At 44.6% G+C, this 72,089-nt stretch overlaps 1 protein-coding gene and 1 pseudogene across 1 annotated transcript; one reads left to right on the top strand and one right to left on the bottom strand.

Moving 5' to 3' along the window:
* The first annotated feature begins 16,441 nt into the window (after nt 1–16,441).
* Nucleotides 16,442–18,367, top strand: LOC149284185 (leucine-rich repeat-containing protein 4B pseudogene; annotated as a pseudogene).
* A 5,093-nt stretch (nt 18,368–23,460) lies between these two features.
* Nucleotides 23,461–32,712, bottom strand: LOC149284186 (aspartate dehydrogenase domain-containing protein-like). The gene is given in 7 exon segments (XM_089497132.1): nt 23,461–23,498; nt 23,691–23,848; nt 25,969–26,195; nt 27,199–27,348; nt 29,003–29,087; nt 31,602–31,752; nt 32,661–32,712. Coding segments are annotated over 7 exon segments (861 nt in total).
* Nucleotides 32,713–72,089: the final 39,377 nt, after the last annotated feature.

Genomic DNA, 72,089 nt, shown 5'->3' on the forward strand with positions numbered 1-72,089 from the left:
AAGCCGGCCAATATTACTTTTTGGTATTAATTTATTTTGTGTTTTCTTTTTTTTATACAAATTGTACTTGTACAGGTATGAATTTACAGCCTAGTATATGTCTGGCTGTTTGGGGGTAAAATGCCACATTTGGTGTGGATTTTTCAATTAAGAATTTTACCATCTGGCCATACTGCCTCCATGTCCTATTGGGGACACCTTTGAACTGGCCAATTTCAATTTATCCCTTTAAACCATGTATTTTTGAAAACTAGATACCCCATGGGTATTTCGTAAAGCAATTTCTCAAGGCTATGGCTGACCTAGACAAACACGGCTCCCCAAACACATCTATATACCAGTTCCTACGGCACAAAAATAACGCTAATTCTACATCCGAAACTATGGCAACCAAGCAAATTTTTTCTTAACGTTTCAAATTTTATCAAATGTGAATTAAACAAAAAAAAATATGAATTGAAGAAAGGCTGAGGGATTCTTCCCGCATGGATTTAGCCGCCTGACCATCCAAGCAGAGAGTGTTACCAAAGTACTTGTCCCTGTCCTGAAGGCGGGTGATTATTGTCTCATTACGTATGATGAGCTGAAAACAAGTAGTGGCTTTTGAACAGCCCATATCATTAGCCCACACGCCTGTTATATTTAGCCTCTGAAAGCAGCTACAGATCCACGCAGAGTCTCAAACATTGTGAGCTTCATACACTTTAGAAAGACAACAGTACAAGCTTATATCCCGAGCAGTGGAGGGAAGCTATGAAGTGCAAATTATTCAGGGCTCCATTACTCATGTACCCAGCGCTGTATACAGTAATATAACCCCCCAGCGCTGTATACCGTTATAACCCCCCAGCGCTGTATACAGTAATATAACCCCCCAGCGCTGTATACCGTTATAACCCTCAGCGCTGTATACAGTAATATAACCCCCAGTGCTGTATACATTAATAACCCCCAGTGCTGTATACAGTAATAACCCCCCAGCACTGTATACAGTAATAATAACCCCCAGCGCTGTATACAGTAATAACCCCTCAGCACTGTATACAGTAATATAACCGCCAGTGCTGTATACAGTAATAATAACCCCCAGCGCTGTATGCAGTAATATAACCCCAGCGCTGTATACAGTAATATAACCCCCAGCGCTGTATACAGTAATATCCCCTCAGCGCTGTATACAGTAATATTACCCCCAAGCGCTGTATACAGTAATATACCCCCAGCGCTGTATACAGTAATATAACCTCCAGTGCTGTATACAGCAATATAACCCCCCAGCCCTGTATACAGTAATATAACCCCCCAGCACTGTATACAGTAATATAACCCCCAGCGCTGTATACAGTAATATAACCCCCCAGCGCTGTATACAGTAATATAACCCCCAGTGCTGTATACAGTAATATAACCTCCAGTGCTGTATACAGCAATATACCACAGCGCTGTATACAATAAAAATCCCCTAGCGCTGTATAAAGTAATAACCCACAGCACTGTGTATAATAATAATAAACCTCCAGATTTGTATACAGTAATAACCCCCAGCACTGTATACAGTAATATACCCTAGCGCTGTATAAAGTAATATACCCTCCAAAGCTGTATACAGTAATATAACCCCCAGCACTGTATATAATAAACCTCCAGAGCTGTATACAGTAATATAACCCCCCAGCGCTGTATACAGTAATAAAAACCCCAGCGCTGTATACAGTAATATAACCTCCAGTGCTGTATACAGTAATATAACTCCCAGTGCTGTTTACAGCAATATACCACAGCGCTGTATACAATAAAAATCCCCTAGCGCTGTATACAGTAATAACCCACAGCACTGTATGCAGTAATATACCCTAGCGCTGTATAAAGTAATATACCCTCCAGAGCTGTATACAGTAATATAACCCCCCAGCGCTGTATATAATAATAAACCTCCAGAGCTGTATACAGTAATATAACCCCCAGTACTGTATATAATAAACCTCCAGCGCTGTGTACAGTAATAACCCCCCAGCGCTGTATACAGTAATATCCCCCCCAGCGCTGTATACAGTGATATAACCCCCCAGCGCTGTATACAGTAATATAACCCCCAGTGCTGTATACAGTAATATAACCCCCCCAGCGCTGTATACAGTAATATAACCCCCAGCGCTGTATACAGTAATATAACCCCCCAGCGCTTTATACAGTAATAAAATAATAAGTGTGATATTATTACAACAATAAAAGCTTAAGTTCATTAGTTGGTGATAAACTGTTTAACCCTCCAGCTGCTGGTATTAAGGAGCGTGCGGGAGGCCCCGCGGGACACGTATCTGAGTGGACGCTTCTTAAGAAGATTTGAAAATGTAAAGTGATTTACATGCTTTAATGTCCCAGACGTGTACTTAATATGTTACATATCTATCCCATAGAGTCTGCACATGTTAGTACCTGTCTCTGAATGTATGTTTCTATAGGGATTTTGCTATAATGGACTGGATTGTCTTTCAGCTCCGGGATTTTGGAATTGTGCTCTCCCTGCTCTCTGAATTACTCTGAACCCCGCACAACCTAAGGGTTAATAAGTGCTTGCATGGTGGTAATTGCGGAGATATTCATCGCATGAGCCTCAGGTAAAGAACCTTTTATCTGCTTCAGCTGTCTGCATTCATCGCTGTCTGATGATCGGTGCTGTTTGCTGTCGGTGTAAGGCGTGTGGCTTTATTTGGGGGGCTATTTCAGCAGCCCTGCATCACACATCTATAAGAGTTCCCTGTGTGCTGGCATACGATCGGGAGCGTTCTAGAGTTAAATGATCTGAATGCGGGGTAAAGAATTGGGTATCCCCCCACCCATCAAGGCAAAGAAAATTCATAATAATATCCTCACTGTATTACCCTCTACCACTTCTGCTGGGAGTCTGTTCCACTTTTCTACTTTAAATGCACATGGTTACTGAGTTCGCACATGATTTTTAAAGTTATTTATTATATTTGGTAAGTATTTGAGTCCCTGGGTTCCATGAACCTGAAGCGCGATCCAGTGTTACCCTGCAGAATGTATCACTTAGAAGGTTTTCTAGAAAGGTATAGAGTTCTACCGTATTAACCATAAAAAGAGAGCAAGCACATTTGGTAACAATGTTACTTTTATTGGCTGACTTATAATGGATTGCAAGCTTTCAAGACTATCTCGGTCTCTTCTTCAGGCATATTCTCTAAGACCCAGAGCGTCTCGAAAGCTTGCAATCCATTATGCCTCAGTCAACCAATAACGGTATCCTCTATCACCGAATGAGGATGTCCGTAGATAATCGGCACTGCGGACCGATGACTGTTGTGGAATGATGTGCGCTTCCCACATCCATGTTCTGCCGCAGCTTTCACATACATGTCCCGACTCCTAGTCATGTAAGCGTTGCCTTTGTGTTTGCGTCATCGGCGTAGCGCTTGCTCCATACACGTTTGGCGTGCTTCGCTCTCCTCGTCCATCGCTGCTTGTCATCCTGGAACCTGCCTTCTTCTCCTCTCGGGTAGGAGGAGCACAGAAGCGGCTGAGGGCTTCCGCTCCGTCTCGTCTCTGCATCTTCACGTAAAACACGAACCAATCGCCGCGGCGACACCAGCCGAGGATAATCAGATAATTGGGCTTTATTTCTTCAATCAAGTGGACAGAAGACGAAGGGGACAAACGCAGCGGTGGGTGACGAGGAAATCGCATATCTATGGAGAGAACGGGGAGCTCTGACCCCTCCAGGCCTTTTCTGGGAGACGGCGGGGCATCATGCAGCTAACATTATTGCCCCCGATTCGCAGAGTGGGACATCTTGGGATGAAACCCCTGGACTAATCCGAGAGGCTTTTGTAGGGGTGCGGTGAGAGCTGCCGGGCAGGTCACATAAAGAATCTTCTATTTATTTAATTTTTGATGTGCGTCCCCAACAAGATGGAATCCGAGAGCTGCTGCACAGACAGACGCCTCTGACAGAAGAACAGCAAGAGGACGCCGACCGAGGAGAAGCAGAGGGAAGGATGGACGGGAAGCTCCCTGCACTGCTGTGTGACTAGAAAACATAATTACATCACAAAGGAGAAATTATTTCACTCGGAAAACAGAGCGGAGAGGAGGGGGAGCCCGGGGCGGGGAGGGGAGCGATCGCCTGCAGCCTGCGAGAAGGAACAAGACGCTCCTTACAGCAAAATGTCAGGGATCCTTTAGGCGACATACACCGGATGCTTTGTGGGATGGACCTGCAGCCGCCTCTGTCCGCGTATCCACTACCTGTGCGCAGGCAGAGAGTCCTGTGAGAGGGAGCAGATCTGCCGCACTCAGCCGTGGGCCCTGCGGGTGTTGATGGAAAATTGCAGATTGTGATATTACTGATTTCCGTCCCTTTGCTTGCGGGCTGAGGAATCGGCAGGTCGGCCGCTCGCAGCTCCTCTATTAATCTGCGGTATAAATATATCTATTTTGGGTTTTTTGTGGACACGGAGGGGGTTTTGGTGGTGATTAAATCCCCTCGGAGATGCGGGAGAGAGGAGGAGGAGGAGGATAAGGAGGAGGATGCGAGGCAGACCTGGAGATGGGTGAGTGGTAACCATAGAAATGGTTCCAGCGGAGCGAGCAGGCGCGGAGGCGATGGGGCAACTTTCTCCAGCCTTTGTCCATCTTTTTGCTGCATTAGAAAAGCCTTTGCCCTTTTTGTGTGAATTTGCCACAGACGTGGCCTGCGAGAGAGGAGTGTATCCTTCTGGCAGAGTGCCCCCCGCCCTGTGTGCTGCCCCGGGGCTGGGCAACTAGCAAGACAGACTAGACAGACCCCACAGTAAATGGCTGTCAGCCCCCAATAAATGCATAAAGACGTAAACTAAACAGCAAATCAGATGAGGCTTGGTGGCAGTGAACTGCGGGCTTCAGAGAGACCCTCACCCCCCTGTCCCACTGCATTTAACCCTTCACTGCCAGAGAGACCCTCACCCCCCTGTCCCACTGCATTTAACCCTTCACTGCCAGAGAGACCCTCACCCCCCTGTCCCACTGCATTTAACCCTTCACTGCCAGAGAGACCCTCACCCCCCTGTCCCACTGCATTTAACCCTTCACTGCCAGAGAGACCCTCACCCCCCTGTCCCACTGCATTTAACCCTTCCCTGCCAGAAAGACCTGCACCCCCTGTTCCACTGCATTTAACCCTTCACTGCCAGAGAGACCCTCACCCCCCTGTCCCACTGCATTTAACCCTTCACTGCCAGAAAGACCTGCATCCCCTGTTCCACTGCATTTAACCCTTCACTGCCAGAGAGACCCTCACCCCCCTGTCCCACTGCATTTAACCCTTCACTGCCAGAAAGACCTGCACCCCCTGTTCCACTGCATTTAACCCTTCACTGCCAGAGAGACCCTCACCCCCCTGTTACACTGCATTTACCTATTCACTGCCAGATAAACCTGCATCCCACTACTCCACTGCATGTACCCATTTACTGCCAGAGAGACCCTCACCCCCCCGTCCCACTGCATTTAACTCTTCACTGCCAGAAAGGCCCTCACCCCCCTGTTCTACTGCATTTAACCCTTCACTGCCAGAAAGACCTGCACCCCCCTGTTACACTGCATTTAACCCTTCACTACCAGAGAGACCTGCTGTCCCCAGCTCCGCTGCATTTGCCTATTCACTGCCAGATAAACCTGCATCCCACTAAACCTGTGCTCCACTGCATTTAACCCTTGACTGCTAGAGACCTAAACCTCCCTGTTAAACTGCATTAACTTCTTCACTGCCAGGGAGACTAAAATCACCATGCTTTGTTGTATATAACCCATTCATCCGCTGTTAGTATGTCCAGAATTCTGAGATCTGAGTCCGTTCACTACTCAGATATTAACAGCTTTTATGCCAGAAGCATTTTACTATCCTGCATTCTGTGCCATGACATCGTATGCCCCCACCTGCTCTTTGTGTGTATATATATATATATATATATATTTATCTCTAACATAATGTAATGTATAATACATATTTTGTATAGTGTCATTTAATGTATCATATATATATATATATATATATATATATATATATATATATAATGTATATTGTAACTTAATATACATTTGAGAGAAAATGTTACCGCGGCACTGCAGATTGTCAGCATGCTAATTAGCATGGCTGATACTGTGGCTTCTTTGCTGGAACCAGTATTAAGGCCTAATTCGGATGGTGGTACACTGCAGCATGGGGGCTTCTTCTGCCTTTAAGGGGGGGTTGTAAGACCCCCAATGTCAGGGAGTAGTGAGTCCTACATTATCCCAAATGACTGGACCAGTAAACTATGTGTTCTGGGAAAGATTATGTTTCAGTTCCGTTTAATAATGGATTAGTAAATGAAGGGTTGAATACTCGTGGCAGTAGAGCTACTTGTAGTCAGTTCCACGGCAGGTGGCTCAATAATATGAGAAACAGGCATTTCTGTCTCTTTTAACAAGGCCCACAAGGATCAGCGGCAGGCTAGGTGTCTGCATTCACACCAAAATCCACAATGAGCCTATGGGGTATTTAGTGGAATGTCTGCCACAAAGCATTTGTCCTCTCCAATGGGACACGGCTCCTCGTGGCATTAATGTGCTCGTCAGAGCAGAATACATAATTCTCAGCCCCAGGCTCTTTCTGCAGGGGGGATTTGAAGAACGTTGTACATTTTTTTACTCTAATTCTTCCTTAAAGCTCTTATTTTGGAAGCTGGGAATTGCAGGGAGAATAATAACACACATAGAGCGCAGTATCCATCACCACATGTGCCACACGCTTTGGACAATATTCCCTGTATACATCTCTTCAGTAATCTGACAAAATAAACAGTTAACCCCTCATTTAGTCAAGAAAGTTGTAATAATGCTGTCACGGGCCACATTTCAGCTCAGTTTGACCAACTTCTGTGAGAAGTTCATTTGGAAGTATGTCAGAGGTAGGAGGAGAGGTCTTGTTAGGTCACATAGACGTGGGGTATAATAAGATTGGTGTCAGGGTGCTATTAACGTATAATTGGTGTCCCCTCTATGGAAAAATCCTCTTGGTAATGTGCATTGTGTAATTACTTTGTCTTTAAATGAAACAGGTTCCAGGGCACTCTCCCCATGTGGGCCCCAACCCAGTTGTGTTGTATGTACAATAAAGACAGACAGATCAGGCAACAACTTCTTTATTCCATGCTCTCTCTTCCTCTCTCTCTGCTGCCCCCTCCTAGTTGCATCACAGGACTTAAGGTAGACCATATATTAGTATTTAAGGTAGAACTTTAGAGTTTGGAAATTAACAACATTAACAGTGTCACAAATCAACATAACATTACATCACACCAGTGGCCCCTGCATGGTGGTCTGTGCAGCTACTGGCAGAGGCCTTTCCACTAATGCTTCCCCTATTTCTGCAGCTGTTGATGAGGTGTGATGGTCAGGGGCCAAGGGCACCTAAAGTAAGTCTGGGCCTAATGCAGCCGCCCCTTTTGCCCCATGTTAGGGCCAGACTTGCAGCCGAAACGTCTGTCACTGGCGTTATCTGTACCATGTCCGGCTCCAGGGCCCACAGCTGCCTCCTGCCCACAGCTGCCTCCTGCCCGCACCTTCGTATAAACATAGCAACAACAACAGCAAGTATTTATATATTACAGGTAGCATGTGGTGGTACCGCGGCCTGGTGGCCCCAATGGCAGGACCGGCTCTGTCTGTACTGTATGCAAAGGGTGCATTTTTCCAAAAAATGAATACTCCGGGTTCTGCCTCGTCTCCTCTGTATAAAATCCATTCAAACAGCTTGATGCATAATATTCATGTCTAATGGCAAACAGCCCCAGTACAACTCCCAGTGTGTCCAGTTTAGGACATATTGCTTCATTATACAGAGCGGCCACTAAAGCTGCAAAACGCTGTCATGTGAATAGCATGCAAGAGTAATGTAGGCCTCTCATTAGGGCTGTATGGGGCCACACAGAGCCATAGCTAGCTCCTTTTGCGCCCGAGGTCAAGAACGGAAAATTGTGCTGTTTTTGTTTTACAGAGGTTATTTTATTTACACTGCCTTTACACATACATATACACATACACACTGCCATTACACACCCCTACCTTTACACACACATATACACATACAAATACACACATACACAGACCAGCTTACAAACACACATATATCTACACTGCTCTTACACACACCTTGCCTTTAGACACACCTGCCCATTAACACGCATATACACATACATTGCCATTACACACACATATGCACATACATACACACATACACTTATTCTAAAGAATGTCTGATATGTGGAATGGAACTCTGTGGAGTCTGGCTACATGTGTATCATTGCCCTGCAAAGAAAATTACACGGGGAACCATGCTGCAGCTCCGAAGCGTTAACATAATAGAAATGTGCTCAAAGTTCTGCTCTTACACACATCTGCCCATACAAACACACACACACAGGCTCACAAACACACATATACTGTAGAGGTTAGGGAGGACGGAAGCCGAGGTCTGATTTGACAGCCCTGCAGGCTGCTGATCGAGCAGCTGTGCGCCCCCTTGCAGCTGCGCCTAAGGCGAGTGCCTCTCTCGCCTCACCCTTCCTATGGCCCTGGGGCCACAGGTGGAGCCCCGAACCTGGGCATAGGAGAGTAGAGCCTGGGCCAAATGGATTATCCGGTGTGTTTCACAAGATTTCCAATCACATTTGCCTAATGCGGATGGTTCTGCATGTTATTGTCTATCAGTTATATGCACTGTTATTAGTATTAGGATTATTACTACTATCAGTATTATCACTATTAGTATTAGTATTTGTTAGACTCCTCGTTAAGCTATAGCCTTGCAATGGGTTCTTTTAGACTCGTTCAGATAATTTCTTGGAGGCTGAAAATGGTCACAGGGTTCTCATTAACCACTTTTGATATGGAAGACAGGGGCGATTTAGATACTTGGATACTTAAATGATGTCCTGAATACTTAGCATTAAGAAAATAAAGTCAGATGTTAGCGGTGCACAGGGTGTCAGAGCTATAGAGTGTTAGCGGTGCTAAGGAGAGCATCAGAGCGATAGAGTGTTAGCGGTGCTAAGGAGAGCATCAGAGCGATAGAGTGTTAGCGGTGCTAAGGAGAGCATCAGAGCGATAGAGTGTTAGCGGTGCACAGGGTGTCAGAGCTATAGAGTGTTAGCGGTGCTAAGGAGAGCATCAGAGCGATAGAGTGTTAGCGGTGCTAAGGAGAGCATCAGAGCGATAGAGTGTTAGCGGGGCTAAGGAGAGTATCAGAGCGATAGAGTGTTAGCGGTGCTAAGGAGAATATCAGAGCGATAGAGTGTTAGTGGTGCTAAGGAGAGTATCAGAGCGATAGAGTGTTAGCGGTGCTAAGGAGAGTATCAGAGCGATAGAGTGTTAGCGGTACTAAGGAGAGTATCAGAGCGATAGAGTGTTAGCGGTGCTAAGGAGAATATCAGAGCGATAGAGTGTTAGTGGTGCTAAGGAGAGTATCAGAGCGATAGAGTGTTAGCGGTGCTAAGGAGAGTATCAGAGCGATAGAGTGTTAGCGGTGCTAAGGAGAGCATCAGAGCGATAGAGTGTTAGCGGTGCTAAGGAGAGCATCAGATCGATAGAGTGTTAGCGGGGCTAAGGAGAGTATCAGAGCGATAGAGTGTTAGCGGTGCTAAGGAGAGCATCAGAGCGATAGAGTGTTAGCGGTGCTAAGGAGAGCATCAGAGCGATAGAGTGTTAGCGGTGCACAGGGTGTCAGAGCTATAGAGTGTTAGCGGTGCTAAGGAGAGCATCAGAGCGATAGAGTGTTAGCGGTGCTAAGGAGAGCATCAGAGCGATAGAGTGTTAGCGGGGCTAAGGAGAGTATCAGAGCGATAGAGTGTTAGCGGTGCTAAGGAGAATATCAGAGCGATAGAGTGTTAGTGGTGCTAAGGAGAGTATCAGAGCGATAGAGTGTTAGCGGTGCTAAGGAGAGTATCAGAGCGATAGAGTGTTAGCGGTACTAAGGAGAGTATCAGAGCGATAGAGTGTTAGCGGTGCTAAGGAGAATATCAGAGCGATAGAGTGTTAGTGGTGCTAAGGAGAGTATCAGAGCGATAGAGTGTTAGCGGTGCTAAGGAGAGTATCAGAGCGATAGAGTGTTAGCGGTGCTAAGGAGAGCATCAGAGCGATAGAGTGTTAGCGGTGCTAAGGAGAGCATCAGATCGATAGAGTGTTAGCGGGGCTAAGGAGAGTATCAGAGCGATAGAGTGTTAGCGGTGCTAAGGAGAATATCAGAGCGATAGAGTGTTAGTGGTGCTAAGGAGAGTATCAGAGCGATAGAGTGTTAGCGGTGCTAAGGAGAGTATCAGAGCGATAGAGTGTTAGCGGTGCTAAGGAGAATATCAGAGCGATAGAGTGTTAGTGGTGCTAAGGAGAGTATCAGAGCGATAGAGTGTTAGCGGTGCTAAGGAGAGTATCAGAGCGATAGACTGTTAGCGGTGCTAAGGAGAGTATCAGAGCGATAGAGTGTTAGCGGTGCTAAGGAGAGTATCAGAGCGATAGAGTGTTAGCGGTGCTAAGGAGAGTATCAGAGCGATAGAGCCGAGTACTGAGAAGAGAGTCTTCTGGAGCTGAGGATGAGTGCTCTCTCCTTCCACGCACCGTATGTAGCAGACCCCATGCTTTTAATGATATTACCCATAAAACCATTCTACCCAATGACCGCTTATTAATCCTTATTATATTCAGAAAACCAAAACTCTCCAGGGGCTTCACTTTATTCCTACCTGCCCTGTCCACCTCAGTCCACGTGTTCACCACGAACACTAGAAATGAATGAAACATACAGACCACGGGAACACATCAAGGTTAATTGAAGGACAATTTAACAGACAAAAGAATACTTTCCTGTATAATGTATAGATAAATCAGTCAGGTGGCCAGGTATAATGTATAGATAAATCAGCAACCCAGCCCCTTATGATGTATCAGTGAGATACCCTGTATAATGTATTGTTAAAACAGTGATGTGGCCTCTGTATAATCTATAGTTATAGTCCTCTATAGTGTGCCGCACATTAAAGATCTGAAACCATCTGCAGGGATATTTCATATATTGGCGGGGGGGTAAGTTTTGTAACCCCCCCCATGTACATTTGAGTCTTGGCCTAAAGGGTTCATCTGCATCATCCCAGTTGGGGTTTTCATGAAGAGGTTGGACTCCATTGAGTGGCCATTTGTGTCACTGAATTAGCCATTTATTAGAAGAATGAGTTTATTTATAAAGGCGTTTCCTGCTGTTTCTATACACATTATCGGGGCTTTTCGGGCTGTAGAACCCTGCGATCCCCTCATACCCAGCAAACATTCTGACCTCCTAGAAAAGAGGGGCATCAGGGGAGGAGAGAGGGGCATCAGGGGAGGAGAGAGGGGCATCAGGGGAGGAGAGAGGGACTGGACAAACTACAGTTGGACACTTCGCATGTATGCATTCTTGAACTTTTGATCAAATACTGTTGAATTTGATGTTTTCTGCAAGGGATTGTGTTTCTACACAAGCAGATCATTATTAAAGGAAAACAAGCTGAAAATATCTTTAATTCCTTTTTTCTACTCCCATTTCGGGGTATTCCTTCCCTTAAAGGGGTCGGTGTGAGAGCAAGAGGGGGCAGTGAGAGCAGGAGGGGGCTATAATGTGTAAGCGACAAACCCCCAAAATGTTCCAGCCTCTGGAGCTGTGAACTGCGCGGGGAGATTTGCCACCTACACGCCTTCTCTCTGCTTCTAGATATATTTAAATGGAATAAAGGAGCCCCTGCTGCCATCTCCAACATGCCTGTATCTAAGGAGATCACCATGGCAACCCACAAGTCATGCAAAGGGAAAGCGTTGCTACATATTGTCGATACCATTGCTTGATTCTGTTGCGTTACCCGCAGAATGTATGCAGCCTACGTGTTTCCATGTCAGAAGTGTCTCCACAGACTTTGTTTTACCTTAATATTTAATTTTTACTTTAAATGTTTCTAACGTCCACAGAAGCAAATGTCTGTCCCGGACAGTGCCCCCTACAGTCCTCACTAATGCATTACACACAGTTACTAGTGTACAGGACACACACGGTGCTTGGGAGATTAGGATGACATCGTTACACTTTAACATCACAAAAGTCCATTAAAAGTCCGTCCTTTCCAGGATATCTATTTGTAGCTAGGAGGGTTTATGACATAACCTAGAATGTCAATTGATTGAGCGTGAAATGAAATAATGTTACTCGACTCACATGTCTCCTGAGTGCAGACCTGGGATTTGTCATTGAAGACATTTCGAGGGCCAAATGGCATTACGGTTTATTCAAGCGCCCGGATCTCGGACAAAACATGCCTTTCCATTCGTCTGCGTTTGGAATACATAGGGTTTGGTATAGACACACGCAGCGGCCGTACGATCCAATAGCCCGGGAATGAGAGGCATTTCGCTCTGACATCATTTCGCTCTGACATCACTGCGTCAGTTCTAGCTCACAATCTCTGTACTTTGCTGTGGGCATAAACTCAGCATCTAATATATAATGTGCCTGAAGAGGAGACCTAAATAGTACTTATTACGCGTGTTAGCCAATAAAGGAATCGTCTTTACCAAACTTCCTTATTATCTTATATTACCCAACAATATATGTGCCTGCGTGTGTGTGTGTGTATGTGTGTGTATGCCTGTGTGTGTGTGCCTGTGTGTATGTGTGTGCCTGTGTGTATATGTGTGTGTATGTGCCGTGTATGTGCCAGGTGTGGGTTTGTGTGCGTGTATATGTGTGTGTGTGTGTGCGTGTATGTGTGTGTGTGTGTGTATGTATGTGTGTGTGTATATGTGTGTGTGTATATGTGTTTATGTGTGTCTGTGTGTGTATATGTGTGTCTGTGTGTGTATATATGTGTGTCTGTGAGTGTGTATGTGCGTGTATATGTGTGTGTGTGTGTAATATATGTGTGTATGTGCGTGTATATGTATGTGTGAGTGTGTATGTGTGTATATGTATTTATGTGTGTCTGTGTGTGTATATGTGTGTCTGTGAGTGTGTATGTGCGTGTATATGTCTGTGTGTGAGTGTGTATATGTGTTTGTGTGTCTGTGAGTGTGTATGTGCGTGTATATATATATGTGTGTAATATATGTGTGTATGTGCGTGTGTGTAATATGTGTGTATGTGCGTGTGTGTAATATATGTGTGTATGTGCGTGTGTGTGTAATATATGTGTGTATGTGCGTGTGTGTGTCTGTGTGTGTATATGTGTGTCTGTGAGTGTGTATGTGCATGTATATGTCTGTGTGTATATGTGTTTGTGTGTCTGTGAGTGTGTATGTGCGTGTGTGTGTATATATGTGTGTATGTGCGTGTATATGTGTGTGTGTAATATATGTGAGTGTGTATGTGCGTGTATATGTGTGTGTGTAATATATGTGTGTATGTGCGTGTGTGTGTGTAATATGTGTGTATGTGCGTGAGTGTGTGTAATATATGTGTGTATGTGCGTGAGTGTGTGTAATATATGTGTGTATGTGCGTGAGTGTGTGTAATATATGTGTGTATGTGCGTGAGTGTGTAATATATGTGTGTATGTGCGTGAGTGTGTGTAATATATGTGTGTATGTGCGTGAGTGTGTGTAATATGTGTGTATGTGCGTGAGTGTGTGTAATATATGTGTGTATGTGCGTGAGTGTGTGTAATATATGTGTGTATGTGCGTGAGTGTGTGTAATATGTGTGTATGTGCGTGAGTGTGTGTAATATATGTGTGTATGTGCGTGAGTGTGTGTAATATATGTGTGTATGTGCGTGAGTGTGTAATATATGTGTGTATGTGCGTGAGTGTGTGTAATATATGTGTGTATGTGCGTGAGTGTGTGTAATATGTGTGTATGTGCGTGAGTGTGTGTAATATGTGTGTATGTGCGTGAGTGTGTGTAATATATGTGTGTATGTGCGTGAGTGTGTGTAATATATGTGTGTGTGTAAAATGGCATATAGTAGCTCACCTTTTTCTATACTACTCTTACTTGCGTGGCGAGGCATCATTTTGAGCTGCAGACCTGGGCTAGAAATGTGGCGCCAGTGGATTTCTGTGATGCGTTTCATTTAATACAGGGATTTATGTCTCAGTACGTCTTTTATAGCAGCCGAGGACAGCAGACTTGGTACGGATACGTTGTTAATTCCCTAATTAATCCCTTTGGATTATCGGTGCAATTACACTGTTTAGGTGATAGGTTTTATATTCGGCTTTGACCTTTTTTCCGGGCGACACAGATGAGATGCTCTGCTTGTGATGCCAGTAGGTTGGGGGTCAGGGGTATGGCGGGGATTACGTGATCTAGAAATGAGACGCAAGATTAACAATTGGCATTCTTATTACCCACTCACCACTCCGACTCTGATGTACTAAACATGCCCCAATAATGCCCCATTCATCCACATTCTGCTAAAAGAAGCAGCAAGGCTTTTATTACCTGACATATATCTCAAGGCTCAATGTTTCATGTGGGTTGAGTCAGGGATCTCCTTTTTTGCCGCAGGCAAAAGATGCCTTAAACCACTTTTTATAGGACAGAGAATTGTGAACTCTAAATACCCAGTAAAAACGTAATTTGGGGCAAAAGCCTATTTTTTGAGCAAATGAAAGTGACTTGCGCTTCACCATCTGGTGTGGATTTAACGCGGGTCCTTGTTCTTTTTAGAGACACCATGTTCAGTCTAAGGCAGTGGTAATTACTAATTAGTGCTTCAACCCCAAAGGAAACCCCAAAATATAACGTCTTCAACCCAAAAAACTTTACTTAACAAACCTACTTTCATCTATATTCCTGCATAAAATGTGCTGCAATGCAGCTGCCAACGCGTTATTATTATATTATAACACCGGATCGTAATGTGGGCCCGTAATACCAGCGTTCCATTCCAGGTCAGGGGGTGCTGCCGGTACATGTTCTGCAGAATAATATTTTGGGAGATTTTAGTCAAACTGGGCATACGACTGTAACATATTGATGGCTTCTCGTGTGCACCTTGTGCTGTCCGTCACGGACTCCCGCAGGTCAGCCACGGACTCCCGCAGGTCAGCCACGGACTCCCGCAGGTCAGCCACGGACTCCCGCAGGTCAGCCACGTACACCACGAGGAATGACCTAATGATACGGAAGAGAGGAACCCTGGGATCGGCGAACTGCACTCTATTTATTCATTTTGGCCAGTGACATATGTTTCTGTAGATATGTGGACAGACCGTAACCATGACAACCCGTAGTTTCAGGTTCCACAGTGCCTGTTATGCAGTTTTTTTAAGGATCAAATGAGAACGTAAAGAAGTATCAGCCGAAGTCACTGACTGGTCGCTGGTATCCATTCTAAGTCAGCAGAGAGGAGATCTCTTTACAGCGAAGGGACAAGTAGTATTTATTAGAGAGGACGCCCCAGGCTTAATAATCTTCCGCAGGATTTATTGTTGCAGGTAAAGTGGCTGTGCCCTAGTTACATGTTTGGGGGTATGTTAAGGAATCAAGCAAGCCTTTCAAGCTGATCCTTTATGTGATCCATCTGTAACGGAGCGGTCCCAGCCGAATATATCTTTTCTGCAGTCTTTTATTGTATGGAGTTCCCAACTCCTCTTCTCAGCATACAAAGCATGCAATACTGATGCATTCACAGTGATATAAAATATACAGGTTACACATATAACAAAACCCCACCGCCACTTACTGACCCCTCCACGTAAGGACAAAATAAAAGGCTTCCAAACAACATACATCCCGGCTGCTTAGTGCCGTCGCTGCCTCCGTCAGATCCACAAATGAACCTCCTGTTGGAGTGAAGGTGAGATTCAGTAACTGCTACAGCAGCAGCCGATACCTCAACTAGACTGCAGTACCGGGCTTAGACCCTTTCTTCATCACGCCATCCCCTCGACGTTTACATACATGATTATATCCCTTTCCTTTTCAGCCAAAAAGTTTCAGATTAGCCCTTGGGCCAACTTTTTCCATCTACTTAAAATAGAAAATGTTTGTGTTGCCAAATAAATCCAGTCCTTCCATAAAAGTGCCTACCGCCCAGCGGATTATTTCTGAAAAGTGGAGTAAAACAAATATAACTGTGTTCGTTATCCCAGAGGAAGTTAAGAGGCTTTCTTTGTAGGAGACTTCAATCCATTATTATTAGTATTAGTTATTGGCTTGTATAGCAGCATACGGTTATCTATTGCCATTCATGAAACGTTGATATTATTTAGCGGCAGTGACATTGGTTAAATATGTAAATGAAAACTGTAAAAACTGTAGAACACAGAAATGCATGAAGATGTATTCTTGTTAAACTAAGTTTTTTTTTTACTCTCGTTTAGATATTTGCCACTGAAAGGAAAAGGAATTTTCTGCAAGCATCCCCACTGAAGTATGAACATTGAAAATGGTTACCCCCCATTGCACCCGCCTGATGCTTGGTTTGAAGATCTTTAGAATGATTTGGAAGCAAGCTTTACTCCTCTCATGGGTCACGTCCCTGACCCTTGGTGGAACTTCTCCGACTTCGTGTCCTGCCGCCTGTATCTGTAGCAATCAGGCCAGCCGTGTTGCATGCACCCGCAGAGATCTAGTAGAGGTGCCGGATAGCATCTCAGTCAATACGCGATATCTGAATCTTCAGGAGAACATAATTCAGGTCATTAAGACAGACACCTTCAAGCACCTTCGCCACTTGGAGATTCTCCAGCTCAGCAAAAACCTGATCCGTAAGATTGAGGTGGGAGCATTTAATGGACTCCCTAACCTGAGCACTCTGGAGCTGTTTGACAACCGCTTGACCACGGTTCCTACTCAAGCATTTGAGTACCTTTCCAAGTTGAGGGAACTCTGGTTAAGGAACAATCCGATTGAAAGCATACCATCTTATGCGTTTAACAGAGTTCCTTCTTTGCGTAGACTGGACTTAGGGGAACTCAAAAAGCTGGAATACATCTCAGAAGCAGCATTTGAAGGACTTGTAAACTTAAGATATCTTAATCTCGGTATGTGCAACTTAAAGGATATTCCTAACCTTACAGCACTGGTCAGGCTGGAAGAACTGGAATTGTCTGGAAATCGTCTAGAAATGATTCGTCCTGGTTCCTTTCAAGGACTGACCAGTCTAAGAAAGCTCTGGCTGATGCATGCTCATGTTGCCACCATAGAACGTAATGCATTTGATGACTTAAAATCTTTAGAGGAACTCAATCTTTCCCACAACAACTTGATGTCCTTACCCCATGACCTTTTCACGCCACTACACCGTTTAGAGAGGGTGCACCTTAATCACAATCCTTGGCACTGTAATTGTGATGTCTTGTGGTTAAGCTGGTGGTTAAAAGAGACAGTACCCAACAATACAACTTGTTGTGCACGTTGCCATTCACCTCCAAATCTGAAAACAAGGTATATAGGGGAGCTGGATCAGAGCCATTTCACTTGCTATGCCCCAGTTATAGTGGAGCCGCCGACTGATCTCAATGTTACTGAGGGTATGGCAGCTGAGCTCAAGTGCCGAACTGGTACCTCCATGACTTCAGTAAACTGGTTGACACCAAATGGCACTCTAATGACCCATGGTTCTTATAGAGTTCGTATTTCGGTTCTTCATGATGGTACGCTAAATTTTACAAACGTAACAATGCAAGATACTGGGCAGTACACTTGTATGGTCACAAATTCAGCCGGGAATACTACAGCTTCTGCGACGCTCAACGTTTCCGCAGTTGTTGACCCAGCCACTACCGATTATACTTATTTTACTACAGTAACTGTGGAAACAATGGATTCATCTCCAGAAGAGACAAAACCTACTGAGAAGGAGCCAGGCCCAACACCAACTGTCCGCTGGGGAATAACATACTCCACTACATCCCTTACACCACGCAGTACACGATCTACAGAAAAGACCTTCACAATTCCCATCACAGATGTGACAGGGAATATCATGAAGGACCTGGATGATGTCATGAAGACTACAAAGATCATTATAGGTTGCTTTGTGGCGATTACATTCATGGCAGCAGTAATGTTGATTGCATTTTACAAACTGCGAAAGCAACATCAGCTTCATAAGCACCATGGGCCAACACGAACTATTGAAATAATTAACGTGGAAGACGAGATACCTGCCAGCGCCCCAGGAGACAACCACATGGCCCTACCAGCTATTGAGCATGACCATCTCAACCACTACACTGCATTTAAGGCCCACTATAATAACAATACAGGAACCCTTAACTGTGCCAAAAACCCCATGCTCAATTCCATCCATGAACCCCTTTTGTTCAAGAGCAGCTCAAAGGAAAATGTGCAAGAGACACAGATCTAGGTAGATAATATAGAGAAAAGCTTGAGGAACTCAACAGACAGAATGGTTTTCACTGAAAAAACTGCATACGGTGTACAGCTGCTCTACGCGAAAGGACTCTCTCTGGGTTAGTGCTCGACACCTTATTCAGCTTACAGTTTTGCAACAAAATACAATTAGCACTGACGCGAACTGAAGAATCTTTTGATAATTTCAATGGGATGTTTCACTCTCCGACTACCTGATGTATTACTAAAAAAAAAAAAAAATATTAAAAAAGGTTAAAAAAACAAAAACAAAAGCTATGAAAGAGGGAAAATGTAAAGAAAAGCGAAACAATATGTAAGGGGGGAAAGCTTATTTTGTGGTACAGCTCTTTATGTGTAAATTCTATTTCAGATCTATTTTCATCAAGGAAAGGTGTTACGGAACAGGAAAATCAATCAAGGGGTTAGCCAGGCAGAAAATTGCATTTTTTATTATTATTATCACTGAGGAGTTTCTGTTGAATAATTCTGGTCTGTGACAGAGACGCATCGATGAGTTCTCTGCACTTAGATCACTTTTAAAGAGGTCTTTTTTAATCTGTTCGTTGCCACGGGTGCCTGCAATGGTCAAAATAGCAAAGTGGTTCAGGCCCCACGGACTCTTAAGGAAGCCAGTCTGGGACGATGTTATTGAAACGATGACTGCGTGGAGAGAAAATAATCGCTGAGGAGATGGGGTGGAAAGGCACCCTTTTAAGCATCACCTTCTTCTGATGATTTTCTTTGGACTTTTTTTTAACAACAGAAATACCATAAGGTGTTTTCAAGCAACCTCTGAGAAAAGACTTTATTTTCAAAGATACTGTGCCATATAACCCTTTACAAATGTGCCAATTATCTCCGGACCTTTACAGAAAAAAAGACAACTGTAAGAAAAAGGAAAAAAAGGTTTTTACAAAATATTTTCGTTTTTGGGAAAGGGGTGCAGAGGAATCTTCTGCCACCGCAGTTATTTTTCTCTGGATTTCTATCTAAAAGTGTAAGGTGTGTGAAACATGAGTTGATATGAACTTTTTCAGTTTTATTTTTGTTGTTTTTCTTTTTGAGGTACAATTTAGTTGATCTGAAAATTGATTTGGCGATTTTAAATGGGTGGAAGACAGGTAGAAAGAAGGTTATATGACACGCATGGCCTTCTAGACAGTGAAAGAGGTGTTGGGGTGACGTCGCCAAGTGTCTAAAAGAGAGAATAATAAAAAAATGAAAACACCGACTGTTTGACGATTAATGTTCATAACACATTGTCTGCATGTTTGGGAAATCTCCCCAGTCTCTCTGCTCCTGCTGGCAGCAGTCAAAGCCAAGCGATGGAGGGAGAATGATGTCAGACGTGCATCATCATTACGTGAAATCTTACAGTGTATTAATGTGAGCAATGCATAGAACACGGATAGAGAGAGATTGGCCAAGGAGTCATCGATGGGCAAGTAAGTGCGCTCTCACCACTCGCTTTATGTACAGCGACACATCTGTTTCTCCAGAGCTTTGGACTGAGTGGGTTAAAAACTAGAAAACCTGTGTCCGACTCGACATTACAATTTTGGTCTTTTTCCTCTTTCGTTTTTCTCATAGTCACACACAGCCAGCTAGTCACAAGCAGAGCCATAGTCACACATAGCCAGCTAGTCACAAGCCAAGCCATAGTCGCACATAGCCAGCTAGTCACAAGCCAAGCCATAGTCGCACATAGCCAGCTAGTCACAAGCCAAGCCATAGTCGCACATAGCCAGCTAGTGCCAAGCCATAGTCGCACATAGCCAGCTAGTCACAAGCCAAGCCATAGTCGCACATAGCCAGCTAGTCACAAGCCAAGCCATAGTCGCACATAGCCAGCTAGTGCCAAGCCATAGTCACACATAGCCAGCTAGTCACAAGCCAAGCCATAGTCACACATAGCCAGCTAGTCACAAGCCGAGCCATAGTCACACATAGCCAGCTAGTCACAAGCCGAGCCGTAGTCACACATAGCCATCTAGTCACAAGCCGAGCCGTAGTCACACATAGCCAGCTAGTCACATGCAGAGCCGTAGTCACACATAGCCAGCTAGTCACAAGCCGAGCCATAGTCACACATAGCCAGCTAGTCACAAGCCGAGCCGTAGTCACACATAGCCAGCTAGTCACAAGCCGAGCCGTAGTCACACATAGCCATCTAGTCACAAGCCGAGCCGTAGTCACACATAGCCAGCTAGTCACAAACTGAGCCATAGTCACATATAGCCAGCTAGTCACATGCAGAGCCGTAGTCACACATAGCCAGCTAGTCACAAGCCGAGCCATAGTCACACATAGCCAGCTAGTCACAAGCCGAGCCATAGTCACCTATAGCCATCTAGTCACAAGCCGAGCCATAGTCACACATAGCCAGCTAGTCACAAGCTGAGCCATAGTCACATATAGCCATCTAGTCACAAGCCGAGCCATAGTCACACATAGCCAGCTAGTCACATGCTAGGATGTAGTCACACACAGCTCACTAGTCGCATGCTGGCCGTAGCCACACAGACAACCTCATAGAATGTCGGAAGGAGCTCACTGAAAAGGGGGAGAATGTGCCTTATTTAAACTTTCTAACCGATTCAATTTAAAGACAATGTGAATGAAAAGGTTTGTGGTGAATACGGGTCAAACTTTATAGAATGTTGGCCACCCAGCATGCACCACGTCGGGCTCACCTAATTTAGATAATCATTCCATGATTACAGTTATGTCTCTATTTGCAATTCTAGAGGTTTGAGATTTTCCCATAGAGGTTATCAGGAGCGTTTATGAATGATCTCGCGATTCATACGTCTTACCCCATCTGTCTGGGAGTCCTTTCCCCTCCCCCGCTTCATGTCTCCTGCCTGCAGCTGCACACTCTAAATATGTGTGGCTACCTCACTATGCTCCGTTTCCATGGAAACAGCCAACCCTGCAATTTTAATTATTCAATGCAGAACAAAAAGAAAAGAAGAAGAAAAGGATCTAGAAGAATAAACTGTTTTACGGCGACGAGGCCGGTGCAGGAGGGCTCAGGACACGGGAATGATCGCTGGTCCAGGTGGCAATTCATTAGAAGGTGATAATTAATGTGAAATAGAGCGAGGACACAAAGTGTCTGTAAAGCAGATTTAGCAAGATTTGTCAGATAACCTGTGTAGTAAGTATTTATTTATTAAAGGCCAGTGATAATCTCGTAACACATAAAATGGTACTTTTTGGGATGTTAAAGTTTTTTTCTTATGCCAACTATTTTACATAGATGTGTATGTGTAAGAATCTGTGAGCATGTATGTGTAAGAGGTGTGAGAGGAGTGTGTTAGCATGAGTGGTGTAAAGGAGGGAGTGTGTCTGCGTTAGTGAGTATGAGTAGGTATGTGTATTAATATATGTGTGTCATAGTGTATGTTGGAGGGGCACGTGGCAATGATGGCACAAACAAGCTGTTTGGGGTGCAAAGATAGCACAGATATGCAGTTTGGGGGAAGTGACATGCTGGAGCAAAGATGGCAGGCTGTTTGGGGACACTGATAAGCTGCTTGGGGCAAATGTGGCATTCACAAGCTGTCTAGGGGCAAAGTAGGTACTCATAAGCTGTTTGGGTGCAAAGATAGCACTATGTGACATGTTGTTTGGTAAAGTTGGGGGCCTCAGGGGTAACTTTTGCACAGGTGCCCTGCAGTTCCTAGTTATGCCCCTGTTCACATCATATCTAGCTAAACATTCTAAATCCAGGATCGTGCCTCCAACATCTATGATATGAGGCACGAGGCTGACAGCCGGCACCAGCAGCTTGTTAGAGTTTTTGTTTTGCTTCACTATGAAAGTCTCATCTAAGCACCTTCGTCTTCTTCAATAACCTACGAGTGTCACAGGAACCACATACAATGTGCGGTAGTTTGGTAGAACACCGAGGCACTACAAATATTCTTGCACCAAAGTGGCTAATACTCACGGCTAAGCCCCGAAGCACGCTATACGTCTCAGAAACTTTTGGGCCACATTGCGGAGGCCAAGTCGGCTACCTTGAGTCTAGTAGTCCTAAAAAAAAAGTGTGTGATACCATTAAGTGGTCTAAGATGCAGTCACATACGTTTTAGAGGACTGAACGGTCCTGTCGTCAAATTATTTCATAGGAGTGTTTTATTTAACTGTTTAGTAAATTTACCAATTTCTTCTTTCCAACCCAAGTGTCTCTCGAGTGCTGCTTTGCACCAAAAACTAGAATGTTCAGATATTTGCTGCCTTATACGCGATATCAGAGCTAATAATGACTTCAATGTCTGGACTTGTTGGGTTTGTGGGTCAGACAAATATTGTATGTGAATGAGATACTAGACTTGCCTCGAGATAAAGGCCGAGGCTATCAATATTACTGTTAACCCTCTTTGGTTTATTTCCATCTATGGGAATCGTGCACATCGTCTTTTAATGTTATAAAGTTCTTTTCACTAAACTTTTGTGTTTTGAATGAAAATGCATCAAATCTGCAAAATGTAGTTTTGTCATTTCTTGGGAACAGAACATTTTTGTCCGTAATCTGCCCGGGGAGACGGGATCTCTAACAGCGTTTCTGCTCCGAGCTGGATTTGGAAAGATATGCATCTTTTATGGAGGGCGATAAAGGTGACGGTAAAGATTTGAGAAGTGCTTTAAGTCATATGACAGGGTAAGAGTTTTCATACATCGCTGCCTTCAACGGGACTGAAAAAAAAAATACATGCAATGGTAATACCAACAAATACAAAGTATTTTGTTCAAATGTCAAACTGTGGTGGACAGCCATGAGTGGCTTCTCATGAATATATATATACAGGGGCAGGGGTGCATCCTGTCCAACTTCTTCAACCAGGGCCGGTCTCCATCGGGAAGCATTAGCCTAGCGGGGCCGTGTAAAAAATGTGACCCCACAGTGATAGGGAGCGTGGCTGAAGACTGAGCATTTGACTTCTTAGTGAATAGATCCCAATGTCATTCATTACCTGTTGCATTTATTAGCCCACACTTCTGCACCATGTAAACATACACTTAAAATTGTTCTTTTCATTTGTTTAAATTGATATTTAATTTTTGGAAAATATTATGTTAACATAGATAAACTCGCCCTCCGTGACCTTTGCAAACTGTGGAGAAAGAGCAGAAAATTTTACGTTAATTAGGTAAATTGTAAATAACATTTCCAGGTAAAGAAAGGTTTGCTTGTTTCACAATTAATATGAAATTCTTTGTATAAAAACTTAGTTAACATTAATGCTAAATTTTGAATGATGAGCAGTCAATGAAATTGAAATGTCTGCAAGGTTAATATACGCTACCGAGTAAGCTGCTCCAGAAGGAAAGGAAAGTGGCGCTTCCGGTGACGCTGCTGGGTTCTGCTGGGTTCCATCTACTTGTTTTAACAGCAAACGTTTGTCCACTTTTCTCATTTGTAGGTCCCGTCACTTCGATCTCCACGTGGTGCCAGTCTGGGATGCTGGGAAAAACATTAGTCACAATGCTCATTTGAGACCTTTGAAGAGCCACGCTAAGGGCCAGTAATTCAGGGATAAATGTTTATGGCAGTGAAGACCACGAAAGGCAAAGCTAGAACCCACTGCATACCCTCTTAACGTGCAGAGTTTAATGCTTCTTAAGGGTTTACCGCCGTCATCGAAAAACCCATTCGGTGCCTGCTGGGGCTAACAGTCTATTCTATATTCTATATGGATGAAATTAGGTCATGCAAGAAACCACAAGGCCCAGGAGTTGTCTGAGCGCCAACCAAACATTATGAATATGGGTGATGTCTTACCATAGAGTAGATTATATATTGTATGTAAAGTGGAGGGTGGTAACTATAATACTTGCTGGGAGTGCAACAGTTCAATATGGTAAATGTAAAATAATATAATAAAAAATGGCATATGAAGGACAGAGAAAAGTTATCTGTTTTAACTACCAACAAAAATGATTGTATTGGTTTTGTTTATATTGAATACATCGTTCAAGCATTCACAGTGTGGGTTAGAAAAAGTATGTGAACTCAGAAGCTAATCACTTCAACAAAAGCCAGTTGCAGTCAGGAGTTATCAGACCTGGATCAATCAATGACATGGGATTGGAGATCAATTTTAGAGCTACTTTGACATCCAAAAACTGCCCAAACATTTTGAGTTTGCCGTTCTCAAGAAGCATCTGCCGCTCTGAACCATGCCACACATGGCTACTCTCCCTAGAAGTGATCGCTAAGCCAAGATGACTCCAAGGGCATGACGCAGATTGCTTAAGGAGGTAAAAAAAAGAATCCAAGACTAACGGCTAAAGGCTTGAAGGAATCATTGGAACTGGTTAACATCTCTGTTCATAAGTCTACCATATGCAAAATATTGAACAGGCATGGAGTTGGCAGCAGGACACCGCGGAGGAAGCCACTGCTCACCAACTTAACATCACTGTTCGCCCTGAAGTTTGCCAAATAGCACCTTGACACTCTACAACGCTACTGGGAAAATGTTTTGTGGACAGATGAAACTAAGGTTGAATTATTTGGGAAGAACATGCAACATGACTGTGACGGAAGCCTCCATCACTGGGGCCACTGGAGAAGCCTGACTGCCAGCCTCCTCCCTATTGACTATGGGCCCTGGGTTTGTAAAGACTTCTGTGGCTACCCCCAGCAGTATCATCTCATCACTGGCTGAGGGGATTATCTCCGGCAGACAGCCAGGATCTGCCACCAGGGAGTGACCACCATTCTTTGATGTTTAATGTTGTATAAATCAGTCTCCCCCCTATTGTATTGTTAATCCCGTTACTGCCCCTGTTGTCTCTGAGAGGCAGATTAAGGGGGCGGTTTGTGTCCCAATATCTTGTTTTATGTTAATGTATGTTTTGCTGGATATATCCAGCTCTGTGTGTCTAAAATAAATTAGTCTTCGTTTGGTTTTACCCTACACTGAGTCTCGGCTAGTGACTGGGGAACCGGGGAAAGTGTGGTGTCCCAGGCTAAGGGAGCACAAGACAGCGGAGGTAGTCGGTCGGACTAGCCAGCTCCGTGACAATGACGTATGGCGTATAAAGGGCACCGCATACCATCATGAAAACATCATCCCAATGGTGAAGCACATTGGAGAGAGAGCATCAGGACATGGGGCTGCTTTGGGTGCCTAGGAATATGGCTGAGCTCAAACAGTTCTAAAACCGCAGAATCTAAAACTCCTCCTGGAAGGTGTGCGGGTCTGATCCGCAGCTACCAGAAGCACTTGCTTGAGGTTCAACCAGTTACTAAACTCAAGGGATCACTTACTGTGAGTGTTTAATGATTATCACTGTTTGTGTTTGTTTATACGCGTGACTTAGATGTGGATCCGATCACATTTTGTGAACAATTAATTTAGAAAACCAGGTAATTCCAAAGGGTTAATTTACTATTTCTTGTCACTTGAATACCAGAAAAACTGAACGGAGATTGCGCCTCTAGGACCAGAAAAATTAGAGTTCCCACCTGTGGATAAGCAGACACCCTGCTCACTAAACAGGTTGCACCCATTACAACTTAGTCAGGCATTAGGTTTAGGGGGTTTTCATTTTAATACATATTTTTCATGTCCTCACCTTGGATCTGCCACCAAGACTCCAACCACGTTGTCAAAGCCAAGTGTATGAGCGGCCACGCAAGCTGCGGCCATCGTGTTGACATTGTTGGGTGCGAGAGCACACAGGCTACGCACCGGGCCCTCAAAGAGAATGGTTCGCTCATTTACCACTTGATTATTCTTCTCTACCAACTCGCCTACAAGCCTAAAGCTTTTGGGGTGCTTTGCCATGGTGATTTTAAGACCCTGTGAAAATATGTTAATATATGGCGGATGTCAATCACTTAGCTCCTGACTGATGCAAACACGGTCAACTGAAAATACTTGTTTACTGCTATTACATGCATACATAAAGGAAGTAAATTACATTGTAATATTTGCAATATGGACATTGGTCCCACAGATTTTTTTATGGTACAGCTGTGTAGTTGGTAGGACTAATATTGTGTGCTTATCGCACTAGTGTTAGGTGACGTAGAACAACGTATGTGAAGCTTTCCGTGGGTGTCCAGTCTGCTCTATCTTCACAGCTCTCCAGCCTCACCTCTTCCAGCCTGACAAAAGACTAAATGGGGTGACAATATCCCACATGGACTTCAGATACCTCATACATGAAACGGCTGCCTTTTCGTGGATTCTGCTTGGGACAATGGACACCTTTTGTTCCATGCCAAGATTTGCTACATTGGGTGCAACTTGACCTCCATGAGGCTTTGAGGGCAGAGGTCTGAGAATGCAGGAGGACCATCATCATCAGCCGGGCACATGCGTGGAACATTTGTAAGAAATATCCAATAACTATGGCTATGGCCCTTTTAAAAAGCATTGGACAAGGTGATGAGAGTTCCCCTCTAAGCTGACTGCATGTCTACAAGTGAAAGTAAAACAAAGTTTGACTTCAAAACATCTAGAAGTACTGTGAGAGTGATGAACATTCTGCCGATTTAATCCTGAACTACTATTCATCCACACCGCCGCTCTTTCGCGGTAACTACCCCCTGGAAGCTTCACTGTGACCTTAAGGTTTATTCGCAATAGGAATATTTTATAGGGGAGATCAGCGAGATGCCCTGTATAACATATTATTAAATGCGTGAGATTTCTTGAAATTACACATCTTGCCATTCACAATGAAGAAACTTTCCATAATATAGTGAATAAAGTAAGGGACCTAAGCAAAGTCTCTTTTTGATCAGTGCGAACGTTTCTACTTGTGCACTTAGCGATAGAAATAACTTTCATTCATTACCTGTAGGGTGCCCCTTTCCGCCATTCTCTGGATATCTTCTCCTCCCCAGAAGGCCCCGCTGGGAACGTATAGTGTGTGCCCCGAACGCCTGGCCATCTCTCTCAGTTTGCTTTCTGTAGTTTGGTCAGCGAGAGCAGTGGGAGAACCAACCTGTGCGAAATACGTTAGAGACCCTTCAGACGTGTAATGCAATCGACCAACACAAGCAGCTTCCTAAAATTGAGAGTCTATGTCAGGATTCTGTCCTGACTGCAGGATCTTTGATGTCAAACCCTACTTTTGTTCTGTTTTACTTATTTTTACTCTACATGGGAATTGTACGGTCTGACTTCCACCTGGCCTTACCTGATTACCAGGCCTATATCTGGACACTGAATCCCGTGTCCGTCCCATCTTACTGTGAGTCTCGTGTCTGTCGCATCTTATAGTGAGTCTCGTGTCCGTCGCGTCTTATTGTGAGTCTCGTGTCCGTCCCGTCTTATTGTGAGTCTCGTGTCCGTCCTGTCTTATTATGAGTCTCGTGTCCGTCCCGTCTTATTGTGAGTCTCGTGTCCGTCGCGTCTTATTGTGAATCTCTTGTCCGTCGCGTCTTATTGTGAGTCTCGTGTCCGTCGCGTCTTATTGTGAATCTCGTGTCCGTCGCGTCTTATTGTGAATCTCGTGTCCGTCGCGTCTTATTGTGAGTCTCGTGTCCGTCGCGTCTTATTGTGAGTCTCGTGTCCGTCGCGTCTTATTGTGAATCTCGTGTCCGTCGCGTCTTATTGTGAATCTCGTGTCCGTCGCGTCTTATTGTGAGTCTCGTGTCCGTCGGGTCTTATTGTGAGTCTCGTGTCCGTCGCGTCTTATTGTGAGTCTCGTGTCCGTCCCGTCTTATTGTGAGTCTCGTGTCCGTCCCGTCTTATTGTGAGTCTCGTGTCCGTCGCGTCTTATTGTGAATCTCGTGTCCGTCGCGTCTTATTGTGAGTCTCGTGTCCGTCCCGTCTTATTGTGAGTCTCGTGTCCGTCCCGTCTTATTGTGAGTCTCGTGTCCGTCCCGTCTTATTGTGAGTCTCGTGTCCGTCGCGTCTTATTGTGAATCTCTTGTCCGTCGCGTCTTATTGTGAGTCTCGTGTCCGTCGCGTCTTATTGTGAATCTCGTGTCCGTCGCGTCTTATTGTGAGTCTCGTGTCCGTCGCGTCTTATTGTGAGTCTCGTGTCCGTCCCGTCTTATTGTGAGTCTCGTGTCCGTCCCGTCTTATTGTGAGTCTCGTGTCCGTCGCGTCTTATTGTGAGTCTCGTGTCCGTCCCGTCTTATTGTGAGTCTCGTGTCCGTCGCGTCTTATTGTGAGTCTCGTGTCCGTCCCGTCTTATTGTGAGTCTCGTGTCCGTCGCGTCTTATTGTGAATCTCGTGTCCGTCGCGTCTTATTGTGAGTCTCGTGTCCGTCGCGTCTTATTGTGAATCTCGTGTCCGTCGCGTCTTATTGTGAATCTCGTGTCCGTCGCGTCTTATTGTGAGTCTAATGCTGTAAAAAACGCATCTACTTGGTGCCTCCATGCGTTAGAGAATAAACCCTAATAATAAGGGTTCCAGGTGAAAAAAATGAATGTTTTTGTAAAGAACAATTCTATGCGCATTCCTCTGCATTATTATGCATCGATGTAAGATGGGCCTGGTCATAATATCAGTGCAAACACTGTATATTACTGCCACTAAACTCAAATGTTCTGCTAGCGGCCATTTTCTTGCAGGCAGTCCGTTGTCTCGGCCTTTCACCAAACCACGCGCTTGGTGAAGTTTGGTAGACATTGTTTAAGGACAATCACCAGGAAATCTGCGGCCCGAAGAAATCTTTCTCCGAAGTCTCTTGTTATGCACGGATCGGCCACTTCGATGATCAGATCTGCTTTGCTGAAAAGAAAACATGGTTATATCGGAGTAAATCGTCTCCCGCTTGGTGCACACAGAGTATCTTCTGCGGCCACGTGCTGGCCAGAGGGATGTATATGTGAAATATTACAGCAAAAATTACGTATTAAGGCATTCTTCATTATTAGAGGTGTAAACGTGGCTTTAAAACTATGAAACATTCAGCTAAGAAACCAGCACAGAGTTATGTGACAGTATCGTTTTCCAGGCATGGCATATGGTTTCCGCATGTATATAAATACACATATAGGGGACAGTAATTATATTAATATACATATAGAGGGTGGTAACAGAGGCGTATCTAGGGTATGGCACCTATGGCTCGTGCCATAGGTGCCATTTGAAGGGGGCGCCAGTGAGCGGCTTTCAAAAGCCGTCTTTTTTTTTTTTTTTTTTTTAATATGACGTCATATTACAGCGCTCAGCAGTGAAGCAGCGGGCAGTGCAGGAAGACAGAAGTCTCGTGCTCCCGTTGTTGGACCTCAAGGTGAGAGAACTACAAAGGGGGAGAGGGGTTAGAAAGTGATAAGGGAGGAAGAGGGGTTAGAAAGTGATGAGGGAGGGAGAGGGGTTAGAAAGTGATAAGGGAGGGAGAGGGGTTAGAAAGTGATAAGGGAAGGAGAGGGGTTAGAAAGTGATAAGGGAAGGAGAGGGGTTAGAAAGCAATAAGGGAATGAGAGGGAGTAGATATAAGTAAAGAGTGTGAATTAATGTGTGGATGCATTGAGTGAATGAGGGAGAGCGTGAGTTAATATGTGGATGAGTTGTCTGAATGGGGGAGAGCATGAGTTGTCTGAATGAGGGAGAGCATGAGTTAATGTGTGGATGAATTGTCTGAATGAGGGAGAGCATGAGTTAATGTGTGGATGAATTGTCTGAATGAGGGAGAGCATGAGTTAATATGTGGATGAATTGTCTGAATGAGGGAGAGCATGAATTAATGTGTGGATGAATTGTCTGAATGAGGGAGAGCATGAGTTAATGTGTGGATGAATTGTCTGAATGAGTGAGAGCATGAGTTAATGTGTGGATGAATTGTCTGAATGAGGGAGAGCATGAGTTAATGTGTGGATGAGTTGTCTGAATTAAAGTGTGAATTAGTGACTGTAAAAGTGTTTGTGTGTATCATAGATGTATAATTGTGGAAGGGCAAAGATGGCACTAGCAGGAGGTTTGAGCCTTGGGGACCAAGATGGCACAGGCAGGGTGTATATTGGATAAAGATGTCACAGGGCGGGCTATTTGGGGACAAAGATGGCAAGTCCTATGTGTGTAATCTGGGTGCTGGCCAGGTTTTATGTGGGCAGTGTGGATGCCGGGCTGGCTTCGGGATGTGTGACCTCTGATCTATGCCTGCAATTTACGGGGTTTATCTATACCTTTAATGCTGAGTTTTTATGTGAATTATAATTGATCTGTACCTGCAAAGCTGGGTTTTTGTGTTATTCTGTAGATCCATATCTGCTGTGCTATGTTTCCATACATTATTTATGTATACCTGCAAATACAGGGTTAATATGTCTTATTCAGTTGATTAATACCTGCAATGCTGTTTCCATGTATTTATTTGATCTATACCTGCGATGCTACGTTTCATATATTATTATTGTATACCTGCAAATACAGGATTTGTATGTCTGATTCTGTTTATTTGATCTATACCTTCAGTGCTGAGATCACAAGTCAATTTCAATTGATCTGGGTTTGTGTGTTGATCGATACCTGCTATCGGCAGCAGGGACTAATATTTATATATATATCGGCAGCAGGGACTAATATTTATATATATATATATGGGCAGCAGGGGCTAGTAAATGGGTTTTAGATATTTGGACAGGGGCGCAATTTCAGTGCTTGCCATAGGCGCTATTTTCAGTAGATACGCCTCTGGGTGGTAATTATATAAATATACAGATATGGGATGTGATTATAAATATATCTATAGGCAATTGTAATTATATAAGTGATTTACCGTATTTACCGGCGTATAACAAGCACTTATTTCCCAAAACTTCCGGGCTGCAATTGTAGCTGCGTGCTATACGCTGATATGCGCGGTCCGGCACTCAGACTCACTACTACACACCAGACTGCGCGGGTGATGTCACCGAAGTACCGCGAGCGTTCCGGCACTCAGACTCATTACTAAACGCCAGACTGCGCGGGTGATGTCACCGAAGTACCGCGAGCGTATCATCACATCATCGGCTGAGGGGATTATCTCCGGCACACAGCCAGGATCTGCCACCAGGGAGAGACCGCCATTGTTTCCGTTTAATGTTAGTCCCCCCCCTCCATGGTGTATTACTATGTTGTATGTTGACTACACTGAGTCTCGGCGAGTGACTGGGGAACCGGGGAAAGACTGTGAGTGCCAGGCTAAGGGAGCACAGCGGACGTAGTCGCTCGGACTATCCGGATCCGTGACAATAATATTTACATATAAGGAACAGGTAATTATGTGACAATGCATCCAGGGGGTGGTAATTATAACACAGTTACCATTCATCAAAGTCAAGGAGGTCTAGCAGCTGTAGATGACCGGGCACCCTCCCCTGCAAACCCTCCGCACTCCTGTTCCAGACAAAGGCCAATTCCAGGTCATGCTTGTAACCTTCTTCTTCTATCCGCTGCACCAAATACCTACCTGTGAGCAAAAAAAACCACAGCAGTATTAATTCATCACATTTATTTAGATAGTGCTGGCAGGTGCCGTAGCGCTGTTACAATGGAGAGAGACAAAATTACCAAAAACAGTAAAATTCACAATATACAAAATTACAAATAACTAACACATGTTAAGGCAGATAGAGGGCCCTGCTCCTAGGAGCTTACAATCTATTAGGAGGTAGGGGGGATGAGACAGAAGGAGAGCATTAGCGAGGGGGATGTAGGGAAGTTAGTGGCCGGAGCTCTCGAAGGGGTTGTTCTGGATGCAGGTTGGGGGATAGTAAGTGAATGGATTGGCATCTCCGGACAGGTGGGTTTATGACGGGTAAGTAAAGTCACAGAGACTTTCCGGTATCGCATTATAGGCTTTGTTTTACCTCCGGTTTAGATCACGATCTGAAACAACGAATGTTAATGAACCCACCAGGATCTGGGGGAGCCGCCAGAAGCGAAGGCTCGGCTCGTGATCGGTCTGACTCTCACACCCCAGACAGTCTCACGCTGACAGCAATCATCACACCCAAACACCTCTTCTACCCCAGCAGGGTAAATAAGGAAACACCCCCCCAACCTCCAACCTATTCCAAACAGAGAGAAGAAGACACTGTCTGGGCTTTTCCTAGATTTCTGATGGATTTACATTCAGCTTCTGGAGCTCAATCATAAGGCAGCTGAGAACATTTCAATGCACGTTAACCAGTCTCCACCAATAGAAATTCGGCTAAAAGGACTACACAGAACCCATCAAACGATCCCGGATGGACCCAGTCAGGGTGTCTGAATGTCCTGATAGCGTTCACCAGCTCTATGTGGACTGGAACACCCCAGCCCCTCTGCCACCCGCCACAAATACTGAGGCATAAAGCAGGAATTATAACGTCTTACCTATGCGACCAAAACCTACAATGCCGATTCTCCTCTTTCTTTCTCCAGACATCTTCATTTCCTTGGCTCAAGTGTTTGTTAAGCTGTGCCAGATCTTTGCCTGGAATAGAAAACATTTTGAAGTACATCGATCAGCCATAACATGATGACTACCGGCCTAATATTGTGCAGGTCCCCCTTTTGCCGCCAAACAGTCCTGACCCATCAAGGCACGGACTCCACTAGACCTCTGAAGGTCCCCTGTGGTATCCGGCACCGAGATGTAAGCAGCAGGTCCTGTGAGTCCTTGTTTGTCCTGCGCATCCCACAGACACTCGATTGGATTGAGATCTGGATGTGACCGCGTTATCAGGACTGGTCAGACAGCGACGGGTCTGTATGTAATGTAGGGGATGTGACTGCGTTATCAGGACTGGTCAGACAGCGGGGGGTCTGTATGTAATGTAGGGGATGTGACTGCGTTATCAGGACTGGTCAGACAGCGGGGGGTCTGTATGTAATGTAGGGGATGTGACTGCGTTATCAGGACTGGTCACACAGCGGCGGGTCTGTATGTAATGTAGGGGATGTGACTGCGTTATCAGGACTGGTCACACAGCGGCGGGTCTGTATCTGAGTGGATATTGTGGGAGCATTTTAGTCTGGAATGGATATGTTTTGGCGCAGGAATTGTAGCCATGTAAATGTTTTAATGTAAATGTTTTTAATGTAAATGCTGATTGATCAATCCCCTTAATCTGGCCCTGGGAGTCCTGCATTAACCCCAAAATGTGTCCCGGGACCAACTCACCGCTCAGGGAGAATCTGCCGGAGGTTTGGAGGCTTAAACTCGGGAAACGGCGGATTCTTTTGGTCTGTAAACTTTGTACTTTTAGTTAATGATTATAAGAAAACATTCAGGATGACAGCAAAGTGAATTTCCTTCTGACTACAAAACCTCTGAAAAGCATTTTATAAAAATCACATCAAATTCCTGACACTAAAGTATTAATTAAACTAAAATAATAATAAACAACATGACTTAAAATGCAAAGCCCAGAAAAGCAGCAACAAGGAAAAGAGTCTGAAAGCCGAGGGGGTGTTATTCCTGTGCAGCTAAACAGTCGCTGTTACCCCATCTGCACCCTGTGGGGCGTTATCCCAATGCTAATACCTTTATTACATATGAAGCCATGAAATCATTGCTGGCCTCTCGGGGAAACCCATAGAAGATCCTAACAGGCCGAGCTATTAAAGGACACAACGTCGCCATCAAGGATCCCCAAAAAAGTGTAGATTCCTAGAATTCACTGGCCAGGTCTTTCTTCTTTAAAAGCCGCATCAGGTCCATGGCCTTGTCCTTTATTCAAGATAGCCTTATGTCTGGCACATGAACACAAAAATTTCCTCTGGGATAACTTCTACCATCTCTGTTTCAAGGCAGTTCCATGCATCTACCACCCTCTCAGTGAATAGATTCTTATATCAAATATAAATCCTTGGCTCTTTTTTAATTATAAATAATGGTCTGCTGTCCTGGTATTTCTCGTATAAAATATATTTCCCTTTATGTATTTAAATAGGTATGCAAGTGGCCTTTATGATGGCGTTTAAAGAGACCGCGTGACCGACGTACTTAATTATTATTAATTTACATAGTTTCTTGATAAATATTTTTCAGCTGTTCCTTTACACAATATTGGGAGTTTTGCACCTTTAAGGACAGAAGGACCTGAATCTCATATAGGGATGCTTGGGAGGTATGAGAATGTAGGTTGGGAGGTAAATCTTCTTTCTTCTAATCCCATATTTAATTCTAAAGTGAAGCATTGAGACGTCACGTGTTATCTTGTGCCTCTGGATAGTAGATTCATTTCCATGTTTCAGTTGTTAAATCGTCATTTGCTATCCTGTAGCACCATCTTGTGGCCGCATTCTATAACTGCAGGTGTAGTCTTACCTCAATTGAGCTGGGGTTATTCTTGTGGATGCATCTTGTGATTGCAGTTACATTTTTAAAGTTAGTTAAATAAGCTGTGCCTACTTTGGTTCGGCTTTTAATCACATAAGCTGTGATTAAAAGAAGGTAACATTATCCCCGAGAAACTATTCTAGTAACTATGAATAGGGCCTAAATGATGAGGGGTAACCTATCAGGACGTGCTATTCTGTAGTGTGCCATATCATGTATTTCTCTTTTGCAGGGGGGTATCACCAAACATTCAAAAGACCATCTATGTGACAGTCCTGTTTATCCCAAAACTCCAAGTGCTTTCAATTATGTTGTCTCTTGAAGGTGTTGGGTGGGGTTGAGGTCAGGGCGTAGTGAGCCACTCCTGTCTCTCCACATTAAGTTCACCAAACCATGTCTGTATAGACCTTGCTTTGCTGGAACAGGAAAGGGCCTTCCCTAAACTGGGACCACAAAGATGAAAACCCTGAAAAGCAGCCCCAGACCATTGTCGCTCCCCACCCAACTTTACAGGCACTATGCATTGTAGTAGGCAGCGTTACTCTGGCATCTGCCAAACCCAGATCTATCCATCAGACTTCCAGATAGTGAAGCGTGATTTATCACTCCGGAGAACACGTTTCCACTGCTCCAGAGCCCAGTGTTGCTGGCTTTACAGCCCACGCTTTGCATTGCGCATAGTGATCGTCGGCTTGTATTCTGTTGCTCCACCATGGAAAGTCATCTCATGAAGCTATCGGTGCATGGTGCTTGTGCTGCTTCCAGAGGCAATCTGGATCTCTGACGTGAATAATGCTATGGGGGACAGGTAATTTTTACTGGCCACACGCTTCAGCAACCCTGCTCTGTGAGTGTGCGTGATGTACCCCTTCATTACTGAGCTGTTGTTACTAGACGCTTCCACGTCACAATAATAGCACTTAAATTGTACCACATATAAAGACACTGAGTTCTTCAATGTGGCCCATTCTACTGCCAATGTCTATGAAGATGGCTGCCTATGGGCTTGATTTTATACTACTGTTTGCCATGGTCTAGATTTTTCCAGGTTATCAGCCAATTGGTTCTCTCAGATTCCTTCTAAAGCAGGCCTCCCACATTCATCTTTTTTTATTACCTCACAGACCCGAAGTGTGAGGGAAAAAAATACCTTTTCTATTTTATTGATTTAAATCATGCTGTCAGTTCTGCACTTTGTCCACATGGTGGCGGCATATCACACATAAAGCCTGTAGTGCCAACTTTCTGCCAGCAAGTGGCGCCCATTCATCTTGATCTTTACATTCAGTGCTACATTTGCATTTGATTTTTAGCTGATCTATACTTGCAAGGCTGGGCTTGTGTGTTATTCAGTTGATCTATACCTGCAACGCTGTGTTTCCTTGTGTTATTTTTTTACCTACAAACCCTGTATTTGCATGTCTCATTTGGTTGATTGACCTGCAGTCCAGTGTTTCCTGGTGTGTTTATCTTTTCTATACCTGACCTACATGGAGGAGGAAAAAAGAGGCGTGTCACAGTGAAGGAGGGGACAAAATCACCACATGGGTGCCAGAAAGTATGGGTGGATTGTTTGTGCTGGGGGCTGTTTCAGCAGAATCAAAAGGGTTTTATCAGAAGAGGACTGGATGTTTAGCTGTAATCCGTTCCTGGATTTCCGTATGCTCTGTCCTGAACCTCTGATTCCTTGATTCCAGTCCTGCTCTTTGCTTCAGCTCTGTTTCCTTTTATAAGGTGTGTCCCACCCTTTTGCTCTGTTTGTCTCAGTCTGCAGTCTAAAGGTATGTCCTTCTCGGTTCTGTGTTTGGATTCAATGTTTGGTTTCAGCTTATTTGTGATTCAGTAAGCAGGGTTTATCGCTAGGACCCACCTATCACGTAGTCCTAGGCTAGTTCCTGTATTCGTGTTTGTTTGTCTGTCTATTATGTACCTTTGCCCTCCTTTCCCTGAAGCACCTGAGGAGTTCAGTTCCTCTCCCCTCTCCCCATGTCCCAGTTAATGTTTTATCCTTGCTTAAAGGAGAAGTGTCCGAGGATTCTGGCTTCTCACTCCATCCCCTGTGTTCCTTGCCTTGTTCCCTGTCCTTTGTTGTGCCCTGTATCATGTATGTCTTGTCTGGTTATGAGGAGGACACCATCGGCCTGACCCCAGCAAAAATCACCCCGAAAACAACGATTTGAGATTGTAGGGACATTGCGGGGCTCCGAACTGTCTGGGTGGGAAGATGTGGATGTGATTTATGACCTTTTCCTCACCTAACCTGTATATAAGCCGTGTGTTATTTTCTTGGACATTAGTCTCGTCTGATGCTTCAGGGACTCTCTATATCACCTTTCAGGACTGTATGTGGCTACACCTCGGCGAGCTGCTGTGCTGTAACCAGAGGGACACGGAGCCGGTTCCTGATCCCCCCCCCCACCTGCTAGTGTCGTCTAGCACTGGGAGCGGTTAACCGTTGCAGTTCCGGGAAGAAGCATCGGAGAACCGACGGGTATACCCAGCCGGGGTGCAAGGCGCGCCCGTCACATCTAGTGGCAGCGGTGGGATGCTTCCTCAATACCGGGACATCCAAACCACCACCGGGACTGCGTTCCAGTGAATGGAGCTGACTAAGCCGGATCAAAGTCAACCAATTAGCCAGGTATCTAGACATCACCTGTCCAGGCAGCCTAAAGACTTCCTACTAACTGGTTTCACCGTAGGCCTTCATACGGGTCCGATCAACATCCACCGGTCTCGAGCCATACCCACAGGTCACCTCTGAACTGCTTCACTCCGAATTAGAGAGAGGCTTTGTCATAGGGGCATTCACCGAGCCCCCCTTTCATACTTGGAGGGTCCACCCCATTGGCGTAGTTCAAGGCAAATTTTCATATAAATTCCGGTTATTTTATGACTTGTCTTCGCCTCATTCTTCCCATGTTTCTAGTCTTAATTCCTTTCTTCCGTCGGAAGAGTTTTCATTGAATAATTTGTCAGCTGACATGGCCGTACAGAGTATCGTGCAGACAGATGGGGATACTTGGTTGTCGATGGCGGATATATCCGAGGCCTTTAAGCTTCTCCCGTCACCGTGGTGATAGAATGGTATCAGGTGGGAGGGACTGTACTTCTTTGCCACTAAACTTAGTTTGGGGTCTTAAAGCAGCCCCTGGCTTTTATTTCCAAATTGCTAGCCTTGCTACCATTAGCCCCTGACGCCGTCATCCGTTTAGACATAGCGGCCCAAGCAGACCTGGTCATGTGGGATACTTTCTTATGGCTTTGAAACGGCACGTCTATGTTCGTTCCACAGGCATCTGAGGGTTCTCCGCATATCCTATCTGATGCGGCAGCCGCGCGTGTTTATGCAGATATCTTCGGTAATCGTTGGCTGGCGGGCTGTTGGCCTTCTGAGATCCTTCGGTCGCCTGCGTTCACACAAACATCAGCCCTGTTGGAAATATATCCCATAGTAGCAGCTGCTCAGGTTTGGGGTCACTTATGGACCGGTGAGACGGTGGTCACTCTCACAGACAACTAAGCCACAGCATTCATTGTTCATAAAGGTCGTTCCAGGTCCCCTTTCACGCGGAAACTGATTTGGGTATCACGTCATCGTCCGTTCCCTTTGTTGGTGTCGCACACACCAGGGGTGGATAACGTGGCAGCAGATGCCCTGTACCGGTCAAACTTCTATGTTCTTTTCAGAGACCAGAAGCAGACCCCATAGCCATGCCCGTACGGCATTACTCCCATCTCACCGTGAACTGAAAGTTCATACGGACGACGTCATTTCCCTGTCTTACAATACTTGGAAGGCTTATACTACAGCATGGTATACCTTCTCAAGGTTCCAGGAGCTTTGCCCCTGCCAGGGTACTCGTAACACTGGGTATATACTAGCTTTTATCTCGTATTTCCATACTGAGTCACTCTGTCATTTAGTTCCATTAAACTCTGACAGGTATTCAGCATTTTAAAATGGAAAAACAGAACAAATTCTGGGGATACAGCTTTAAAAGTACCGTATTTGCTCGATTATAAGACAAGGTTTTTTCCAGAGCAAATACTCTGAAAAATGTCTAGTTTTAGAATCGGGGTCGTCTTATAATCAGACCTATTATAATGAGACTAAGATCCAGATCCCCCGCAGCGATGCAGGGGACCTGGATCTTCCTGTGTTATGCCCCCCCAACTTACCGGTACTTCTGAGTCCCTGGTGCTTAGTCCGGGCAGCGTGTAGAGCTCTACACAAATCGCGTAGAGCTCTACACGCTGCCGGATTAAGCACTGGAGACTCAGAAGCACCGGTAAGTATGGGGGAGGGAGGGGGAGGGAGTGTTAAATGGGGGGCATAAGGCATTTCTGGAGGCAGAGTGCTCTGTGAAATGCCTTTTAACCCCCTTAATGCCACTCTGCCTCCAGAAATGCCTTTTAACCCTCTATACGCCACTCTGCCTCCTGAAATGCCTTATACCTCCCTATATGCCACTCTGCCCCATAATATGCCTTTTAACCTCCCTAAATGCCAGAGTGGCATATAGGGGTATAAGGCAAATCTGGAGGCAGAGTGGCACATAGGGGGTCAGAAGGCATATCATGGGGCATAGTGGCATAATAGAGGGTTAAAAGGCGTATCATGGGGCACAGTGGCATTTAGAGGGTTAAAAGGCATATCATGGGGCACAGTGGCATATAGGGGGTATAAGGCATTTCTGGGGCAGAGTGGCAAGCCTGGGGGGCTGATGTGCATAACTGGGGGGGCAGGTTGAACAAAAAAAAGGAAATAAAAACAGAATATTTTTCTCAATCATACTTTACAACTTACAATTGTTCACATAGTTTACATGAATTAACATTTACCGGTAAAACTTTTTTCCTATAGGGTCGTCTTATATTCAGGCTTTTATTTATTTTTTTTTTTTTCATAAACTAATATTCAGATTTTGGGGGGTCGTCTTATAATTGAGCAAATACGGTACTCTGTAAAAAGAATAAAAACCACAAATGGTGCAAAAACGTTTAAAAGGCTTAAAACGGCCCCCACTGGTTGTGCCAAACTCACAGGATTGTAGTAGGTTCTGCGCCTGTGAGATAACCGGGATCGTGGGAATCCGGGATCCGAGGAATCCTGGAGGTTTGCTGGAACTTTTAAAACCACCTCAAAGTTTTAAAACCGGTCATCTGCTGAATACAAACTAATGGCAGGCAGGGAATCTTCCAGAAGCTCTTTATTTACAATAGCCCATTAAAAACACTTCAAGTTCAACGCGTTTCGTCATATACTTATACGTCATAATTTAGAGTTTAATTTTAAATTGGCCAATTTTTGATATTATATCATTACATTAACATTATAAGGATGGTTAGTATTGTACAATATATACCTGTATAATTATTTATTTATATTATTATGAACACTTAATTAGGCATACACATTATAAATATAAACACACATTTTTCGTATATTAATAGTAATTATATACACTGTTACATACAATATTTATATAGTTACAAATAACTTGGTTCATTTCAATAAGATGTACACCCAGCACAACACACAATTTATATATCATATAACACATAAGTAAAATAAAATATTTATTCACGTTTTTTTTTATTCACACATAGGATATACATTAACACTTAACACGTATTTAACACACAAGTACAGATATTCGTATTAACATGTAATATCTGCATATAAACCTGGTTTACATTTTATACATTCATTGGTTTTATATATATATATATATATATATATATATATATAATATGTATGTGTGTGTGTATATATATATATATATATATATATATATATATATATATATTGTTACAGTGTAGATACTGATTCCTGAATAAAGCAATGAGGTCTATGTCAAGAACTAATTAGGGCTTTAATAGTGGTTAACCCTAAAATACCTATGGGTGGTTAGGTAATTTAGTTAAATGTCTGTATTTAAATACTTGCAAAAGCTATAACATGTTTATGTATTATGAGGATGTATATTATTTTTTTCTCCTTCATTTTAGATTGTATTATTGTGCAAATAATTAACTATTTGAGATCTGGACTTATAAACGTGTATGAAAAAGACAGCGTTCAGAAATAATGGACACAGCCTTGGAACACATTTTGGAACGCAAAGGGTTATCACCTGTAAACAAGAAAAACTTGTGTTCATCTAATTGAAACAAAGGAGGAGTGAAGATTTTGGACCAATAGGAGAACAGATTGGATGATTTAAGGAGAGGGCGGGAAAGGGTTGTTAGTTTTTTTTTTTGTTCGTTTATGTTTCTTGATGCATTATAACGAGTCCCTGATGAAGTCAGTGTCACGAACGCACTCTACTCCAAGCGTGCGCGTGACTTGGTTCTGGTGGTAAAAGGGTTAAAATTCACTATCTGTCTGCACTAGACCGGAAATAGTGATAAAAATACAAATATCCACCCTTAATCCCACCCGCAATTAACTATAATGATATAACAAATATCAAAATAACGCTGCCACCACCAAGACAATTTAGAAATGGGGTGCCTTGGTACCCCAAACGAATCAGACTAAAAAAACCCACACAGTATATTTTTTTTTTTTATTTTTTTTTATTCAGTTTTGTATGGTGTAAAGCTTCATACTGTACCACACAGTATATTTTAACACAATAATTATGTGATTTAAAATTACCAATAAAACGGTCTCTTCCGGTAACGCGAGTCTTTACCAGACAAAGGCAGAACTTAATAAACGAATATTTATTATGAATAAAAAAATCACAGTGCATACAAAAAAGATGATAAACAGATTATTTACACCAACAGATAAAATAAAAAGGAGAAAATTACAGAAAACCTAACTACTCACTGAATGGTCAAGTAACAGTTTTTCTGTCCGTAGGGCTCCGGCAAGGAAAGATGGCGACTTACTCAAAATTAGATCTTGGCCCCTAGTAAGCACACTGACCAATCTTCTTTCGCTAACTTTATACTCTTTCCCAGTTCATCTCGAGTTTCCAAGCCGGCCCAGAGGTGGTATAAGCAGAGGGAAGGTGTACCATAAGTGACCTCCCCCTTGTGTGGTGGAAACATATCCGTCAAAATAACTTATTTTCATTTTATCGTCCCTCCTGTGCTCGCCACAGCCATAATTCATGCATTTATGAATTTCCTGTAAATTGTGAAGTCCATAGATATGTCACACTTGCTACATATGACTGACCATCATAGACTTCACAATTCCTTCCAAACCGTTTACGTTGCGCTGTCATGTTTGTACTCTTTTTGTAGGCTGCGCTTTCCCCGTTCTAGGTATGCACACAAGGAGGTATGATAATGAATATATGAGTTATTATGGATATGTGTTGGATATGACCTGGATATGAGATGGTTTTCCTGACTGCTAGTGGTCACTTAGCATATCAAAGAATCCAGGATCTATGAGGGGATGCAGGCATATGGTCGTCTACATTTGAACCTAGACAAAACGGCAGCTCCACTGCAGGACCTAACACCCTGTAGAAGGCCCCGGTTGGAGTCCGAGCTTCAAAGGACACATTTATCTCACAAGACCTTTTGGCACCACATGACTGTACAATCAAATTAACCCCTCTCATACTGAAATTGGCCATACCATCTCTACCAAGTAGCAAGTCCATGTATGCACTACCCAAGTTGGTGTGACAGTCAGTATATGACGAAACGCGTTGGACTTACTTTTATTAAAGCATGAAGTGTTTTTAATGGGCTATTGTAAATAAAGAGCTTCTGGAAGATTCCCTGCCTGCCATTAGTTTGTATTCAGCAGATGACCGGTTTTAAAACTTTGAGGTGGTTTTAAAAGTTCCAGCAAACCTCCAGGATTCCTAAGAATTCCTCCAGTTTTTCCATATATCTGTTATAAGGGACTTTTTGAAGCATATGTGTTCCGATTTCATTCCTGTAGAACACAGTTACAATTTTATTGTATTCAGCATTTTAAGTCTCTAGCCAACCTTGACATTCCCTCCTTGTTTGCTTCCCACCCAATCAAAGCAGCATTAACGGGGTTACAGAAGTTACAACGGCCGTCGTTGTCACACCAACTTGTGTAGTATGTACATGGACTTGCTACCAGGTAGAGATGGTATGGCCAATTTCAGTATGACAGGGGTTAATTTGATTGTATAGGCATGTGGTGCCAAAAGGTCTTTTAAGGTAAATTTGTCTTTTGAAGCTCGGACTCCAACCAGGACCCTCTGCAAGGTGTGAAATCCTACAGCGGAGATGCCGCAATGTCTACTTGATCCACCATGCCTGGATCCCCTCATAGATACTGGATTCTTTGATATACTAAGTGACCACTAGCAGTAAGGAAACCCATTTCATATCCAGGTCATATCCAGCACATCAATAATAACTCATAGATTCATAATCATGCCTCCCTCTGTGCACCTAGAACGGGCAAAGCGCACCCTACAAAAAGAGTACAAACATGGCCAGTACAACGTAAGCCGTTGGGAGAAATCGTGAAGTCTGTGGTATTCCGTCATAAGTAGTGAGTGTGACATATCTATGACTTCATAATTTACAAGAAATTCCTAAATGCAAGAATTATCGCCGTGGCGACACAGGAGGGAGAATAAGATGAAAAGAAGTTATTTTGATTGATATATTTCCACCACACAAGGAGGGGTGGGGGGTCACTTATGGTTGCTATAGGTACCCCTTCCCTCTGCTTATACCACCTCGGGGACCGGCTTGGAAACTCGAGATGAACTGGAAAAGGTATAAAGTTAATGAGAGGAAATCGGTCGGGGGGCTTACTAGGGGCCAAGATCTAATTTTGAGCAAGTCGCCATCTTTCCTCGTCGGAGGCCTACGGACAGAAAAACTGTTACTTTACCATTCAGTGAGTAGTTAGGTTTTCTGTAATTTCTCCTGTTTATTTTATTTGTTTGGTGTAAATAATCTGCATTTTGGATGCACTGTGGCTATTATTTGTTGATAATAAATATTCCTTTATTAAGTTCTGCCTTTCTCTGGTAAACACTTGCGTTACCTGATGAGACCGTTTTATCGGTAATTTGGAATCACGTAATTATTGGGTTAAAGTATATTGTGTGGGTTTTTTGTCTAATCCGTTTGGGGGACCGAGGACCCCGTTTATAAATTGTCTTGGTGGGGGCAGCGTTATATTAGTTATAGCTTTCTAGTTAATTGTGGGGGGTTTTAAGGGTGGATATTTTTATTGTTATCACTATTTCCGGTCTAGGGCAGACATAGTGAATTTTAACCCTTTTACCACCGGAACCAGGTCACGCGCACGCTTGGAGTTGGGTGCGTTTGTGACAGTCGTTCTTTAGGCTACCTATTTCTAGCAACCAGGTACAGGGTATCTCTCCCATGCGCAGTAGTTCTCCATTTGGGGTGCTGCAGAGCCTGCTTCTCAAGGCAGCCATCTTTTTGGCCTCTTATGGCAGCTGGGTAGGTGGAACTCGGCGTGTTATACTAGATACGTTCCGGATCCACAGAAGGATATGGCTATTGCATTCTCTTCACTCGTCGAGTGATTCCTCCTGTAACTTGTATCCTGCATGTCACCAGAATTCTAACGCCTGGATGATATCGTTGTTTCCCTGTCTTGCAGGAGTCTCCAGCGCCGGCTCCTACAGGATCCCCTAGAAGTCCCGGTCGCTCTGGCACCGCCGCCGTACCCGGCTCCTCGCCGATGGCAGCGGTAAAGAAACCAGATGCAAATATTAGAAGTAAGTGCGAGCGCCATTCTTCTTACATACTGTGTGTCTGGGGGGAAGCCCTTAAGCTTCATGCTAGGCCGTTCAGCTCGTTTTCTTCTCTAGGAGCCAGCCCAAAAAGTTACAAGCCAGCTTTTATTTTTTTTTCTTCCCCAATCACGTTATGTACCTGGCCCTGCCATTCACATATATTTACAAACATACAGTAACAGACACGGACTAACACCTTACAGTAACACACGCACATTTTATGCCATAAACTAACACACTACATGCGGACATACACACTCGTGCTAATGCCATACTGTAACATAAACAAAGCCATACTTGCTAGCATCACACTTATACACATGGGCACACGCTATACGTATATACAATGACACACTCTCACTGTGCACACACACTAAATCTGGCACTACAATACCGTACAAATACTAACTCTGTCACCATACATTTACACACACGCACTACAGCACTACGCACACTGACACTACAGCATTACACACACACTGACCCCAGCACTCTACATATACACATACACACTGACCCCAGCACTATATATATACACATACACGCTGACACTACTGTACTACACATCCACGCGCTGACTCCATTATGTTAAATTACATTTATTTAAAAGCGCCAGCAGAACCTATAGCGCTGTTAAATAGTTTAAAGTTACATACACTCTTTACAGACATACGCTAGTCTATACACTCTGACTGGCGCTAGTCTATACGCTCTGACTGGCGCTAGTCTATACGCTCTGACTGGCGCTAGTCTATACGCTCTGACTGGCGCTAGTCTATACGCTCTGACTGGCGCTAGTCTATACGCTCTGACTGGCGCTAGTCTATACGCTCTGACTGGCGCTAGTCTATACGCTCTGACTGGCGCTAGTCTATACGCTCTGACTGGCGCTAGTCTATACGCTCTGACTGGCGCTAGTCTATACGCTCTGACTGGCGCTAGTCTATACGCTCTGACTGGCGCTAGTCTATACGCTCTGACTGGCGCTAGTCTATACGCTCTGACTGGCGCTAGTCTATACGCTCTGACTGGCGCTAGTATATACACACTCGCATACACCACCCCTCCCCAGCCACGCCGCTACCTGTCTTCTGCTTCTTCACCCTCAGCTTTCCTGCGGGGGCCGCGCGGTGAGGAGAGTGCCGTGTATTACGTGATAAAAATAAAAGCTTTTATTCTTGTTATATTATATGCAGTGTCCCGGCCCCCTGAGCATCGCACTCCAACGTACCGTCTGATTTCTGCGCCTCCGTCTCCCTTGTGGGCTCTCCTTTCTCGAGGAACTTGGTCAAGTTGTTGAAGATGGGGTAGAAATGAAAGGAGATGAAGCCGAGGAGCTGGAGAATAGAGAAGAAGGATGAGGTAAAACTCTTTAGCGGTTGTAGTCGTTGCGTTAGACTGTGCGGGTTTCCCGGTGTTAGCTTTTCTCCTTCCTTGCGTTTTATGTATAAAGGCAGCGAAGTCACGCCGCGGGTCTCCCACTCTACCTGCAACTACGTTTATGGCAATTCTGTGCATGAGATGGGAATAAATGACAGGTGAATTGCGGGGGAATTATAGTGCTGTAGGGTCCTTTATCTACAGTTTGGGACAGTCTATTTCAGCAGGATCACGGTGTACTTATGCCGGGAGTACAGGGTGTCCATTACTTCCTTGAATTGGGGTAGTTGGCTTAAAATACAGCATAGATGCTGCAGCTTTGACACATCCATGAAACATATACGTATACGCCAGCAGGGGGAGCTCTCTGTCCGAAAGAGACATTGTTTCCGAGGGTTGGTAGATCAAATAACGTTACGTGTGCAGGAGGACTACTTTGTAATTTTCGGTTAGTCCTACAGTTCGGTTTATTGTTGATGATTTCATAAACTATGTTTTAATAAACAGTAATGAAATTATAATGCTCAAGGGACGTATATTGGTAGGAGCTAGGAGAATCTCGTTTGCAGGCCCCTACCGGAATGAAACATTTCCAACACAGTTCTTCCATTTTGAACGTTAAACTGGGAAAGTGGGAGGTTGGGGTATCCGGCAGAGGGGGAGGCTCCCATTTTGATCTCCCCTCTGCTTTTATTGTTTTATTTCTTCAAGTTTATCTCATTCTCTGGTCCCCATTAAATCCCCCTGACCATATCCTCTGTGATACATTGAGTGTGAGTGCGTGTCGTGGCATCTCACCATCCGCACTGCTTTCCCGCAGGCCTCCCTGAGTGTCACGGAGATGGCTCCCGCTCTGCAGAGATACATTTGCTCCGCCGTACTTCCGCTGCTCACACGCTGCGCTCCCCTCTTCTCCGGCACCGAGCGCTACGCGGCACTAATTGACTCCACTCTGCATACAATCTACCGGCTGTCCAAGGGCCGCTCCTTAACGAAGGCTCAGCGGGACCCAATTGAAGAATGTCTGCTCTCAATCTGCCAGTAATGCCTTTTTAAACAATGATTCAGTATTAACAGATCTGCATGCTGTCCTTCATGTCATAATGCATACTTAACAGTCCGTTTTATTCATTGACAAACAGAATAAGTGAGTTTTGTTAGAATCCATCAGTCAGGGGCGTAACTAGAAACCTCAGGGCCCCGGTGCGAGAATCTGTTAAGGGCCCCCCCCACCCCATCTATCCCTTTCTCACTATCTACCCTCTCCCTCCCTCCCTACCCCCCCTTCTCACGATCTCCCCTCTCCCTCCATACCCCCCTTCTCACGATCTACCCCCCCTTCTCACGATCTACCCTCCCTTCTCACGATCTACCCCCCCCCCCCTTTTCACGATCTAACCTCTCCCTCCCTCCCCCCCCCTTCTCACGATCTACCCACTCCCTCCCTACCCCCCTTTGTAAGTCACTTACCGTCAACTCCTGTGTTGGGAGCGTGAGGCGTTTGTCTCGGGTGCCGGCGCTTTACTGCTGAGCGCCGGCATATGACGTCATATGCCGGCGCTCAGCGTGAAGCGCTGGCACCCGAGACAAACGCCTCACGCTCCCAACGCTGCACTCTGGGCAGCGCCGGCAGCAGCGGGGAGCAGAGGAGTCCTGGATTTCTGTCAGTCAGCGGGGCCCAAGAGTTGCCGAGCGGTCGTTTTCAGCAACCGCTCGGCACCCCTTGGGCCCCCCTGACTGGCAGAACTCCAGGGCCCGGTCGCAGTCGCGACCACTGCGACCCCGGTAGTTCCGCCACTGCCATCACTTCTCCTGGGCCGCATCGGGGGTGACGTTAAAGATAGCTGCCTGCATTGTATTCCTTTCATCTTTGTTCGGAACGCCTGCACATCGGTATCACCGGTGCAGCGCCGCATGTTTGCGTAGAGAAGCAGCACCAGATGTCAGGAGGCTTCTTGGTTACAGCTTTGTGGCTGATTTAAAATATGATATACGGTATATGTATATGTGTGTGTATATATATATATATATATATATATATATATATATATATATATGCAATATAAGCCAACCAGAACCCTTTGGGTAGAGAAAGACATGAAAGACCTTGAGTAGAGAGACATAAAAGTCCTTCAGCCCAGCCAGTACAATGACCTGAGCAGATTAAATATGTCACCTTTGTATGGAAAGGGTATAGTACACAGTTCATTGGATCTTTTTTTGTAATGAAATAAGTATTTTGTACCTTGTTGGTAGTTAGAAAGCTCTGAAATGCCCTTGATTGCTTGAGTCGTGAACAGGGGTATACGCCTAAAACTAACAAAAAGTTTGTTTCCTTTCTCCTTTCCCTGTAGGGTGCATTAATCCCAGGTTTAAATGTAACGACCATATTCAATGTGCCAGTTCACATTTCGCAGTCTCATCAGCATTTTCTTTGTCTTGCAGCCATCTGCGCCCCTCCATGCTCCAGCAACTACTCCGGCGCCTGGTTTTTGATGTTCCGTTACTCAGCGAATACTGCAAAATGCCCCTTAAGGTAGCCTGTAACAAGCATGACATATGACCCCGTGTAACGTTCACCCTTTGCTGTATGGACTTGGTTAAACTTTGTGCCATTCATTTCATGTTTCCAGCCACTAGTGGCCGCCCTTGCCATTCAGAACCACTCAGACTAATTATCAGGTCCAGCTGCAGTTGCTTACCTGATCAAGTCAGCCTTTATAAACCTGCCCAGCCCTGCAGTCTGGGCCTTGACATTGATCTTTGAGGACTACCTGTTTGGTTCCTTGTTTGGTTCCTTGTTTGGTTCCTTGTTTGGTTCCTTGTTTGGTTCCTTGTTTGGTTCCTGCTTTGGTTCCTGATCTGTTCCTGCTTTGGTTCCTGATCTGTTCCTGCTTTGGTTCTTGAGTTGCGGCCAGCGCCCCACTAAGTGGACTGCCAAGTCGAGTACCCTGCAAGTGGGCAACCTGCCGTGTGCCCTGCAAGTGGGCAACCTGCCGTGTGCCCTGCAAGTGGGCAACCTGCCGTGTTCCTGAGTTGCGGCCAGCGCCCCACTAAGTGGACTCCCAAGTCGAGTGCCCTGCAAGTGGGCAACCTGCCGTGTGTGCCCCAACCCGAGGGCTTCCTGCCGTGTGTGCCCCAACCCGAGGGCTTCCTGCCAAGTGACTTTCTTTGTGTATATATATTGTACCATCATATGCAATACAACTCTTAATCCGCATCTTCTGTCCTTGAGTTATTTCCGACGCCTGTCTGTACCAACCCCAAGCCATCATGCATCGTGGGGTACAGACAGAGCCCCTCGTATCCCCTGCACCTGGGCTCCTTATTTACCTGTGTCCTCGGATCGTGACACCCCACTTGATTTGAATTAGCTTCCCAGCAGCAAAACATCTGCTTATTACATCTGATTATTATCTACTTACCCAGGAAAATACTCTTGGAAACCCAGAGAAAAGCCATCTGCCTGTGTACAGCGATACAACTGCAATTCTAATTCCGTACACAGATTGATGTAGGCCTCGTATTATACATTTGTATTATTTGAGCCTGTGACTAGCTTAGCGCACCGACATTTTTTCTTTTCACGGATTGATGAGTTTAACGTAGATGATAAGGTTTCCCATATGCTCTTCCTGCTGGTGATCCGCCCGTGCAATGCGTTATCTCTGATATTGTCAGCTATTTGTCAATACGGAGTTCTGTATCACGGTTCAGTACAATACATCGTCAATCATACAAATAATATCTACCATATTGTCTGGGTTATAGTTTCCTACGTGTTATTTTTGGTCTGTATCTGTGTGTCTAAAATCTCATGAATTTTGGACTGAGGATATGAAATAAAGTCAGCTTTACATTCACTCATCCTTCTGGGAACAGCGAATATTCTCCCCCTCCCCCCCTTTAGCTAAAAGTGGATCCACGCTGAAAACACTTGTTGTGTCTTGGTCTTTGTAGTTAATACTTTATATTTGTTTATTGTCCTTAAACGTAATACGCAAATACAGAAGATCTGTATAAAATAGAACTGGAATCCAATACTTTCCCAAACAAAGAACACCTCGCTTTGAAAAATGTCAAGAGCGTCAATCAACCAAAGGGAGAGTCTACAGGAAAGCGGTTATTTCACCGGTTACTCCATAAGTTCACTCACTTTGTTTATAAGTGGGGGGGGGGGGTTTCCATGCCCTGTACACTTTTAATCACACGACGTTCTAAAATAATGAAAACGGTCTTGTCTGGCGTAGGGTAGCCTGGGGATATATTTGGTAGATTAGAGAACACTTTTCATTTCCCAGCTCTTGACAAACCATTATGAACAATGTTGGAAAGATGACTGCCTCCCCTCGCTATGGATTGGCCTCGGAGGAAGAATTACACTGGACGGAGAAGCTGTTCTGGGGGATTTTCCATTCTCTCTCTCATAAGGTATTTCCACTACCTATAAAGTCTCCTCTTAAAGTGGATTTGTCTTTAGCTTGTCTAACAAGTTACTTCTGTTTGCCAATTCAGAGCCTCGACGTTATCCTTATTTAGTGATTTTTTTTTTAATTGTTTTTTTCAGGGAGGAGCTGTATTTAAATGACAGCCAAAGATTTTCATTAAACTCACCGAAGCCAAGCAGAGCAGAAAAGATTACTTTTTAATATACGCGGCATTAAGGCTTAAATTGCCACAATACATAATAAAGCGCGCAATCTGTCGTCTGTAAATCACCATCAACAGAGATGATTAAATGTATTCAAAATTGAAAAAATCTATATATTTCTTTCTATGTGATGTGTAACGTAATTGGTGATTGTGAAAGGTCTTTGTTTCTGTAAAGTGCCTGAAATATCTCGGCATGCTCGGTGAATTGATATGTGTATGATGTTGTTTCTAAACTTGCATACATGTTTGGAAGAAGAACATATGTATTTTTGACTATGAACTTCTAAAAGGAACATGGCATGTCAGATTGGGGCGAGTGTAAACCTATAATAACTGCACGAGTCCCCAGCGTATGAAATATTCATGGCAAAGGGTGACATGTTGCTTTAATAATTTGGTTATGGGGTAATATGGCGCATATTACAATAAAACACGCTGCCCCTGTTGTTGAGCAGGCTTCAGGAAGCCGCTGTTCTGCTCCTCATAAAAGGAAACTGTTAATATATAATTCCCCCGCATCATGCTTCATTTCATTGCTCTAATCTCGTGCCGAGATATATTTCTTTGAGCTGCGTCGGCCTCCAAGGATTTCTCTGGCTTCGGCTGTTGACAGGAGATAATGAAATCATTATTCTGGCAGTTTGGTAATTTTAAGAAAAGAAACCACAGTTTGCTTTATTGAGCCAATCATGATCTCTCAGAAATGTTCAGCAAGACTCGGCTATAGAAAGAGAATGCGCGGACGCACAGGGCCCAAAGACACGAGCGGACGATAACGTGTAGCTACTATAACACTAGAGCCACATAATGTCCAAAATAATATATATATATATATATATATATATATACACAGCCACATAATACTGTAATGTAGGCATGGGATTTATTTGGTCTTCATCGTATGTACACAAGGGCATGAGGTTCTGTCCATCAAGCCTATGTGTGTCCTGCAACTTGGAATGGGATTTCTACAGACAAAAAGGCAAAGCGCGTGTCGTGCTATGAAGTCTTCTTTCCTTCTTTGGACCTCCACAGTGCATGGTAGGAGTTCTGCGAGAGGTAACTGCATGATACTGCAGGCGGACAGTATGAGCGCAGCATAGAGCCAAGAGAATAACCCTGAAAAGCAGTATTTACATTGAGAAGCGCGGCAGAGACGGGAGGAACCTGGACAAACACCAAAAAGAACCCGCAGGCTGAGACATCCGCGGCCCGCAGCTTAACAGGACTGGGTTTGTTCTGTGTATAAAGAAGGAGTCATTTATATGATAATCCAGGGCCTGACAAATTGGTTTTAAATCTAGGAGCCAGCTAAAAAAGTTAGGAGCCAGGACGTTGTTTTGCCCTACACTCACACTTTGCCCCAGCACCCACGGTCTCACACTTTACCCCAGCCCTTACTTTGCCCCAGCACTCAGTCTCACACTTTTGCCCAGCACTCAGTCTCACAATTTTGCCCTGCACTCAGTCTCACACTTTTGCCCTGCACTCAGTCTCACACTTTTGCCCTGCACTCAGTCTCACACTTTTTCCCCAGGACTCACACTTTGCCCCAGCACTCAGCAATCACAGTCCTGCCCAGACATACCCAGGTTCCAGCATGTACTGGCTGACTTGGCATGATAGGAGTACATGCTGAAACCTGGCTTGCTACCCCCCCTGCACATCACTTAGAGCCCCCTGTGCCATGCCCCCCCTTACACACCATGCTATCACACAGACTCATTCATATACTCATTCATGCACCCTCCTTCACCCCCCTACCTGCACTGCAGATCTCTCACACGCAGACCTCCATAGGGGCCCCGCCGCTTCTCTCTCTGTCTCTCTGCACGAATTTCTCTTGTCCCGCCCACTGGGAGGAGGAATGGAGCAGTCATGTGACGTGAGATGAATTCATGTGACTCCTCTGGCTTCCTGCTTCCTGTGGCCGGCCCAAGAGACCCTGCTTGCACAGTAAGACGCACAGTTAAGCAGCGCGGCCCCTGCGGCGATGATTTTCGGCCGTTTTGTATTCTTATTTCGGCATTTTGCCGAAGATGTGTTTCGCCACCGGTTTGGCTCACCAACACCTAGGCGCCAGGACAAAATTATCAGTCGCCATGGCGACCTGCGCCTGTATAAATAATAAATGCCTTCCTGAGTATTGTAAAGTTAATTTGAGATGTTGTGCAGGGCAGCTAAACCCCTTCACCTGTAATAATACCAACATAGCCGTCTCTACGACAGACTGATGTATCAGCGGCTGGGGTTCGGTGCTGAATGTATGGAGAGTGCAGACGTGTGCCGTCTCTGTGTTTGCTCCACCGGGTAACGTAGCTTTTTGTTACACGGGTACCTTAACCGCAGCGCAAACACTTTCCTGACAGACATGTCTGTGAGCGCATCTTATTCCCAGCCACCGAAATGCGCGTCTCGTTTGTTTCCATGGCGCGAAGAAGCTAATATAATTCTGGGAATAGAGAGAATATTAAACTAAGTGCGGCGATAAGATTAGCCGCGAGGTAACAACGTAACAGCAACCTCGGCCAAATCGCATCAATTCTGTGGGGCTTAACAGCAGGGACAGCAGAAGCGCGTTTAACAGGTTCAGGTTAGGGGTTCCTGGGGGTCAGGCGTATAAAAGTCATTGTCACGTAGGCTGAAATGTAGCGATGTCACCTCGTGGCGGTCGCTTTCTGTGAATCATTCATGTACTCGGGAATGGCAGGGAAGTCGGTCTGCCCCGGGGTTACCTTCTCCGCCGGCCGCTTCCATGCAGCTCCCCTTCTTCTCTTGCCTCTTCTGTCTTCTTTCGCTTCTCTGCGTTATCGCCTGCGCTGACCAGGTCTCCAGGAGTACTACTGAAAAAGGGTGCACACCGTGTGGACAGCCTGTGAGTGAGAGTGTATGAGTGTGAGTGAGAGTGAGCGAGGGTGCCAAACACTGTAGGTGCGCCCGTTAGTTGAATGGTTATGTTTGGAGAGAATATGGGTGTCACAAATGTGCTGTTATTTGTAGAAAATACCCCTATGAAGATAAAAAAGCCACATTGTCTACATGAGATAAAGGGAAATGTGGGGCTGTAAATGGTAATATTAATCATTTATTACCAGCAAAACCAATTAAAATATCACCCCTGCTATTATGATAGGTTTCACTAATGTCAACTACGTTCTAGACAGTACTAGAGTGGAATAGAATGCTAATCAACTAGATAAACACTTTCTCTAGCGAATAAAATAAGACCGCAAATAAATGCAATGTTTACGCCTTGTAATGTTTGTCGTTTGTGATTAACAAATGCAGGGAAAACTGGTAAAAAGCTGTAGGGAATGCAGAGCCCGGGAGGGAGATGCCAGCGGAGCATTAGGTGAGTGACAGTAAGAGCAGATAAAGAAGCCTCCGTGACCGACACGGGAGAGAGCGGCTCTGGAAGACTTCCATGAGTGGAACGCGAGAGCGCGCATCATGCCCACAACCGACATGAGCTTTCATATAGAGAGCCACGCTACAGCTGCCAGTCACACGTCAGACTTTCACAATCTTCAAATGAGTGACAAAAACATATATATATATATACTGTATATATTATTATTATTATATAGCACTGCAGAACGAAAGTATCCAGATAAATCGCAATGGAGACAGAAATTGCATTGGGGCCTGCCCTTTATTAGCTTACGTTTGACAGATACCTTTGCTTTTGTGTACGCTATATACGCTTGTATACACTGTAATGTACTATATCATCCAAAATACAAGACATCACAATGATTGCTAGGCTGTAAAAGGGCATCCTTTCTCCTGGTACATAGGGGATCAAGCGATTATTAACAAATCCGCAGAGCAAAGCTGGCCTGCGTTACAGAAATAAAATATATAATATAATATTTTAAATTTTTTTTTAGAAAACATGTATTTATCTATTTGTACTTTTGGCATTGCAGTAAAATATTTAGTGTTTGTAAAGTATAACCACAGAGATCTTCACCTGAAGACTTCATTTCCTACAAATTCATGCTCCGTTCCTATACATCGGCCCTCCATCTCTCTAAACAAACATATTTCATTTCATTAATCGCCTCTTTCCCATAACCCTAAACGTCTATTCTCCACATTTAACCCTCTTCTCAGGCCCACAGCACCTCCCTTGCCCTCCAACTTCATTGCCCAAGAGCTTGCCACCTACTTCAAAAACACAATTGACACCATCAGGGACAACATCCTCCCCCATAGTGTCAATCATATAGTCCCTCAACCTCCCTCCTCACCTCAATCCCTCCTCACCTGAATCCCTCCTCACCTGCTTCAGCCCAGTTACACCCTTTGAGGTTTCCAAGGTCCTGTTGTCCTCCCACCTCACCACCTGTCCCCTTGACCCTGCACTCACATCTCCTACTCCCCCTCTCTAGTGCCTTTACCCCAACCCTAACCCACATCTTTAATCTCTCCTTTTCCTCTGGTGTATTCCCATCCTCATTCAAACATGGCGTCATCTCCCCCATCCTAAGGAAACCTTTCCTTGATCCCACATCCCCATCAAACCACCGTCCACTTTCCCTTCTCCCGCTAGCTTCCAAACTGCTGGAACGATTCACTTACAATCAACTAACAAACGTTCTCTCTTCAAGCTCTCTACTTGGCCATTGACAATCCGGTATCCGTCCACAGCATTCAACAGAGACTGCACTCACTCAGATTACTATCGGCCTCTTCACAGCTCAAACGAAAGGCCAATTCTCCCTGGTTATTCTCTTGGACCTCTCCGCAGCCTTTGACACAGTCGGCCACCCCCTCCTCCTACAAACCCTCCATGCGCATGGCATCCGTGACACGGCTCTTTCATGGATTAAATCCTACCTTTCTGACCGTACTTTTAGTGTCTCATTCACTGGAACTCCTCTCCCCTACCGCTATCTACCGGTGTTCCTCAAGGCTCAGTTCTTGGGCCTCTGCTATTCTCCATCTACACTTCTTCCCTCGGACAACTTCTTTATTGTATGTGTTATTGTCTGTGTTATTGTCTGGGTTATTGTATGTGTTATTGTATGTGTTATTGTATGTGTTATTGTATGTGTTATTGTGTGTGTTATTGTGTGTGTTATTGTGTGTATTATTGTGTGTGTTATTGTCTGTGTTATTGTGTGTGTTATTGTATGTGTTTTTGTCTGTGTTATTGTATGTGTTGTGTTATAGTCTGTGTTTCTAAATTGTTCTTCTGACTGTAACAGCGCTGCGGAATCTGCGGGCGCTTTATAAATAAATGTAATGTGATTCTCTCTGACTCGACTGGTTCTAATAGAGCAGACGGTGTTTAATTAGCAGTCTCGGTGTAGAGATACATCGGCGCGTGTATTCGTGAGCCCTACAAAAGGCACGCAATTCAAGAAGATAACTACAAAACATGACATACTTAAACTACATCCCTTATCGTTACAATGCATTTCTCCTATACATTTTCCTAGCAGCACATTAACCATAAACGGGTCTTATTAAAGGAAAGCTTCAGACCCGGGTATAAATATAACCGGAAGCACTAATTTCTATTTATTAGATTATTCTGCTCCATGCTGCGCAACATTTCCACAACGCGGTGTAACATGCACTTTACGTTATATGCCGTGTGCACTTATATTGTTGTTAGCTCCTGGTTAGGGGCTATAATATGATTGCTTACTACAAACGAATGTGATGTTGGAGCTCTAGGACACGCGTGTTTGAGTGAAATGACATGGTTACTCTCGTTTTATCCTGTAAACTCTGTTTGTAATGGCCTCATTGCTCACGCCAACGATCAGAATTGAACTGTGACATTTCGTAGCCGCGACCTTCCAAAAAGCCCAGTTTCATTCAGCGGATATTTCTAGAACCGGCGCAGAGTAGAAGCGTCTAACGACTCTAAAGACCCGCTGGTCATTTATCTCTGTCTTTCAATAGGAGGAGGAGATTTATCGGCGGCCTGTCAGGGAGTCGGCGACAGGCTGGAGCGTGGAACGTACGAAGGAAGGAGAAGCCCTGGCACCGCACAGGGAAAATGAGAAGCTGCGCAGCATGTCCCAGGCCAGCCAGGTATACGAGCGATCAGATGTATGTTACAAGCAGAATCATATCCCAGGTTACACTCAGGGTGGCCGAGTCACAGGTACGCCTTCTAACTGGACTCCACATTCTCCATCAGTGACTAACCAATGGTGTGCTTATATATATATATTAAAGGGGGCTGGCTTGGGTGGAATTTAAGAAGTAGGCATATTGGTTTTTAGCCTACATAATCTCAGATTTCACATTTCAATTGCAGTAATTACATGCAGACAGGGCTACAAGCCAATTCTAAATTCTGTTTTATGGGTGGTAACGGGTATCTTAGCCACAGCCTGCAAGATTAGACTTGTAACGGACTGGGCTTGTATAGATCAAACCAAAGATCACTAGCCAACGGTGAATGTAATAACTGAGGAGAAAGTGAATGCATTCATCTGAAAACTGGAGATGTACTATGCAGGACTCACGCAGTCCATCGAGTTGACCTGTGCTTTGATTGTTTATGATTGGAACATTCTGTCTGATCTATGTTTTGCAGGGAAATGGTTACACTCCTGTCCCAGTCGATCTGAGCAATGTTGTCCTTTCCAGAGAGCTCCAGGTTTGTGTCCCCGTTATAGTTTATTTCTTTTCTCCAAACCGATGTTGCCCATCTGATGTGGCCATTACTCCCTGCTGAACTCTGTATTCAGGATGGCCGTATGCCTATCCCAGGGGTAGGCAATCTTTGGCTCTCCAGATGTTGTGAACTACATTTCCCTTGATGCTTTGCCAGCATTATGACTGTAAGAGCATTATGGGAGATGTAGTCCACAACATCAGGAGAGCCAAAGATTGCCTACCCCTACCGCACTGGCCAGAAAGTTGTTCCAGTCATCTACCACCCTCTTAGTGAAATCCGGTTACTTAGTGAATGAGGTTGAAAAAAAGTAATCTGCTGATAAAAGGTAACGTCTATGGCGGAACAGATTTCATTGGCATTGCCGTAAATAATCAACTCAGTGCGGTGATCGGGGAAAGTCACCCAAAATATCACATGACGGACAATAATGGCCGCCTCCAGGTCTGCAGATGAAGGTTCCAAAGTTTAATGGAACAAAACCAGATGAAACGTTTGTTTTTGTGTTAATGGCGACCGCCATCACGGTGTATGCTGGATTTTATATTGCCATTGTGAAAATCAGACTAAACATTTCATCACATCTAACCATCCTCTAGCTTTAGACTATGGCCTCCGTCTGCCACTACTCTTCAGAGCTATACATGTTGAGATCCATTTTCGTAGAATTCCTAGACAAATCAGAGTTGATGTCAGAACATGTTTCGGGGCTTCACAATATATGTATGTATGATTAATTGTCAAATATATATTTGGATGTATGGATGATAGCCCCCAAAAAAACAATTGGATTTGATGCAGGATGACTTGGGTTTGGGAGAACACTGTGGCCAGTGACCTCTAATAAGGCGGCGCTTCTCGTTATGTTTGAAAACTGAGATTAAATCTTCATGATTGGAATGTTTTCCTCCGTGAAGGTTATTTGTCAAAGTTATCTGACATCAAAAGTGAGACAAAATGATTGTACATAAAGAGATTTCTGTATCTTGGAGCCTTACTGGATGTTTCCCAAAATGATTAAGGAAAGCGGTCGTTCGCTCTGCACAATGTTTTTTTTAAGGCTGTACTGGCCTGTTTTTTGATCTATGCAGCAATTAAAAGAAATATTTAGCTTTGGTCGGTTGTCTCTGCTTCCACCGCTTTTGCAGGGAATGGTTGAGGTGACGGCTGAAAATGATCATAAGATTTGGGCCAAAAAGAAGAAACTAGAATTGGAGAGCAAAGGTAAGATATACGTTTGTTTAAATGGTGCCTGGTTTTCAGAATAAGGGAGCAATCGTGTCCTCCGTTCTAACAGTACTTAATGTGAAACGTAACTACTCTTTATTGAAGGCTCCGCTTTGCGTTTATTAGTGAATGTGGCTTTGCTGTACACATAGGAGCACCCAATACCGAAAATGATCATTTACAGAAAGGGAAAACCAATGCAAATAATCGGTTGGATGAATGAATTGTTGGTTGTCGGTGTGCAGGCGGAGGGAGCCGTCCATTACTTGTGCCGTACGACACCCTAACAGCCAAAGAGAAGTCTCGAGATCGGGAGAAAGCTCAATTCCTGCAATAATATCCAGGTCCAGATGCCGCATTTAGCGTTCTGTAACATCGCGACTTTTCTGTTCATATATTCATTTTATTATTATGCATGAAATAAGATGCCCATATTATTATCTTTGCTTAATACATCTTTTTATAATATTGGTTGCAGGGGATTAAAGGACCTGAAGAAGGTTCTGCATTATGTTGACTCTGCACAGGGGTTCATTGCTCACTTAGGTAAGATGTGCCTAGTTGACCTGGTTTGGCATGGTTTGGCATGGTTTGGCATGGTGTCCGCCGTGTATATTGAGTGAAAGCATTGGGCAGGGATTTTAGATCTGATATCTGAAATACAGTAATAATGCTTTTATTACATTATGTTCATTTCAATCATACGGCTCTTCTTAGGTCCTGTACCGAGGACTTACAATAAATATTATTGTCTAACATTTCTATTTAAAATGTACCGTAACAGCGGAAAAAGCCAAAAATCTCCCCACGAGCAAGAAATCACGGTTTTGAAACATTCATAAATGTTTTCCCCTTGTTACGGTTGTTTGGAACGATACATGAGATATTAATAACGATATATTGACCCTTGCTGCTTGAACTTTCACTGCCTATGGGCTTGAATACATCTGGAATGGTCATACCATATTTTGTAACAGAGGCTCAAAAATTGTTCACATCATTTATGAAATGGTTCATACCGTAGCCCTCCTTGTTTACATCCTTGGTTATCGATAGAGTGAAGATGGATGAAACTCTGTTTTCCTTTCGTTTGCTCATACCAGGCGATGTTTGTCAGCATCCAGGTAAATCCAGCGTCCTCTTTTTTCCCGTTCTAGGTTCTCCTTCCTCTCGTTGACCAGAACTTCAAGAATCACTGTCTGTACTTCCTCCCCGACCAAAACCCTGAGCAGCAGCGGCTATGCATCCAACAAAGAAGAAGAGATGGTGGCGAGGTAGGTGGCAATCATGTGGTTTCTAGATGTATAAAAAGGGAAACCATCATCTCTTTTAAGGTTTTTAAACATAATTCGTAAGAGAAATAAGCAGAATAAACCTGATAGAAGAGTAGTTAGAAGGTTAAAGTCCCAACAGAGATGTTGCTTTCCCATGGCCTTTATTATAGCTCAGCGTGTTCTATAACACAAAGGAATCTATCACATCATGGTGATCAGTGGCGGAACTACCGGGGTCGCAGGGGTCGCGACTGCGACCGGGGCCTGGAGTTCTGCCAGTCAGGGGGGCCCAAGGGGTGCCGAGCGGTTGCTGAAAACGACCGCTCGGCAACTCTTGGGCCCCCTTGACTGACAGAAATCCAGGATGCCTCTGCTCCCTGCCGCCGCTGCTGCTGCTGCTGCCGCCGCCGCCGCCTGCCTCAGCGCTGCCCAGAGTGCAGTGTTGGGAGCGTGAGGCGTTTGTCTCGGGTGCCGGTGCTCAGCAGTGAAGCGCCGGCACCCGAGACAAACGCCTCACGCTCCCAACACAGGAGTTGACGGTAAGTGACCTACAAAGGGGGGGTAGTGAGGGAGAGGGTAGATCGTGAGAAGGGGGGGGTAGGGAGGGAGAGGGTAGATCGTGAGAAGGGGGGGTAGGGAGGGAGAGGGTAGATTGTGAGAAAGGGGGGGGGTAGATTGTGAGAAGGGGGGTTAGGGAGGGAGAGGGTAGATTGTGAGGGGGGGGAGGGAGAGGGTAGATTGTGAGAAAGGGGGGGGGAGGGAGAGGGTAGATTGTGAGAAAGGGGGGGTATCGAGGGAGAGGGTAGATTGTGAGAAGGGGGGTAGGGAGGGAGAGGGGAGATTGTGAGAAGGGGGGGTAGGGAGGGACAGGGGAGATAGTGAGAAAGGGATAGATGGGTTGGGGGGGGCCCTTAACAGAGTCTCGCACCGGGGGCCTGAGGTTTCTAGTTACGCCCCTGATGGTGATGTCACCTAAATTAGCTGTGATGGGTTTCTGGATCGTGTACTTGGAATGTAAAAATGATTTGAATGGTCAGGCCAGATGAGCTGAATGGTACTTCGCTGCCATCAAGTTCTGTGTTTCTATCTTAATTGTCAACCTCTGAGTGCTAGGAAGTGACAGGAGAGTAAGCCAGTTTACATGTATGTCAAATAATGTCACCAAATCGATATGTATCGCACGTGCCGCGTTAGTATGCCACCGAGAACAGCCGTTTAAACTGATTGAGTGTTGTGATTATTCTCTCCGTGAAGTCACTTCTTCGCTTGGATGGTAAGCAGTGTGGCGCACAAGGACCTGTGTAGACAGCATAAAGCTGCTCAGCACCATGTGTGTTGGAAAGCTGGACATGACTGTTCTTTTACGTTCTGTTTCTCGTCGCTTCTTGACTGTTAACTAATCATTTAATGTTGATCTTTTTTTTTAGTTGCATTTAATGATTTGTATGTAAAGAAAGTATTGCTTTGCTGAGAAGGTGGTGGATGAGTGGAATTACCTTCCTGCCAGAAACATACAGGCTCGCCTCTTGATTTCAGATCCTGTAGGGTCATAACAATAAACTCCTGGGCCCAGCTAGTGAGACCCCCTGGTTTTGTAAATGCTTCTCTACTGCCCCCCCCCCATACACCTCGTTATAAGCAGCTGGGAGCCCTTCTTGTATATTCGCACAGAGAGTGCCGTTTGTTGGAGTCAGCGCTGGGTCTGGCTGGCTTGAGTACCGGCGCGCGGCTGAGCAGGGGATGCTTTCGATGAGTTGCCTCTCCAGCGTGGCAATAGCTGGGTGGGTAACTAAAAAGAGCAAAAATATAAGTGAGGATTTTGGTGAATCCCTCAATGCAGATAAAATGTAAAACATTAGGCGACACTCAGCTGTGGGACGCATTACATACGTTGGCCGTCACCCGAGCACTGTTTGGCATAGATGGCTATTTTGTTATGTCTCAACATGCAGTATTGTTAATGTCGCTAAATGTCACGCTTCGGGTTGGCTTATTGTCTAAAACTATAAAAAGGAGCTGGGAAGGACAGCTGCTTCCAGATTTCCCATTATAGGGAAGGTCCATTATATCCAAGCGATGGCCTTTGTTAGCAGAAAACCTTTAGATGATGAGACTGCTTTTGATGATCAGAGGTATAAAGCTATTGAAGAGAATATCCGGTTTGTTGCTGAGACTCTATAATAAAACCGAAGAACCTTTGTAGCAGAGACTTTTACAATGGAAGCTATAATCATACTTTTTCTTAAGAGAACCCGTTGGAGTCGGAGGGCTTCTTCTGATTTTCTTTTTCTTCTGTCGGAGAAATAAGTCTCAGTTGTATCGAAATTGTCAGGATCTCCGGAGAACAAATGTCCCAAATAGAAAGTCACCGTGAAGCCAGGCTCTGCGAGAAAAGCCGAGGGTCCCACCTTTAGTCCCTCTGGTATTCTGATATTGGAAGAGTTGGAGGAAACAACACCCAAGCATTACAGGGCATGGGGGGGGGGCTTCTGGGAATCGAAGCACAGCGTTTAATTAAAATATCGTAAAACTGTGTCCCTTCAGGACAGAGCCGTACATAACTGTCGGGGGGTGGGGGTATTTAACGGCCTGATGGATTCATCTACCAGGTATACACGGGGGGGGCTTAACATGGCTTGTAAAGCAGTCTATAACCCACTGCATATCAAAGAATTTTAGGTTCTTCTAGCAAAAACCATTTATTTTTGATAGAAATCTCCTTATTTTCCTTTCCTAACCTGCAGCCTTTTGTTCTCTTTCCTTTTTTCCCGCTCTCTTTTTTTCCTTCTTTACTCCGGTCTGTTCTGCACACTGGCAGCCCTTGTCAGACATAAGATCGACGTAAAAGAAGGTCAGGAGAGAGTCTGTAACGCTAGAGTCTGCGGTAGTAAAGCAAACGCGGTGACATTCATGCGCATTGTTCTGTGTGGTGATGACGAATGAGGAGCATATTATCTGTGGCCCCCGCTGATCAGAATTTCATTGAGTCTTTTGTGGATCGCATGTTATGAGACCCAAGCGCGCGTTGCTTCGGCGGACTCGTTCTGTCCTTTTAAATCCTCTGCGAAGCCGGAAACAAAGTCGTTAAACGATTAAACCTCTTACAGACTGCAATGCGGGATGGTGTGTGCCGCGTTCTCAGCAACACCTGACCTCTACAGTATGCATCATTGCGTGGCCAGCTATTAGAATATTATATATATTGTGCTCTTAAATAAAAATGTATTAAATATTTGGCATCCAACAAGGTCAAAGCCATTAGTTCACGTTTTATGACTTACTGTCACCTGCATGAAACTCTGAGAAATCTCACCAACTACTATATTTCATGAATGTCTACACCTTGTTTGAATTTGTTTATTTGTAGCGTTTTGTGGGTTTTTTTTAATGTTGCTGTTCCACTTAGACAAGACATTTTAGCAAATGCAGATATGTCATTTCCATGTTTTTCATGTTTCCTATGTTTTTTCCATTTGAAAGTTTCATCCTATAAAAGAAGAAACTTTGAAGAAACCTTTTTCAGTGGCAGGAACCTATCAGTGCCTGTTTTTGTGTCACATGACAAGAGTTTCCAACAAACTGTATAAATGAGGTCACATTTGACATATTATTTCCGTGGCAGGTTTGGACACTATTACCAATGACGTCTGTAATGCTGCTTGTAGCTAAACACGTCAGCCGGTGGAACAGCACCTTTAGTGTTTTAGCGTACAATATTTGGTGCAATTTTAAAAGAACCTTCCGCTGCTTGCAATATGGCGATAAGGCCGTTTTTACACCAGAATGACTCTTTATAAATAACCCCCATTATGATATCGGTGAATCAAATCAATTGTGACAACCCAACAAGTCAATCAGTGAGGTATCCGACTATATTTATTTGAGCATCAGCGTTGATTGTTGGGGAAAGGTTGCTTTGAACCGTTTCAGGACAGCATGTACTCGTGTGACGTTGTTTTCAGGCGGCCGTGATATAACCGTGAAATTCCATGATAAGATTTCTTTCTTCTCTTCTTTTTGTTCACTATAGGCAGTGACTCTTCCACCATGGTGAGCGGTGTGCACATTCTCGCTCAGACGCTCGACACACGGTATGCTTTTAGGAGGAAAAAAACCATTTCCCCTTTTTCTTGTTTGTTTGTTACTCTCTTTGCGTCACATTATGAAACTCTACTTGATACAGGTTTCTACTCTGAAACACCAGGTGGTACCTCATCCAGCAATAGATATTTCTTATTAAATTGTTCAGGACAGTTGCATTTTTAGTTTTTGAGACAGCTCTTGGATATCCAACTAGTTTTCTCTTAATTTCTTATGTATGCTGGATAACCCCCCCCCCCCCCCCACAGGCTACTATATTTGAATGTAGTCTGTGGTTGAATTTAGCAAGCTACAATTCATTCTTGTATACAATACATTCTCGCTTGAGTATGTGTGTGTCTGTATAATAATCTTTTCATGTAGTTTATCGTAAATCTGAAATTGTTTGGTTAAAATGAAACGGAATCCAAATCCCGTATTGGTGATGCGGTGGGTTTCCAGGGGGTAGATATATACTGTTTTGGAGATGTCACACGGTTCCGTTGAGTGTTTCGTTTCTCTTATGTAATTAGCGCAGTGATGAGGTCCGGCTCGGAGTCGGTGCGTTCTTTGAGAATGCCGCTGAAGACTTGGAGAAAACGTTGGAGAATCTGAAGCTGGGGAAATTCAGCCACTCCAGGACACAAATGAAAGGCCTTTCCCAGAATATTAACTACACCGCCGTGGCTCTCCTGCCAGTCCTGGCTTCCATCTTTGAGCACGTGGCTCGCCATCGGTTTGGGGAGGATTTACTCTGTACGTCCACTTTCTATTATTTGTCACCATCACTAAATATACATTGACCGTATTCCCCTATTTCATGGTGGTTGTGAGGTTGTAAGACGTCTGAACCTCGCTACACATTATTAAAAATTCTATCGATGGTTCCCAAGCCGCATAGGTTTGACTTAATACCTGAAAGGAAGTGTTCTTTTTTTCCCCCTGACATGACTGCCCCTCACGTACTAAACCCCATGTTTCCAAAGCCTCCTTTTGCCCTAAGGAGACAACCTGTCTAGCCTGGCTAGCTGGACAACAGCACGGACCGGTTGGTGCTGGGTTCGTACGCTCAATGGCGCCGGTGCATTAATATACAGATCCATATTTCGTACTGATGTATCGGCTATTTATTCTCTCTCTACCCTTCCTACTTCTAGTGGACGACGGGCAAGTTTCCTGCTACAGAATCCTGCGCAGCCTTTACTCCCTCGGGAGCGGAAAGAACATCTATGTTGAAAGGTACTTCCCCAAAAATACCGTGCATCCATGATTCATTGCGCGATGGGTACAACAGCGATGGGTACGTGCCGCTGCCAGGAGAAACTATCCGGGCCGTGTGCCAAGACAGAAGCCAAATGGTCGATTCACTTGCCCCATATCTTTTACCCTAAGCATTCTGCTCTTTTGGTCTGATCTGATGTTAGCGTATGTGGGTTCAAAGTCTTTTAGACAAAGGATTGAAACAGAGAGAGGTCAGGCGGATGGAGACAAAAGGCAGAGGAGAGTTCATGGATTCCTGCATGTGCGCAGGTTGAGTTAACAATAAGTACCGGAATCCAGCGCGTCATCGATGAAGGGGGCTATACTTGGGCTAAAGAGTATACAACGTGCCAGAGAACGGCCGGCCTTGCTGTACGCAAGTGACTTCAGAACACCGGAGCGTGATCCTCGGCAACATCCTTAAGATCATTAACAACAACCTGGGAATCGCTGAGGCATCGTGGAGGAAAGAATTGCGGGTGAGCCTGCGCACAACTTTCTTTCTGTTTGCAATTAGTTAAACATCTTAAACTAGAACATGAGTTTGCGAGGTTTCATAGAACACCTTAGAGACAAATCCCGTAGCCGACATGGTTGAGATGCATCATATCACTGATTATCTATCTTGGCATATTCACATTACATCCAGTAACGTTATAGTCCAAGAGATTGTGCCATTGGAATCATGTCATGGCTTTACCGATCCAAGCACTGGCTTTCCAAGGTTTTAGGCTTTGATGTGTCTCAGTGCTTGACACCATCGGTGGTCCTCTGATCCCCTCTTACAGTGAAGACAATGAGGAATAGTTTTCAAAGAAACAGTTACTCAAGTGAACGTTGGGGGGGACATATCACCGTTTTTATAAAGTACCAGTGTTAATTCCTCCATTAGCACCCCGATAAGTATGTGAGCATATGCGTTGTCCCCCTTAGACGAACTTGTGCCTTGGATTGAAGCTCTTAATGTGCAGAATAGAAATCCTGGAACCATTTAGAAAAATGTTCCCCCATTCTTCCAGATCATGTGACTCTCATCATCATGTGATCATGTGACTAATCTTTAATGTCGGTGCACTCGTTCGCAGTCTATGCCCAGCCGATTATCAGCAAGGCTCGGCCCATTTCATTCCAACCCTGGAGAAACTGAAGAAGAAAGCAATCAAGATTGGACAGGAGGAGCAACAACTGAAAGCAGACAGCAAGTCCGACACTCGGGAGGCACAACTGCTGATTGTGGACGCAGGGATCTGTATGCCTTCTACCCAACGCTTACCCGATATGTGGCAATAACGGGTGCGTGGAGGGGCTCTCCTCGATGCGACACAAATACTTTATGCGCTGAAGATCTTTTCTTATTACAGTTCTCTGTCTTCTATAACTCAGGTCCAACTGGCTGAAAAAGCCAGATCCAGATCCAGAGGAGCTCCTCCGGACGGTGGCCGAAGCGTTCGTTCTGTGGTGCCAGTCGCGTGTAAGGAATCTTTGATTACGTTTGTCTTACACAGACAGTGGGCTGGGCGAGCTCATATATATATGTAAATGCGCTTTTCAACATGACTGCCGCACAGATTGAAGGTTTGAGGGTAGCATTACATGGCCATGCTTAACCACTTTTTATTAGAACTTCAAGAGAGAAGAACAGAATTTTGTGATTCGGAACGAAATCAATAACAGGGAACAAGAGCGAGATGTCAAAGGAGAATTTGTTTGAGGTGCTCTATAGATGTGTATAATATGACGTGTCTGCGCAGGGTATTGGTCATGTACATGTGCATACATTACATCTGACGTATATAATCCTCCCAGTTCCCTTTCATATACATTTTATATATAAATATATATATGGATTCTTCATCCAGCCTTTTATTCAAACTAAAATGTTGCACGGATGAGTAGATTACATTTGAATTATTATCATTTTGTCATTTTCATTAAATGCCAGAATTAGCCTAAAATCCAAATACCCAAGGGCGATGCCCTATGCCAAACGGTTATAAGCTGCCGTTGAGACGGATACAATGCACGGTATTAGTATAATGGGAGTGAATGAATAAAACTTGAATATGCCATTTGTGTTCCATACTCGGTATGACACAGGTTGGTACATGCACAGAATCTTTCATCACCAAGACATTTTATTACAAAGGATACTGACGAGGATCTTGCTACTGAATGCAGAAACATCACACTTTATGTCTGAACTTTAACTCAACAAATCCAGTAAGCGTTAGCCAACGTCAAAGGGCAAGCCCTAAGTAGGACATCCAGCTCATGGTTTCAAAGATTTGGAAACGGGGAACCAAGTATGTATGGTGAATAGTCCGGCTACCCAGCTAACAAGCCCAAGGACACGGCTGTAACAGACCATGGTCACCGTAGGTCCTCTTTACTGTTGCTGTTCACTTGGCTTCAAAGCACCTCACAAAAGAGTAAGGCGTAAATGGTTCGTCTTCCATCTGTTTCCTTACCGTCTCCCGCGTTTTCTTTCACACAAGTGAAGGTGCAGCATGCGTGAGCTGTCTGTAGCAGCTCGCCTGGCTCATCCATTCCTATGCTCCATCAGTCCTAGCAGCGGCGTCACCAAGGGTCCATTGCAATCTCCGCAGACGCGGTTATTATTGAATGGCCATGGACTTTCTCTTTAGAAAATGAAAAAACTCACAACAGGAGCCATCTTCGGGCCTAGCAAACTTTTTGGGAGCAATTTCCATTTCTACCAGCCGAGCCCTAGTGCTAACTGCACACCATCTAGCCTTAGGGTTCTTCTAGTTCTTCTCTAGAATTACCATGTTTTTATGCACGAACCTTTTTTTATAAAGCAAGTGTTAGAGGATGATATTTAAGTGTTTTTTGTAATTCATTTTAGAAATGTGTTTTGCATGCGTTCAGAATCAATTCTATATCCAGATGAACCAGAGGAAGCACCCTGATCTTTAGTGCCGCATCGTGTCCTTGCGCTATGAATGTTATTTCCGAACCTTATGCTGTTAAATCTAACTTGCGGGACTGGATCCTTCTGTGCTTTAGTCCGGCACTGGCCGAAGGGACGTTATTTCATTGTTCTGCTGTCCTTATACGCCAGCAAGGTGTTTTGGTCCATTCAAAAACCGAAAAGCCCTTGTGACGGCACTGATGTGGCGGTACTGTGTCGCACAATCGTACTCCGTTTCACGGATCGCTGTTGTGGAAGTTTGTGGAAGGCGCTGCTGTAAGCAAAGCTTTGATGCCCAACGAGCCTAATTCCATAGCAGCTGGCGGTTTTCATGGATAAGTCTTATACAAGGTTAATCCGAGCGGTATCTCCAGCCATGTAAGTGGATGTTCTTTAGTCTGTATGCAGCTCCGTCCTCTCCTATAGTATTGCTCATGGCTGTGTTACACCTATAGCCACCTTTACCGTGTCCAACACCCTACTGAGTTCTTATTGTACTCATCGTTGCTATATGTAAACCAGCTGTATAGAGATTCAGCCCTGTCTAAAACATATGAGAACACACCATTAGCTGACCGGAGCGGCCCTACCAGAAAAGATCCCACCGAGGGGCCGTCAGTGCCATCTGCAGCCTATTAACACCTGACTATGCTGGGATTACCCCAAGGCTCGTCCTAAAACGATGATCCCTGATAACAAGGATTGCAGGGTCTCGGCTGCTTCACCTGCAGACGTGATGTCCGTGACAGACGAGGGCTTCCCCCAAACCATGCGTGTGTCGCTCAGAGCTGTGACTTGCTGTCTTAAAGCAACAGTCCCTCTGCGTTTTACATTTGAGTCCCTAGGCCTTTTGCTTGTGATTTTTGTCTCCGCCGTGTAGGACCGTAGCTTGTCTCGGCCATTCATTTATTAGAAATATCTAGAATTGTCTGTGTCGCAGCCAAAGCCAGTCTGCATATTGTGTGCTTTCAGGGAACGCACAGCCTTTTCCATGAGTACTTCCAGTGTGATATGTTCAGTATGTAATATGTTTCACCCGGTGTCCAATCCGTAGCTCCATCGAGTCTCCGGTCTCTATTGTGTATCGTCACGTGTGTATTGAGAGCGCTGATGTGATTGCAGGCTGTAATTTCTGTAAAAAAACGTGGCTTACGCAGAAAATTCTAGAAATGATTGATCCAAAATGATTGCCCAGGACAGAGACCTTTTTCTTATGGATGTTGTTTGTGTCGTAAGTGAAATCCTTGTAGAGTTTAAGCGCGGTGGGTTGTTTGGGATGAGGAGGCTCGCTTTGGCGTTTGCAGGTTTGCCGCCACGTCTGCGTAACGGTGAGTGATTGATCCACGCGGTCAGTGATGTCCTGCAGATGTCATCAGGTACACTAAATAGTCATGCCAAGGAGCAGCTTCGGCCTTTTAAATGCCACGGCTGCTGTAAGGCACATTTTAGAACGTCTATCGGTGCCCTGCTATGCCTTATTTACATCCGTGCTGAGAAGTGAAGTTGGGTTTTATGGTTGAAGGAGGGATAAATGACATTGTGACAGAAGAGCGTGGGGAGGAAGTAGAATTAAATGCGGGAGTTATTTCAGGTTTACCAAAACCTTTTTGTCGGCGTCTGATGTCGTTCTTCTCGTCCGCGTGTCACTTGACGCTAACCACCCTTTAATGATGTCACTCTTCCAGTCTGGAGGTCAAGACCAGGAGCGGAAAAGAACAAAGCGTCGCGGTGACCTTTACTCTATACAGACCTCGCTAATCGTGGCAGCCCTGAAGAAGATGCTGCCGATTGGTTTGAACGTGGGCACGCCAGGGGACCAGGAGCTCATCTCATTGGCCAAGAGCAGATACAGCCTTGTAAGCCGGCCACAGACGGATCGGATTCTCTTTAGTCATAGCCGTGCTAATAATGTATATCCTACAAATGCACACGAGCACTGCTTTCCCAGCGTGTATCGTCCTAAAACGTGAACTGAGTAATAATGAGGCGCTCTAAACACATCATTTAAACCATGAAGAAAATCCATCTCTTCGTCTTTAATTAGGTCCCCTCGAGGTTCAGAAGTTTCCAAGCGATGTGAATTTGTACATTGGATTTAGTCCCTACGCTTGTGCGCCATATTTAACCAGCAGTATTACGGCGTATGGGAGGTATTTAAGTAAAGGCCGTGAAACCAAGTGATTTACCTGTCGCCGATCCTGTTAAATGCTCCTGAAATGTCATTAGCCTGTTTGATGCGTTCAAAGATTGTTTTACAAGTATATATATTTTTACAGAAAGACACGGATGAAGAAGTGAAGGAACATCTTCACCTACGGGAAAAGGTAAAGTCTCTAGAGTGAAGTCAATTGGTGATTCTGTATGGGGAAGAGAACTTTTTAAAGGAAGATTTATAAGATTTGAAATCTGTGTTCCTAAACATTTACGCACCCTCCTCAACCCACATGTTCCCGCGTTCACAGCGAGCTTCCTATTCCTACTAGGAACGTTCCTTGCAAGGTAACCTAAGGCTTCTCAAGATTAGCTTAAGATGTACGGAGGTTAGTTAGTTCAAACTAATGAAGTATGGCAATTCTTTTGGCCAGTAAAACGGACTTCTGAGGGAGTTTGCTTATTCCCGTCGTAAGACATGAGGATAGCGCTCCAGAGAACTTGTGAGTAGCCTCACTCCCATCTGACGGCCCCGTCCCTTCACTCCGCGTCCCCCCATTGTCAGCACTTCTTTAGTGGTGTATGAGGAACCTCTTGCTGAGACTGTATTTGTAGGGTTGGCTCTTTGGCTGCCAAGCCGTGTTCAGATTAACTTCTCTCTCCAGCTTCATGTACTCCCTGCTGCTCTAACGCTCTTTTGGCCGATGCCTGCCGCTCCTGTAACTTTGTGGTCATTGTTTCTGGGTTTCATTTCCCGTTTTGCCCTTGTTTCTTTCGCATCTCTACCAGATCACGTTTGTAGCGTTAGACGATTGGACGTTAGTCTGGGTTATCGCGCCTGGCAATGTTCATTATGAATCTGCAGCAATGATGAAACCCTTTCTAATCATTTATTACACAATCTCCTTATTAAGCAGGGATTGGAGCCCGAGCTGCATGGTATTGGAGCACTTCTCTCTTTGCCAGCTCAGCTTTCCTTTTTTTAGCGCACATCTGGGTCCAATTAATTTACTGTTCCTTGTTCCGATGTACCGTATATTACGTCGTACAAGACGACTGGGCGTATAAGACGCCCAACTTTTCCACTTACAAAACTCCCTCGAACGAACCGTGCCAACAGCCATTGTTATTTTAGGCATTTAATCCATTCCTCCAATTCACTCCTCATAAAAAAAAAAGCCCCCGGAGGTGTTTGTAAGACTACGATCCTGTCCAAAAGCCCAATATGTTTAGTGGCATTATTACATGGGTAACTAATAACCCCCAGCCAGTGACTCCCCTACTGGACAGCGGACACGCGGCACTGATCTGGAGCGCCGGCGTGCTGGCTGAGGGGCACGTCCAAAACCCACGTGACTGTATTATGGGCGCGTGCCGCGATCAGTCTCCGCGCCCGACGCATTTCGCTTGGCTGATAGTGTGGCGCGCGCGTCTCCTACCTCATGTTTTCGCTAGCCGCAGGCCTAGGGGGATGTGGGATCTGGGTTCCTGAGACATGTGCGATAAGTCATGTAGGATTTTCAGACCTGAGCCCTTTAGTAAATATCCCTGTCGATATCGTTTCCGGTTTGCCCGTCAGCTTTATCGCCGCGGAAAAACGATTAGCGCTTTGTCGCTTTTCTGTGCGCTTTCACATTGTGATCCGAGCGTTCCATCCACTGGCTTAAGTGACCATGGATATGAAGTCTCGGGGAAGAGATGTGAAGTAAGTCCCAGCTGAGCGCCAGCTGAATTTACTGTACCCAAGCTTCCGTCAATTAAACAATCCCCAAATAACAACCTTTCCGTCGTAGAGGGAGAATCTAAACGCCGATACGTTCCCGGGGAACGGCCCAGTGGGGGGGATGCTTTCACTGATGTGTCTGATCGTGCGCATGCGCTCGCCTCTTCCTCCCTTTTGGTTCCTTTGATCTGCCAAATGTAATTGTTGCCTGCCTGTGATAATGTATTGCGGGACTTTACATCCGCACAGTGATTTGGGTCACATTGTGCCGCGATAATCACTTAGAGAATGTGTTGTTCGAACAAATGCTTTAAGTACCAAACGTCATGTTCCTCTGGGAGGGGGAGGGGAGGCAAGTAACGTCACCCACCCCAGTCTCCTTCTACGTTTAGTTTGTCGCGGGCAGCGTCTCTCT

Source organism: Sceloporus occidentalis, unplaced genomic scaffold (assembly GCF_023333645.1).
Source record: "Sceloporus occidentalis isolate IW3139 unplaced genomic scaffold, rSceOcc1.0.p SCAF_98, whole genome shotgun sequence".
Lineage (NCBI taxonomy): Eukaryota > Metazoa > Chordata > Lepidosauria > Squamata > Phrynosomatidae > Sceloporus > Sceloporus occidentalis.